The sequence below is a fragment of the Helianthus annuus genome, chromosome 10 (assembly GCF_002127325.2).
Source record: "Helianthus annuus cultivar XRQ/B chromosome 10, HanXRQr2.0-SUNRISE, whole genome shotgun sequence".
Lineage (NCBI taxonomy): Eukaryota > Viridiplantae > Streptophyta > Magnoliopsida > Asterales > Asteraceae > Helianthus > Helianthus annuus.
In genome coordinates, this window is record NC_035442.2 from 44,267,328 (window position 1) to 44,339,416 (window position 72,089).

Below are 72,089 nucleotides of genomic sequence, written 5' to 3' on the forward strand. Positions count from 1 at the left end.
CGAAGGTGCCTCTTCTCAGTCTGCCCTCTCAGGGTACTCTGCTGATACGGAAGAAGGAATATTCGTATTTAAGGCTCAATCTGAAGAGCCATTTCCTCAGAAAAAGAGGGGATGGTCCAGTAGGGGAGCACATGAGCGTAGGAAGCGTATGAAAAAGTTACAAGACCAGAGAGCACTAGCCACAGCTAAAAGAGAAACTGATGCTTATGCCCAGGATATGCTTAATAGGGGAATAGCCAATATCCATATCTTAGCAACCACTGCAGCTGACCCAAACCTGGAGCAAATGTTAGCACCCCAACCACAATCACAACCACCAATTCCTGACCAACCCATGGAGATATAAAACCCTGAAAACCAAGTAGAAATGCATGATTTCAATCCGGAGGAAATACCTAGGGTACCTGCACCAAATCCCCTAGGCCCAAATTACGACCCATGGTGGGACGATAACAGGGACTATGTGCAACGTTACCCCATCCATGAAGATTTGCCCATGCCCAATCTAGGAGCCTATCCAGGGTTAGATCCTTTAGATCCCTATTACGATAACGATGCATTCATTAGGGAGATTTTAGAGAATCCTTACCCATACCAGGCCCCATACCAGGAACCCGCACCCCAGATTCCAAACCCAGTCCTAGAACATGCACCCCCAATGAGTGCAGACAACGTACAAGAACTTAGGACTTTTGGTGAGGAAATTTTAGAGAGTAGTGAAAGACTGAGACAGGTGGGAGAGCGTCTCGTATGGAAATACGACGAGCGCAATATGGATTTTTGGATGAATCCATATCCTTGAAACAATGGTGGAGATGGTAGAAATTATAATAATATAATAATAAAATATGTGTGTATGTGGAAAAAAAAACTACGGATGCCTATTACTAGTAGTGTAGTTTTAAATTTCAGTCGGTATTGTAATTTAAATTCAGTACTAGTGTGTAATAGACGCATAGTATATGAATAGAGTAAAAGTCGCAATGCTCGACGCTTTTGACCAAAGTGCGTGTCATGTGATTTGCCATATTCAAATATTATTGGTGATATTAATATGTGGTAAATGTTTAAAAATTCAGATGGACAACGAAGTGAATCAGGAAAACCAGAATGACAATATCCAGAACGACCACAACTCGAATAACGATAATCTGAATAATGAGAATCCGAATAACAATGGAAACCATGTGGATAATAGTGCCATCCAACAAATAGTGGCACAAGGAATCATAGATGCAATGCCATTTATTATCCAAAATGTTAAGGAAGCCGAAAATAAAAGTAAGCATAGCAGTAAGCGACCAACTGAACCGGAACATAGTGTGAACAATGGACCCGTACTTCAAGTGCCCATTCCCAAAAGAAGAAGAACCATACCATATGGTTGTTCTTATAAAGAATTCTGGTCCTGCAAACCAATAGAATTCTCGGGCAAAAGGACCCATTGCAGCTCTACGCTGGATAGAAAAGACTGAGGTTGTTCTAAAAATAAGCAAGTGTGCTGAAGAAGATAAGATAATGTTTGCTTCTAATCTATTTAAGAACTCAGCCCTAGAATGGTGAACACTATCTTCCAGTCAAGGGGAAGTGATAGGGTATACAACATGGAATGGGAGGAGTTCAAAAATATGGTAGAAAGAAAATTCTGCCCTCCCAATGAAAAGGAACAAATAGCGAATAAATTTCTGAACCTTAGAATGACCGGGGTAGATAGTAAGGGGTACACTACTACATTCTTTGAATATGCTAGGATAGTGCCAACCCTTGCATCACCTGAACCGGTATTAATCTCCCATTAAATCTGGGGACTAATTGGAGAAATTATGTATGTAGTCAAGGCAGCTAGACCTCAAACCATAGAAGAAGCTGTAGAATTAGCTAATACCTTGACTGATGAACTAGTGCGTACTAGAGAAGAAGATCAGAGGAGAAACCTAACTCAAAGGCTTATTCAAGAATTCCGTTCTAGGACTTCCAACCGTAGGAATGTAGGTTCTACCTCTGCACCATACTGTAAAGCCTGCAGAAAGAAGCATTCAGGAAGATGCTCCACTCACTGCAATTTCTGCAAAGCACCAGGACACAAGGAAGAAGATTGCAAGAGGAAATCTAGTAATAGACCGTGCTTCAATTGTGGAGAAAAAGGTCACATCAAGCCAAATTGTCCGAAATTAGCTCCAGCTGCAAACAACAAGAACACTAAAAATGCTAGAGCATTTGTTCTAACTGCAGATGAAGCCAAGATAATTCCAGACGACATAGCTGGTACGTTTTTAGTTAATGATATTTTTGCTAAGGTGTTATTTGACTCTGGTGCAAACTAAAGTTTTATCAATACTTCATTTTGCAAACTTCTAAATCAATCATTAACTAAACTACCACAAGAATGTCTAGTAGAGACAGCAAATGGAGAAACCGTTAGGATTTCTGAAATCTTGCAGGGGGCAAGAATAGAAATTTCTAATCAAAAATTTATTGCAAACCTTTACCCAATGAATCTGACAGGATTTGATGTCGTGTTAGGAATGGATTGGTTAACAACCAATAAAGCCAATATTTTCTGCGATCAAAAGTCAATTCAAGTAAAATCACTAAGGGGTGAAAAGATCACAATTAAGGGAGATAAACCATCTAGATCCACTAAATTCATCTCTGTGAAGAAAACTGCAAGTTATATAAGAAAATGATCTATAGTGTATTTGATTTCTATAATCACTAACACTAAAGGAAAAGAACTAAAAGACATTCCAGTAGTTTCCCAGTTTTCAGATGTATTTCCAGAAGAATTGCCAGGACTACCGCCAGATAGGGAAGTTGAATTCAGAATCCACCTACTACCAGGAACGGCACCAATTGCCAAAGCACCTTACCGTTTGGCACCCGCCAAAATGCAGGAACTGAAGAAACAGTTAGACGAATTGTTGGAAAAAGGATTCATACAGCCAAGCTCATCGCCATGGGGAGCACCAATCTTGTTTGTCAAAAAGAAAGACGGATCAATGCGTATGTGTATTGACTACCATGAATTAAACAAGGTCACGATTAAGAATCGGTACCCATTACCAAGGATCGATGATCTGTTCGATCAACTGCAAGGAGCTCGATTTTTCTCTAAAATCGATTTAAGATCGGGATATCATCAATTAAAGGTACAGGAAGAGGACATTCCTAAGACTGCATTTAGAACAAGGTATGGCCATTATGAATTTACTGTCATGCCATTTGGTTTAACCAATGCCCAGCTGCATTTATGGACATGATGAACCGAATATGCAAGCCATATTTGGATAAATTCATAATTGTTTTTATTGATGATATTCTCATTTACTCTAAGAGTAAAGAGGATCATGCAAAGCATTTGCATGCACTTTTAAGTTTACTAAGAAAGGAAAAGTTTTACGCTAAATTTTCAAAGTGCGAGTTTTGGTTAGAACAGGTACAGTTCTTGGACACTTAGTTAATCATGAAGAAATTCATGTGGATCCAACAAAGATCGAGGCAATTATCAAATGGAAAACCCCTGAGTCGCCAACCAAGGTTAGAAGTTTCTTAGGATTGGCTGGTTATTATAGACGATTTATTAGAGATTTTTCTAGAATAGCCATTCCTTTAACCAAGTTAACCTATAAATCTGTTAAGTTTGAATGGGGACCAAAACAAGAAGAAGCCTTTAGAATCCTTAAGCAAAGATTAACCCATGCACCCATACTAGCGTTACCAGAAGGAACTGAAGACTTTGTAGTCTATTGTGACGCTTCTAAGTTAGGTTATGGATGTGTATTAATGCAACGTCAAAAGGTTATAGCCTACGCCTCTAGACAACTGAAGAATCATGAAGAGAATTATTCAACCCATGATCTAGAACTAGGAGCCATAATTTTTGTCCTTAAGATTTGGAGACATTACCTTTATGGTAGTAAGTTTACCATATTCACAGATCATAAAAGTTTAAGGTATGTTTTCGGGCAAAAGGAGCTGAATATGAGACAAAGACGTTGGATGGAGATTCTTAGTGATTATGATTGTGATATCCAGTACGATGTAGGAAAAGCCAATGTAGTGGCTAATGCTTGAAGCCGAAAATATCATGAAAAGCCAAAAAGGGTGCGTTCTCTTAAATTAAATCTATAAGTAGATTTAAATGATCAGATTAGAAAAGCACAAGTAATTAAGGATGATACTAAAAAATTAAAGGGAATGATTAAGGAATTAGAACAAGGAACAGATGGAATTTGGAGATTCCATAAGAAGAGAATATGGATACCTAAATTAGGAAAGCTACGTCATCGTATATTAGAAGAAGCTCATAAGTCTAAATATACGATGCATCCAGGAAGTGATAAGATGTATCAGGATTTAAGGAAAAATTTCTGGTGGATAGGAATGAAAAAGAATATAGCAGCTTACGTTTCTAAATGTTTGACCTGTTTACAAGTCAAAGCTGAACACCAGAGACCCTCAGGATTGCTGCAACAGCTAGAAATGCCAGTTTGGAAATGGGAATTGATAACAATGGATTTTGTTACCAAATTATCCAAAACAAGAAAAGGTAATGATACAATCTGGGTGATTGTAGATAGGCTAACCAAGTCAGCTCATTTCCTACCAATGAAGGAAACTTTTAGTATGGAACAATTAGCCAAATTGTATGTAAATGAAATAGTTTCATTACATGGAATTCCTTTATCAATTATTTCTGATATGGATAGCCGTTTTACCTCTCATTTTTGGGAAAGTTTCCAAAAAGCAGTGGGAACCAAGCTGAATCTAAGCACAGCTTATCATCCTTAAACGGACGGACAAAGCGAAAGGACAATTCAGACCATGGAAGACATGCTTAGAGCTTGTGTAATTGATTTCGGAGATAATTGGGACGATCACCTACCTTTAATAGAATTCTCTTATGATAACAGTTATCACACAAGTATCCATGCTGCACCATTCGAAGCACTTTATGGACGAAAGTGCAGAACCCCAGTCTGTTGGGCAGAAATTGGGGAAAAGCAACTATCTGGACCTGAGATAGTGCAGGAAACAACCGACAAGATTATTCAAGTCAAGGAACGACTGCAAGTAGCACGTGATCGACAAAAGAGCTACGATGATAACAGACGTAAGTCATTAGAATTTCAGGTAGGTGACAAAGTATTGTTAAAAGTCTCTCCTTGGAAAGGGGTGGTAAGATTCATCAAAAGAGGGAAGCTAAGTGCCAGGTATGTTGGACCTTTTAAGATCATTAGAAAAATAGGACCTGTAGCTTATCAGCTACAACTGCAAGAGGAAATGGCAGGAATACATGATGTATTTCATGTATCAAATCTCAAGAAATGCTTAGCTGATGAATCACTCGTAGTGCCTCTTAAGGACATAGAGGTAAATGAACAACTCAAATTTGTAGAAAGGCCTCTACAGATTGAAGATAGGAAAGTCAAGAATCTTAAGCATAAAAGATTAGTTCTGGTCAAAGTGAAGTGGGACTCCAAAAGAGGACCTGAGTACACATGGGAGCTTGAATCGGAAATACAAAAGAAATATCCACACTTGTTCCAGTAGATCTCGAGGACGAGCTCTAAAACAAGGTGGGGAGGATATAACAACCCTGACGTAAATCGACATTCTCATAATTAATTCTGACACCCTAATATATTTTAAAATATCTCAATACATCCCTAAAAACACCCCATGCGTGAAAACGGGCCCCGAATACCTTAAATATTAATAAAAATAAATAAAAATCAATTTTTTTAAGTTTAGGCGGGCCGCGTAAGCCACCCCTTAAGCTTACGCGGGCCGCGAGAGATCAAGAACGCGGCAACACCCCAGGCCGACACGTGTCATCATCGTGGCATGTCTAGTTGATGATCCGGACGAGCTAGGGCGTTGACCAGATTTTACGCGGGCCGCGTAGACCCTTGTTTTCTCTAACGCGGGCCGCGTAGAACCCGAATTCAGCCCCTATATAATGGGAGCTCGGGTCTTCAGTCTGTTTCGTCCAAATCTTTCTTTCTTTCTCTCAATTTTACATGGTGGGCATTATACACGGGTCTAATACCCCCTAAATAGCGAGGTTCTGCTCCGATGTAAGTATCATAACCCCTGGAGACGTATTAGATACTCTGCCCGATTGATCTAGGGTTCCGTAACGGCTGTCGTGGTTCTGTCCGACGTAGTCATTGGAATGCCGTCTCGGGGAGGGTATTACTAATGTTAAAATGGGTTATTCTACTAACACGCATGCATTTATGTAATTTATAGATTGTCATCAGGAAACCCTTACGGATAATCTAAGACAGCAATGTGAGTAATCCTCTTTTTGTTAAATGTTTTTACAAAACCTCAATTAATTAATTATATATTAAACAGTTATTGAGTATTTGTAAGAATACAATTATCGTGGGTATGTTGGGGTTTTGTATACAAAATTTGTTACTGGAGGGGTAACATTTCCACAAGTTGAGTATGACAGTACCACGGATGTTAATTGTTATATCTTGGAAACAAATGTAATTGCGAGATCGTCCTCAATAATGTATAATGGTTTTTATTAAAACTTGATTGAACTGGGATTCACTCACCAGTATTTCCCACCGACAAAATGTTTTTAAAACGCGTTTCAGGTAACAAAATGTGAAAGCCAAATAGAAGCCAGCTGGACAGCACTGAAGGCTTGGAAAAGTGGCAATAAAGTTACCTAAAAGAAACAAATGTTTTTCTTAAATAAAAATAGGGTGTATTCCTATGAAAATGTGTGTACTGAAAACTTGGGTTTTACCCATGTGTTTAATATGGTGAAAGTGTGGTATTTTACTCTGATTAAATATTTCCTAACTACGGTCCTGATGAAAAATTTCGCTGCCAAATTAGACAATAACAGGATACCACCGAAACTGGCTCGCGGCCGCCCGTTCCCAGGTATTTGGGATCGGGGGTTGTGACAACTAGCGACGCTAACTAGACTCTGACTCAACTAATACTTAATTGGTTTTATATTGTGTTGAGGGTTTAACTAATTAAACTAATATCCTAAATTAACTAAGAGAACTAAACTATCAAGATGCAACTAGGATACGTAGGGTGAAATCAAGGATGAGGAAGAACTACCCAGGTTTGGAATCCTATTCATGACTCTTGGTTTTCTCTCAGCAGTGGTAACTATTATGGAACCAGGCTCTAATGATAATACACTATAAGACTAAAGATAAGCCGAATCTCCTCCCGGTCTCATCAACTTTTCCTAAAACCCCTATAGGTCAAATTAAGCTCACTGGTATGGGTTGGATCACATCCTGGTCTCTCCAACAATACCAAAGTACGTAGACTAGATCTTCTCCCAGTCTCACTAATCACAATACACTAGAGCATACGGGGTAACCTAAAAACACTTCACTAGACTCAGGAAAACAAATAATACTAGGGAACTTAGACAGATCTCCTCTCAGTCTCACTGCACCTAAATACCTAGCACCAAAGATAATCCCAACTATCTATCTCCTTCTGGTCTCAAGAATAGGTAGAACACAAAACTCCTCTAAATTACCAAACAAAGTTCCTATGGGATACGTGCACCATTGTCACACCCCAACCGATGGCGGAAACATCAGAGTGAGACCCTTTTTACTTTTCGACACTTTTTGGGTGAAATACTTATTCCTTATTAAAAACGCACACATACACTTACAATATTCTTACGAACAAACAATCCAATATACATACTTGATACGTGATACTAGAACTCATACATGCTAGAGTACTTATTTGCTTTATACTTGTCATTTACTTCATACGAGCATCCCTTAACATGTATATCACTATAGGATTAACGCACCGCCCGTATTCTTGAGGCATGTTAAGTTAAACAAAACGGTCTTATTGTTGCTACGATAAGATTACGTTAGCGGGAATATTTGGGTTGAAAAATATAAGTTGCATGCTAGTATTGTTATGTTAGTCTTAGTTTACGATTATGCCATGTGGATTTGTTTAAAACATTTATACTTATGCTAGTACTCATAACTTGTATGCTCGCCAATGTTTTATGTGTTGACATGTACTTTAATACGCATTGTAGGAAATTGATAATGATGAACGGAATCTAGTAGGACGACTAGAAACCCACTTTAGTTTAGTACTTTTGTTGTATTTTGTTTCTTGATCAAGTTGTTGTATTTGTTTCCAAACAATTGTATTTTGCCTTAGTAATGAATTGAAGAAAAATCGTTTATTAAATACTTGTCGCAAATAGCGTTATGAAGTCTCTTGCAATCTCATTTTCGTCTCGCTCCGATGTTTCCGCTATCAGTTGGGGTGTGACACAAACACTCTTACGTTAACAAACCTCATTTCAACACAAGAAGTCCCAAGTTGGGCCAAAGGGTGGGAAACTGGTGACATGTCGGAATACATAGCAAGGTCGGATGAAGAAATGGTTTATTTATCATTACCAAAGCTCCGATTATCGATACGAGAGCTTGAACGGGCATAATAGTGATTGTAACAGCTCATCGTCTGATTCCCTATTTGGTTATCAGTTTATATAATTACCGTTTAAATGTTTAATTTAGTATTTATGTAATTGTGTGCTTAAAATTTTTATTTTATGTAATTGTATGTTTATTATTTATGTAATATTTTTACTTTTAGTAATGTATTAATTAAATTATGTATTTAAATGTTTAGTTTATTACTTATGTATTATATTTATTCCTAGTCATGTATTGATTTAGTTTTAGTTGTGTGTTTAAGTTGGTATTATATAATCACTAGATTACAACTCCGTGTATTATACGGGTTGAAAAAAATAAATACAGTTAACATATGATGCAAATTATAACATATGATGCAAAATGATAATAATACTAACAACAACAATAATAAAAGTACTTTATGCAGTTTGGTAGATAATTTCTAAGAATATATTTATCACACTTTATGATAGTGTTAGGTTATAAGCCGATTATCTTTTATGTAGTTTCATTTGTGTAATATCCTGATTTTAGAACTATATATTACTAATAATACATTTACCACGGAGGTAATAATAATAATAATAATAATAATAATAATAATAAAATCATCAATGAATTGAATTTTCTTTAGTACGAATATAAAAGAACAACATAACTTTAAGAATTTTAATAACATTATAAAATTTGTAAACTAATAAAATGAATTTAGTTAGAAAATATATAAACAAGATCTATAACTATAGCTTATCACTTATCAGTTAGAAAATATATAAATAATAATTAGACCTAAAGAATAGGTAAAAAAAATAAAACTTATCTATAATTATTTTTTATCACTTATCAGTTAGGAAATATATAAATTATATTTAAACCTAAAGGATATCAACTAAATTAGAGAAAAAAAGGGGGAATTCTACACGTGTCCTCTCACAGGTTTATTTTATTATATAGTATAGATATAGATTTTACTATTTTTAATAATAGTAGAAAAACATATAAGCCCTAACCACCTTCGCTCTTAATTGCCAGACGTAACAGCTGACACAACCCAACTCAATTCTTGGTAATGGGGGTATTTACGAAGTGTTGAAACCGACCACCCCAACCAAAGAAAGTCGACCATCTTGAAATATGTATATGTTGGTTTAACGGCTTGATGGTTTATGGTTCGAAACAGGGAACCAACTGTGTAAATCAAAGGATCGTTTAACATTTATTTGGAAACTAGTCTAAGATCTCGCGAGTTTCACGGGTGGACTAACACACAAATATATAAGTTAGAATTGTTGAAATAATACTTTTAAAACAAACCATTATCATGTGATCATGAACCCATATTTGTTAAGATTTGTTTTGACACGGAACAGACTAATACATTTTTAAAAAATGGCCCATTTGAATGGTAACTATTTGATCACGAACCCATATTTCGTCGGATTTTGTTTTAACCCAAATCAAAATTAAAACTTCTTTAAAACGACCTATTTTGACCGGTTGCCATTTAATCATGAATCATTTTTGGTCAGATATTTTTTAATCTGAATCAAATCAATACTTTCTTAAAACGCCATGTTTGACCCAGTACCACCAGTACCACCATCCTTTGAAAGAAATAAACGTTCAAGTACTAATGAAATTAGTAAACTACAATGAACTTAAAAAAAGGAAGTAATCACAAGTCATTAAAGACTTCTTTATACACCACATTTGATGTTTTATTGTAGGCTTCCCATCTTTGTCTAATATTAGAATAGAGGCATAACCATTCAGTTCATCATTATGCTTCAAATCAGTTCATCATAGAGGCATAACCATTAATCAAGAATTTGGGTTGCCTTCAACATCTAATTTGAAGCTCTATGCTTCAATTCAGTTCATCATAGAGTCAACACGTCTTCAGGTCAAAATTATTACCGATATTATCTTAAAAGATTAATCTTTATAAATCCTTAGTCTCAAATATGGTTTTAAAAATAAAATATAATCCATTTTTCTAAACATGGATCTGTTGATGTAATATTCCACTACAAAGTCTAAATATATCCACCTAACAGTTAAGAGTAGGCAAATGAAAAAAAAAACTATAATATGATCTTTAAAATGAACGTAAAGATAGTATGGCTGTTATAAAAATGTGGAGTTCATTCAAGCGGCCCCTTATAAACATATTGAAATAATAGTTCAGTAAGTTTTAGTACATAAGTCATTAACTTTAAACCTAATCATCCTATTTATCACAAATCTAGAGTTCATTCAAGCAAAATATTGAAGTACACATGTCACATATATTATTGTAAAAACATGATTTACGGAATTTTATATATTAATTAGCTTATATGATTAGATAGGATATTTTGTTTAAATAATTAGAGGGGAGATGAATCGTAGGAGATAATGCATTCTTATTATTTTGTTTAGTTGTTAGTTATTTTATTTAAGTAATTAATAAACCTCAATATTATAGAAAATATTCCTTCAAAACTTTGGATTGTGAAGGGTGTCATGTGGCAACCCAAAATCTATATTTATTAGATAGGATTTTATGTCTATTTATTATATTCATGAACTAACGTTTATAAATATATTTAAAAAAAGTAATACTAGATAATGTGATTGCGTATTATTAGGTCACCCAACCAATCCAATCGACTTAGTATGTCTCGATTCAAAATCGTAATTAGTTGTTCGACCTAATTTTTTCTACTTGAATCGTCGATAAATTGATAAATTCCTTTACTATAAACGTAGTTTTGGATTTTGTGGCATCTTGATTAGTTGATCAAAGTTATCATTAGATCCGACTTATAGTAAGCTCCTTGTCAATTTGCATTATCTCTTGAATTGGTGATAGGAGTTGTCTTATTTGATTATTTGTGCTGTATCATTGAGAAAGAAGAAAGAGAGGGACACCTTTATTTAGTTTATCTTTTAATAATTATCATATCACATGAACATGATAACAGTTTAATAATGTATTATCACAAAAACATATGTTGTTGACAATTTTTATTTCAATACTGACATCCTTATTTAGCCTTCAGAAAAGTATTCAGTCTCATTTCTATCAATCAAAAATTGATACATCAGCTCTGCTGATTAAAACGACTAGAGTTTAGCCCACACTTTTAGCAGTATGACTGAGACGACTAAGCCTTCGCTTTTTGCGTGAAAACTAAGACCACTTTAGAAACAACTAAAAAGATGTCTAAATTGAAAATTTCTTTTGTCAGCATTTTTTATATTTTCGTAACTTCCTCTTTTAATAAACATAATATAATGTGTAAAAAAAGACTAAACATTTATATTTTCGTAATAAACATATTATAAAGTGTAAAAAATGACTAAACATTTATATTTTCGTAACTTTATCTTTTAATAAACATGTTATATTACGTAAAAAAAAAAAGACTAAATTCATAATTTCCTAAAAAATAAATGACTAAAACATGGACACCTTTAATGAAAATGACAAGAAAAGTTATAAAAAGGAAAATAATACCATTGTGGAAAAGGCACGTGGTAAATTATTAGAGAGAGGGCCACCACTCCACCATTCTATAAAGTTCAAAAAGGAGGGACCCATTTTATCAATATAAGCATAATCCATTAATCCTATTCCACTATAATAAACACTATAAGGTAATCCGTAGTCGTAAAGTCTCTTTGTCATGTTATGCGACACGTGCCATGCTACGTCATATAGGCTTTATAGGGTATTATGCCATTTGAGGCCGTGGTGATAAAGCCGTAGTATAAATACACACAACATATCATATCTAATCCTACAAGTAGGGTTTTAACTTTAAGTTTTCATTTCCCCCAAATCTATATCTATACACGTATATACATACATACATACTGACGCTTGTGAGTGAATAATGGACGCGTATGCGTTGCATCTAGCTATGGCGGCACTAGTCGGAGCCTCCTTTGTGGCAGTTTCGGCTTACTATATGCACCGGAAAACCCTAAATCAGCTGCTGGAGTTTGCAAAATCTGTTGAGAGAGACAGAGAAGATGTAGAGGATGAGCATTACAAGAAGCAGGAGAAGCCGTCGCAGCGGCGGATCCACGGTGGCCGGAGAAATGTTGTTTACCGCCGGGCGTCCGCTTCGTTGCCTGACGTCACCTCCATCTCTCGTGCTCATGATGATGATGATGCTATTATTCCTGCTGGGTTGCATAGACTCCATACGCTTCCTGAAGGTTACAGGATTTATGTTTCTTGTTGCAAGATTTTTAACTTTTTGTTTTAGTTAATTACCTGCTTTTTACATGATGGCTTTGTGTTGTTAAAGATTATATATGCTTTTTGTACTTTTAAGTTAAAGTTTAGGTCTTTATGTCTCTTTTAAGTCCTCCCCTGCTCTGCTCCTCTTGTCTTTACAGTTGTTTAATTAACTACCTTAAGTAGGGTTGCAAACGAACAAAACAAACAAGAACATGACCTTATTCATGTTCATTTGTTAAGAAATACATTTGTTCACGAACTGTTCATGAATACTTACCGAACGAGATTTTATGTTTGTGTTCATTTGGTAAGGAAATGAATGTGTTCATGTTTGTCAATTTAAAATAACGAACGTTGATGAACACAAACTAATGTTCATGAACACAAATGGAAACAAACAAACACAAACAAGCGATCATGACAGAATATATAATACACCGACACTTATTAAATATTTTATTTGTCGGAATTTTGAAGTATTTAAACAAAATATAACTAAAAACAGTAATGAACTATCGAACACGTACACGAACATAAATAAACGAATGTGGCCTTTGTTTATGTTCGTTCATTTAACTAAACGAATGAAATTTCTTGTTCATGTTTTGTTTGTTTAATAAATGAACAAACACAAACGAACTTCCCGCCGATCGGTTCACGAACTGTTCACTGAACGTTTGATTCGTTTGCAGCCCTAACCTTAAGTATGGTGTTTGTTATTTGTTTTCTTCTTTTTGTTGTAGAGTTGCATTTTATGATGCTTAATCGGTTGAATTATCATAGGTTATTTTATTGTAAGGTTAATATTTTTGATGCATGATTGCTCTAATTATGATAGGGAAATCTACTAGCCATACTGGTTTGGCAAAAAGAGCTTCACTCATACTAAGACCAACTTCTCCAAAATCTCCGGTTGCAAGTGCAAGTGCTTTCGAAAGTGTTGAAGGATCAGATGAAGACGTTGATGTTGATGTCAATGACAATGACAATGTTAATTTAGATGCCACATATCTTAACACAAACGGGAATGCGGTAAACTTTTATGCCACTATGAGACACATATCATATCCTGTTTGGCAAACTTACAACTAAATACATATATTTGGACATAACTGAGCAGGGCCCAGAGGGCGCAAGTGTTAATGCAAATGGCGAACAATTGCCCATAGCTGCAGCCGCTTTGATCCGGTCACATAGCGTATCTGGTGATCTACATGGTGTACAACCGTATCCTGTCGCTGCTGATATTCTTCGAAAGGAGCCAGAGCAGGAAACGTTTGTACGGCTTAGAATCTCTCCATATGGTACTCATATCTCTTTTCTAGCTCATCCGTGTGTAATAATAATTTCTTTTATAAACAACTTTACCTGAACATCGTACAATTTTGATTATTTGTAGACACACCGTCACCTGATGAAGCAGAGGTTTACAGGACTATACAAGATTGCCTTGAAATGAGGAACAGTTATGTGTTTAGAGAAAGCATTGCACCATGGGAAAAAGAAATCATATCGGACCCTAGTACCCCTAAACGCAATCCAAATCCTTTTTCTTATGTTCCCGAACCAAAATCTGATGTGAGTTTTCAACCACTTTTTTCTTTTCACTAAATCAATATAAGCTATGTTGACACAACATTTTAATCATGCTACAGCATTACTTTGAAATGGAAGATGGTGTCGTTCACGTTTACGCAAATAAAGATTGTAAGATCCCATAATTCAGTAATTCCTGATGGTATTGTTTTTGTTTATATATATTTTTTTATTTTTAACTTTTGCAGCAAAAGAGAAGCTTTTTCCCGTTGTGGACGCAACAACCTTTTTTACTGACCTACATCACCTCCTTAAAGTGATAGCTGCTGGGAATACACGAACAGTATGTCATCACCGGCTCGGTCTTCTAGAACAGGTTTGTTTACTTTTGACTTCTTTTTGTGTTTGTTATGTTTTGCAATTGTTTTGGGTTATGTATTTAACTATTTATCTGACTTTGACTTTTTTTATGTCAAGAAATTCAACCTTCATTTAATGCTAAACGCGGATAAAGAGTTTTTAGCTCAGAAAAGTGCACCACACCGCGACTTCTATAATGTTCGGAAAGTCGATACCCATGTTCATCATTCTGCATGCATGAATCAAAAGCATTTGTTACGGTTCATAAAGTCTAAGTTGAGGAAAGAACCTGATGAGGTTGTAATATTTAGGGATGGGACGTACCTGACTTTAAGAGAAGTTTTTGAGAGCTTGGATTTAACTAGGTAATAAAATAATCATTTGTTACATCACGCTGGATTAAAAATTGTTTTTTATATCATGATAACTTAGCCTAATGGTATTCACGTTTCTGGATGCAGTTATGACCTCAATGTTGATCTGTTAGATGTGCATGCAGACAAGAGCACCTTTCATCGTTTCGACAAATTTAATCTCAAGTATAATCCCTGTGGTCAGAGTAGGCTTCGGGAGATTTTCTTGAAGCAAGATAATTTAATCCAGGGTAAGAAAGTTATTACTGCAATCTCTGAAACGGAATTTTAGAAATCCTATATGAATAATATTGAATACCATTTTTGTCAGGTCGCTTCCTTGCTGAGTTGACCAAACAAGTATTCACGGATCTTGACGCAAGTAAATATCAAGTAAGTTTTGAATTTTGAACTTGTATCATACTATCATATTTATTATCATAATTATGTTTGATGGCAATTTTTTTCCGATTTAAAAAATGTTGTATTCTATAGATGGCTGAATACAGAATATCAATATACGGGAGAAAGCAAAGTGAATGGGACAATTTGGCAAGTTGGATTGTGAATAACGAACTCTACAGTGATAATGTTGTCTGGCTGATTCAGGTTAAATTTTTTTTCTTATCATAAGGCATAAAGGTTAAACATCACTATCCTCACTTCAGTTCCGAGTTCCGAATCTTGTTTTTTTTTTGTGCAGCTGCCTCGACTTTACAATATATACAAGGAAATGGGTATTGTGACATCATTTCAGACCATTCTCGACAATATATTCCTTCCTCTTTTCGAGGTTACAGTTGACCCAGGATCACATCCGCAGTTGCATGTTTTCTTGAAACAGGTTTGCCTGCTTGACTCATAATATTTATGTGCTGTATAATGTGTATATATATAGAGGCACTTTTTTCGTACAAACTTAGTTTTATTTGAAACTGCAGGTTGTGGGTTTGGATTTAGTAGATGATGAAAGCAAGCCTGAAAGACGCCCTACAAAGCACATGCCAACACCTGCACAATGGACCAATATATTCAACCCTGCGTTTTCATATTACGTTTACTATTGCTACGCTAACCTCTATACCCTAAACAAGGCAAGTATGCTTATGCAGTATCATAATAATTGTTAATAGCGCTCATAGCGAGCAATATAGCGAATAGCGTAGCGAAGCGCTCATTCATCGCTATCTGATTTTGGCGTCCCATAGCGAGTAAATAGCAGGATTTTAGGTTTTCTGTTTTTAATATTAATAGCGATAATACAATAGCGGGATTTTAGGTTTTTTTTTTTTTTTTTTTTTGGTTAAATAGAAACACCGTATTTGGATATAATTTACATATAAAATATTTTTAATTTTTTTTCCTAGTGTCTCGCTAGACATAAAATAGCGCCTGCTATTTCATCGCTATCGCTACGTAGTGTATAGGTTGTTTGTCGCTATCGTCCACTATATGCTATTAACAACTATGTGTAGCATGCACAATCTTGTAAAAATCCATTTTTTAATTCAAATACATTCCGACAAGAAAGATATATGAATCTTGAGTTTGTTGATGTTATAGCTTCGTGAATCAAAAGGCATGACTACAATCAGATTCCGCCCTCATTGTGGTGAGGTATGTATTGCCGTTCGCCGACCCTTCAGCTCTCTTTTATTTTTAACTTTTGGAATTATTGATTGTTGAGTTGAGTTGTTTTTTCTCAGGCTGGTGACATCGACCATCTTGCTGCTGCGTTTCTTACAACGCATAACATCGCACACGGGATTAATCTGAGAAAGTCTCCTGTACTTCAATACCTGTACTACCTTGCGCAGGTAATACAAACGAGACTTTGACCCGTTTTGGTATGTTGACTTGAAATTAGAAGTATATCTGATGACCTGTTACCTTTGTAATCAGATTGGTCTTGCAATGTCTCCTTTGAGCAACAACTCGTTATTTCTAGATTATCATCGGAACCCCTTTCCGATGTTTTTCCTCAGAGGCCTTAATGTTTCTTTATCTACTGATGACCCGTTACAAATCCACCTAACAAAGGAACCATTAGTGGAGGAGTACAGTATTGCTGCTTCTGTAAGCACCGGGCTTCGTATTTTTCCATTTTGAGTTTTAACGAGGTGCGGGTTTACTAACGTTTTACTTTCACAGGTGTGGAAGTTGAGTGCTTGTGATCTCTGTGAGATTGCGCGTAACTCAGTTTACCAATCAGGTTTCTCACATGTTTTGAAGGTAATAAAAGCTTCACTATAAATCTCATTTTTTATGGATTAGTTTCAAATATACCCTTAGGTAGCTTTGGTATGCAGGGATGAAAGGTGGAATAGAATGGACCCATTGTGAGAGAATGAAAAAAAGAGTGCTTGGTTACAAAAATAGTTAAAAAAATCAAATATACCCAATTTTTAAAAACAATCTAATACCCAATTTTCATATATGCTCCATCTTTTAAATCATATTCTTATATAACACATTTAAAGCTTAAATTTATTTCTACCCATTTTTCCCCCATAAACAATAGTAACCATATATAATATTTAAGCTGAATAAATTAAGCTAGAAATAAGTAAATATAATATTTGAAGTTAAAGGTCTTAAATGAGATTTCAAAGTTTGTAGGGGTATATATGAAATTGCCTCCTTTTTTTGTTGAAGATAGAAATCCGCTATTATTTTTTATGGTTATGTATGTTAGATATATTGTTGTAATTGGTAACTGAGTTTCTTCTTTTCAGTCGCATTGGATCGGTTCGGAGTACTATAAGAGAGGACCAGATGGAAATGATATTCACAGGACAAACGTGCCGCATATCCGGCTTGAATTCCGTGACATGGTATGTTTCGTAACGAAACATAGTATTTTCTGTTATTTTGTTATCTAATATTTAAAGATCATATATACAGATCTGGAGAGAGGAGATGCAACAGGTTTATCTAGGGAGAGCCGAATTGCCTGAATACATCGAGACTTAGCTTCTTTCATGTCATTCCACCATTTGTCGGTTTCCGGAGGTAACTAACTTTCGATTGTAACTTTTTTAGATTTGAATCACAATCAATCTTTTATTATTGATTGGAAGACTTTAACACATATTATATGTCTTTGCAGTTAGTTCCGTTGGCCAACTTTTGGTGAATTCCTGAAGCTCAAGAGCTAATGTGAGAGTTCAGTGAAAGCTTTAGGTCAATCCATCTAAGTGTATATAAGAGGACCTGAGATGTATTCTATATCACAAGATGATGATGATCTTTTTAAGGCTTTTGGACCTTTGGTGGTGTCTTAATGAATAACCAGAACAATTATTGTAAGATATGTTTAATAAGCATTTTTATCAGTCCATTTAAACATGAAGATGTTGAGATTCTCTTTACCATTCTCGACTTTCTTTACTACGGGTATGTTTGGCAAAAGTAGCTGGTGGCTGGTAACTGTAAGCTGGTGGCTGGAAGCTGTAGCTTTTTAGATATATTTAGTGTTTGGTAAAGTAGCTGGAGCTTTTAATAAAATGTATAAAATGACCAAAATGGACATAACTAAAAATTTAGAAAGTTGGTGCATTAAAAAGTTTCCTATTTTTAGAGGTTAAAATAGTCATTTTTCCCTAAAAGCTTGTAGCTCCTTCTAAACGCTACTGGTAGTAGCGTTCAACCAAAAGCTTCAAGCTCCTAACCTAAAAGCTTAAAGCTCCTTCAACCAAACAAGACTTTTTATTGAGTAGGAGCTTTTTCTTAAAAGCTTAAAGCTAGAAGCTCATAAAAGCTCCATGCCAAACATACCCTACATCATGTTTGTGATGATAAGTTTAATGGCACATATAGCATTATTACATGTGACAAGCAATTGCTTGAATGTATGACATCGCTAACAAAAAATACAAAATATGCTAAAAAAATCTCCATATAAAGTTTATTATATCATGCCATCAAACACATTGATGCATAAAATCTTAAACAAAAAAAGCATTCACAAAGTCGTATATCATTTGAACTTGCAAGCACTGATGATACAGCTGGCTGCAACAGTTTCACCTCACACTACAGTCTATAAACAAGAACAAAGTGACACATTTTGGTCTTGTAACCTGGATGCTGACATGTGTGGATTTGTTCATCAATGGTTCTTGGACTGCATTTAAAAAGATTTGAAAAGATTTCAATGCTTGTTAATCTATTCAAAAAAGAGAGCAAAAAAATGTACCTCAATGTTCCGAGACATTTCCTTCACCTGCTCAGCAATTTCTTGCCTCTTCTTTGCAGCTGCAGAACCCAAATCCGGAACAACATTAAGATCCATGGGTCAACTTAGTGGACAGAAGCGGGTTGAGGGGGTTAAACATATTCTGAATGAACTTATCACTTCTTATAGTGCATGTTGGGTTGACCCGCAAACATTATCACTCATCTAAAATAATTTAAATCTTTGGATAAAACACAGTTTAGACCCATCACCTTTTAGTTATTTTTCTTTGAACAAAACCCAAATCAACTTATTCATAAGTAAGGGGCTTAAAATTACAACCAGTAAATCTATTGTGCTTTTGTTTACCTAGGCTCGCCATTTCTTCCATTGACTTTGAAGTCCTCACAGCAAATCGTTGGAACGCCCGGCTAAAAAATTGGATTCCATGAAAAAAAAAAAAACATCAGCGTCACGTAAGAAGCAGCGTAAAGAAAGAAATAAGCGTAACAACAACATTGTGTTCTAGCACTATGAAGTAACAACTAACAACCAAATGTATACTATGATTGTTTAAAAGAACCTGCAAATGAAAACAGAGGTTTTGAAACATTCTGCACAATATTATGCAATTACTGGATAACACAAGCAACTAAGCAAGCCCCTCAAACATTCACCATAATATGTTCAAACTGATTTCCTGCTAGATTATTGTGCATTCCTAGACAGCAAGAGGAAGCAACCAAACATTCAAATTCATACACCAAAAGAAAAAAAAAATATAATAACATGATCAAAACCCATGCATCGCCCTGCTTGTGGTATGCGCACATAATGTATATATGTGTGGGCGCTCGGGGGGCAAAAGCGAAAGTGCACTAATTTTAACGTTATTTTACTAATTTCGTGAAAATAACATTAAAAGAGGGGGATGGTTAATCATGCAACATGTGGTGGCGTACTGGCGTTGATAGCCGAAAGACAAGGGAGTACATGCACTAATCGGCCTTTGTCTTAATTGCCGAGTGTTATGTGCCTTATGTCCAAGGCTTGATGCAAAACTACTACGGGGGTCTCACTGGAAGCAGCCTCTCTATTCCTACGGAGTAGAGGTAAGGCTGTCTATATCTTACCCTACTCAGACCCTACCTTAGCTTTGGTATTGGTGGGATTTACTGAGCATGATGATGATGATAATGATGATCAAAACCTTGCAGTTAATATCGGTGATATCAGTCCCCAAGTAAAATATCGGACAGAATATCGGTACGGATATTATCGGCGATATTGACCAATATAACTGATATATCACCGATATTTGACCGATATATCACCAATATATCACTGAATTATAAGTGTTAAATTGCTATATATGTATGTATATATATATATATATATATATATATATATATATATATATATATAGGGTAAGGTTCATGCGAGAACCACCTTTATTGCGAGAACCGCGAGAACCAATGTGAACACAAGCTAAAATAGCTAAAAAAACCCTAAAAAAAACCTAACCCCCACCCCCCCCACCCCCCAAAAACCTAAACCCCCCCACCCCCCCCCCCAAAAAAAAACCTAACCCCCCCCCCCCAAGCTAAATGCTAAAAACTAAAACCCTCAACCCCCCCCCCACCCCCCCCCCCCCAAAGCTAAAATGCTAAAAACTAAACCCCCCAAAAAACTTAAAAAATCTAAAAAAATCAAAAAAAATCTAAATTTTTTTTTTTATTTTTTTACTATTTTTTATGTTCAAATCGCTACTTTTAGTAGCCAAAAAAAAAAATTTTTTTTTTTTTAAATTTAAAAAAAAAAGAATTTTTTTTTTTTTGGATACTAAAAGTAGCGATTTTTATATAAAAAATAGTAAAAAAATAAAAAAAATAATTTTTGGGTGTTTTTTAGATTTTTTTAGGTATTACTGTTTGTGTTCACACTGGTTCTCGCGGTTCTCGCAATAAAGGGTGGTTCCTAACGGATCTTTGTCCTATATATATATATATATATATATATATATATATATATATATATATATATATATCAATTCTACATTGTATTATGATTACCAATATCTCACCGAGATAACCTATATCTCAAATACCGGTCCTTGACCTATATACGATATTTTACCGCATAGATCAAACCCCAATAACTCAGCTAAACAGTCAAAGCTTCTTTGTGACATAACCAAAAATACACTTGTTACATGAAATCTGTAGTATAATAAAGTTGTGGAAGGGGGCAAAGCATAGTGAAAAGTTTGGAAACGTTGAAGCTTCCAAATATATGATAAAGTATCTGAGTTATATAATAATAATAATAATGAACATAAATAAATAAATAGCATGTAAATCATAATTGAAGGAAGCAACCACCTGTTGGCGAGACTATCGACGAGGAGCTCATTAACAAGGTAAGACATAACACGTTGCACAAAATTTCCTCCCGCCATGAATGATCTTCTTCTTCTTCTTCTTCCTGTTCCTGTATAAACAAATCAAATGAAACCTAATTCTTTATTGATTGAGGTATAATAATAGAATTTGTGGTCGCAATCTTCGAATTAACGCAAAGATTAAGGTTGATTAGATGCACCTGATGGATTATTTGTGCCCTAGTTTCTCGAAACGTCGAGAGAGGGAACCAAAAGAGAAAGAAGACTTGTATTCCGCCTGCCTGGTTAGTTAGTTATTTTATCACTCGGTGCGGTTTGCTTGGGCCTCCTTTGGCCCATTATTAATCAAGTCATGGGTTGTTTGGTTAAGGGCTGAATCACTAAAAACTCTGAATCATTAAGGGGCTGTTTGGCAACATCTGAATAGTTAAGTGCTGAATCAGTAAGATGTCTGAACCATTAAGTGCTGAACCAGCAACAGGTCTGAACCATTAAGAGCATGTATAATGCTTAACCGTTCAGAGGTAAATGTCTGACCAATTCTGATTAGAGATCTTAACCATTTAGAATCAGTATAATGCTTAATCATTCAGAGGCAAATGTATGAACCATTCAAACATTTGCTCACGAAACAAACAGTCTAAACCATGGTTGCAAAAGTCGCTAGGCGCTCCCTAGTCGGTCGACCGGGGAGTTGAGAGTACTCGGCCTAGGCGGATAGTACACGGGGAGTACTCGGACATGCCAAATTATAAAGAAATTAGTTTTCGGAAATTAAATATGTTTTAAATAACATAAATTTACTAATACTACAACAAAATACATGAAATTGATATTCATTCTTTAATATGATAGGAATAGAAATTGTGTTTTATTTTATTTTAAGTCAAAATCGGCCCAAGTTGACCTATTAGATCCGATTTTCGCCGGTAATGCCTGCATTTGATCGATTCCGTGTAATTAGTCGGAGTTGAAGAAAGTCGTCTCGGCAGGCTACCTTGTAGCGACTACTCGGAGAGTATTCGGCCTTGGAGACCTTGTTTTACAACCATTCTGAACCATTAAGTGCTGAACCGGTAAGAGATCTAAACTATTAAGAGTCTCGTTAAGAGGTAAACAAACAGCCCCTTAATTTGATAAAAATACAAATTAAATAACCAATCATCTTTACGAATTTAAAACTAAACCAAATTACTTATATCCTTATTAGTAATTCAATCTTTTACTAATATTACCTTACGAGATAGAGTAAATTATAAAAATCTCGTCCTTTATTTTGACAATAGATTGCAAAGTATGTCATTTGTTTTTAAAAAGTACAAAAAAAGTGCTCGATGTTTGCAAACCACTACACGTTATGTCCTTTAACCCTAGCTCAATTAGTGGTTTGCAAACATCGAGTACGTTTTTTTGTACTTTTTAAAGACAAATGACACACTTTGCAATCTAGTGTCAAACTGTCAACATAAATGACGATTTTTGTAATTTACTCTTAGAGATATCCTTCAACCACCCCTTGAGAACAAACCGAATCACCCTTATACTTTCCACATTAACTATTCGTGTCTTTCATGTTAGTATTGCACCAAGTATTACACTTAAAAGACTTCACACACTCATGTATTAATTGACAACCAAGGACGTTATTGTGAGTGCTTATGCATGTTTATTGTCATTTGACAGTTAACAAATATTAATGAACTCATGAAAACTCAAAAGGGGTATCGTGATTGTTTATTTGTTGCTTTGACAGTTGGACTGGTGCTTAGGGATAAAGAAATTCAAGCAAACTCGGTGCTAGCCTTACTGGAATTCACAAATCACGAAGAAAGAAGAGAGATATATCTCACTTGGTGCACAATTCATGAAAAATGAAAATATTTGCTTGCTTGCATGTGTTGTTGTTTTGGTCTATTAGCCTCAAAATATCCTTAGGATCAATGTTAAAATCAACTCAAATACATTACGCTGCGCTTAATGTCAATCCGTTATACAAAGGTAATTCATATCCAAATGAACACTACCCTTAACAAACAAATCACAATGTTTGTTGGTTTACATGAAAAATGATTTATCATACAACGATATGGTAATTTCAGAAGAAGCTCAAGTTCATTCTTTAAATTGCCATTCCCTGCGACACAAGGGACAATGTGCCTGAGGAGTCTGTGAATGCACCCATTTCAGAATGCAGTGAAGATGGAAAGCGTGATTGCAAGCACCCCATACTGCATCAATCAAGTAAATCAAATTAGTTAAACCGTTAAATATAAATACTTGAACACAAAAGCTAACGACATACTTATGAATGGGTCGACTTGGGTTTTGTTTGATGTTTAAAACAAAATATAAAACGAAACAGGAAAATGAGTAAAAAAAACCTTCTATAAAAATGCCTTTATTCCCCATATATTTTTAGCTGCACTTAAATTACACATCACCGCCCGTTTTGCTACCTCATATTGGGTCAAAGGCTTCTTGGTAGCATGAAACCCACTTCTAAGTTCTACACTTCTACATCTCCACACATTGCTATAAACTTAATTATAACTACTTACTGCATAGCTATTTTGTTGTTCTAATCGAATGGTACATACCATATTTTAGCTAATAAATTCAGTGAATAATTGTATGTTTTTTTTTCTGATGTACAAAATATAGAAGCATAATAGATATTATATTATATAAGTTTGGTTACTTTATTTCAAGCGCTACTTGTTTAGGAAAATTCCAAAGATTTTGAGGAAAAACAAAAGTTTCAAGTCAACCAAAACCATCTTGACCTTTAGGTGACGTCCTCAAAGCTTGTTTTGGGTGACGTTTAGGTTTCGTAGCTCGGGGGCATGCCCCCTTCAAGTTTGTAACACCTTTTTCATTTATAAAATTTGCCGGGCGAAAGCTAATATACCAAAAAAAAACCCCCATCTTGACCTATACCAAAAATGACATGTTTTGGTAAGTTACCCAACCCGCTCATTACGACACCTTTCGGTTCTCATTAAGAAGCATGTGATTTATATATCAAACATTTTAAAAAGAAAAGTTAGAAAAATAAAAACATCGAATGGTGAAGTGAAAAGAGAGACTTACTTGGTGGGCAATCATCACCAGGGAGTTTACAAGCATCACAACAACCATCAAAAGCCCTCTTACATATCGCACATGTTTCATCATCGACACCCCATGTCCATGAAGCTACTGCATGCCATCTATACATAACAAACAACAATTTGAGTTCCTACCCATAACAACATATAATCTGGAATGAATGGCAAGAAACATACTCTATTTTGTAGGTCCACCCGAATTTCATAGGCAATTGGTTAAGAAAGAGCAGAAGCAACAGCAAGAAATAAATTTATCCATCATTTTTAGAAGGAAAAATTACAAGTTTTATCCTTTATCTTTATACCACTTTTCAGGCGGTGTCCTTTTTAACGAATGTTGACAGGCGGTGTCCTTTACTAGGTATTGTGTTGCAAGTTTAGTCCTTTACACCCAACCCAGTTAAAAAACCCTGTTAATTGTTGGGTGTAAAGGACTAAACTTGCAACAAAATACCTAGTAAAGGACACCGCTTGTCAACAATTAACAGGGTTTTTTAATTGGGTTGAGTGTAAAGGACTGAACTTGCAACAAAATACCTAGTAAAGGACACCGCCTATCAACATTCATTAAAAAGGACACCGCCTGAAAAGTGGTATAAAGATAAAGAACAAAACTTGTAATTTTTCCTTTTTAGAATTGTCCAAGCACCCCTACACTTGGTTTTAAAAAGCGCGAGCGCTCCGAGGCGTTTAGGTCACGTACGCCAAGTGTTTCTTTTATGTACAACTAGAAGCTGCATCTCTCTCGTCTCTTTAACATATTAGCCTGTTTATAAAGTAAAGCATTCATAATTTTGGTTGCTTTTACACATCAGCCTCCTAAGTCCTACACACCCTGAATTTGACCAAGGCCCTGAGGCGTTTCCTGATAGCTTTACATGCCTCGCGCCTTAAACCTGAGGCACGCTTTTTAAAACCAAGCTCCTACACAAACTGTTCTTTAAACAATATGCATTTATGTCAATTTATCGGAAGAAGTGATTAAATTTGGTGTGGAACCATGGTTCATCCGTAGGACAAGCCACCGCAACAAAACAAAAGATCCCCGAGAATAATTAATTAAATCTGGTGGAAAACATATAATCATGTCACATAACATACTTAACAATACAAAGGTAAGGATACGCAAAAGGTTAACCTTCATGTCTCCTCAACAACTGCCAAAAAAATACAAATTTCTTCTTACATCAGCCATTCATTTGTGGTTTAAAAGATTGATAATAATTTCAATTTCATGTTATGGATTGGGTCGTGTAGAGGAATTATCTAAATTTTGTGATTAATGTAGTAAGTTAAATTGTTATATAAACACATTGATTTTCTCTATTCTGTATGTATTGAAATGTGTTACAGCATCATCTGTCAACTGTTAATAACAATATCTCAAGTTAAATAACATTTGTTATGAGAAAGTGAATGGTAAAACAGCTGATAATTTGTGAAATGAAACAGAAACTAGACAAATCACAAGATAAAATTAGCGATAGATAACTTACAACAAGTAGCTACTGTGAAGAATCGAGCAAATCAGCACAACGCTATTAGGGTTTTACACTTGACTTCACCAAAGTCAAAATTAAATTTTGAATTTCAAATTTATACAAGGGTTGGGCCCAATTGGGCTAAACCATGTTGATGATTTCAACAGGACGACTTGCACTAGTGTTTCTGAATGAAACAGTTTAACAATTTCTGATTTTTTTTTATGATTTTGGTCATTTTGTTTTTCACTACATCAACACGTTATGACCTGATTTAACAATTTCTGATCATTTTAATGATTTTGGCCATTTGTTTTTCACTAAACCCACACGTTACGTTATGACCTCAACTTATTTTGATCTTGTTTTGACCTAGAACTATTTTTGATAAGAATCCAATTTAAGTCAAACTACATTTTGATTCGAACCTGTTTTAAGCTAAACCAAATTAGACATACTATAGTCAACTAAAACTAAATTTTGATTAGAACTTGTTTTGACCTAAACCAAATTAGACATATTAAAAATAAGCCTGAATGAAATTGTAATCAGACCCACCAGTTTTGCCATACCTAGCAAATTTAGGTTTCTGCTTTTTTTTTTTTTTTTGACAGGTGAACTTCACAACAAACAGTTAATTCACACCCACAAGACACAAGCCCGTCACCACTCATTACCAGGACTATGTTGTCTTAACCGAGCCCATGCCTGGTCGAGAGGGGCGTTACTCTGTCCTCGAGAAAATTTCCAGCCTCCTGCCACATGTCAGGAGTTGCACCCTCCACAAGAGCCGACCCTCAGGAGTAAATGCACTGTAGTAGAAAACTCGGGTGGGATCAAGAGTCGAACCTGAGTCCTTCCCCATCATTTCCAATGGATCAACCAGCTGGGCTGGAATCATTTGCTACGCGTGCGGGAGGCTCGGTTCATTACAGTATTGACGCTTGATAACTTTAGGGTTTGTTTGGTATGGGGTGTGGAATGGACGAGGGAATAGGATGAATGAGCTAATGGAATGGACGAGGGAATAGGATGAATGAGCTAATGGAATGGACGAGGGAATGCAATGGATCATTACCATTTGTTTCGTTACCATCGGGAATGGAATAAATTATTATTGTGTATTGTTTGGTAGGCAAAAAAAGACGAAGGAATAAACTCGATGATAAGTGGTGATGGTGGTGGTTGGTGGCGGTGGAGGCGATGGCGGGTGGCGGCAACTGGTGAGTGGTGACGACGGCGAGCATCGGTGGTGGTTGGTGGCTGCGGTGGGTGGTGGTAGTGGTGGGTGGTGGCGGCGACGACGAGTGGTGGTGGTGGTGACAGCGGCGGTAGTGGTTGGTCGTGACAGAGGCGGCGGGGCTGGGTGGGTGGCGATGGCGGTGCTGGCCTTCGGGGTGGGTGGCGACGGCGGTGCTGGCCTTCGGGGTGGTGACGGTCTATAACACCTCGAAAATATAAATTTTTATATTAAAAATTTTAAGTAGGAAATAAACGAAATAAACTAACTAGGAATAAATAACCTAGTTAGTTACAAGTCTAGTAGTAACAAAGAAATTTGGTTAAAACATCTAAAATAAAAACTTGAGAATAGTAGAGGGGCCAAAAGTGAAAAAATCGAAAATGGTTTTATTAAATAAAAATTAATAACCAAAAACACACACTTGGTGTGTGTCTAGTCGAAGAAAAACACAAGGGGGCGACCAAAGCTTCTTCATGAACCCTAACTCTCACAAATTCATCAAATTGATAAGGCAAATCAGTTCCAAATCGAAATCCAAACTCAGAATAGTAATCACCTTCGTTAAAGGATCATAAGGTATGCCTAATTTTGTTATTTAGTTTCATCTTGAGTTCTAGATGAACATGAGAAAACGAAAATTAAGCTTGCATGACCAATGTTTGAATGAAATTAGGAATGAATTTATGTCTAGAAGTAAACCCTAGTCATTAGCTTGTGGAATTGATCCTCATAATTATTGAATTCATGATCACCCATCTAAGTGTAAAATGGGTTTTGTGGAATGATAAGGAACACTAGGAATCTGATTGTAAAACGAGTGTGATTGAATTACTTGAAGTGAATCTAGATGTTATTAGGCATACTAGATATAATGAACTTGCAAAAATTGTTTGAATTTGGCTAATTAGTTAGTCATGAGCTTGATAATGAATTCTATAGAACAATTCCTACAAGGTGTTTGTTAAAACGCCTAAAAGAAAACTAAATGTTGAAAATCAGACCAAAAACGCATATTTGATTACTATGGCAAATTATGCGTTATGTATTATAAAAAGAGTTCTAAACGTTTGTGGTTGAACTCTACAGACAAGGAAACCAAGACGTCAAGTGGACAAGCTGGTACGCGTTTGAAAGGAAAACTTTGAAAATACGTAACCTTGATTTCGTTACGTTATGCTTGATTTTGAATGTAGTTACTTGAATTAGTGTTGTGAGAAAATGTAATATTTTGTAGAAGTGACGAAGTTCACTAAATAGTTAAAACGGGTCAAAAGATTGGTTAAGGCATGTTTGGTTGTCATTGAAATGGTGGATACCATTTGACAACCAAACGGGTCAAACAAAGGTTGATTTGGTAGTATAGAAGTGACTTGAACGTCACTCGATGATTGTGGATCATGAGAGCGTAAAACCATGGAATGGTAATGATACACCGAAGTTCACAAACCCGGGGAATGGGTAAGTATGTCTAGACAGGGGCGGAGCATAGTGGGTTCCCGGGGGTGCACTCGCCCACCCCAATGTTTCAGTTAGAAGTGTATAAGTTCCGATTTTTCATCTGAAATTTTTAAAATTATATAGGATCGCCCCCGATTATTTTTCCTAAATTGTATATCATAAATATTTATAAACTTTGTATATAAATGATTGGTAGTGTGGTAAATATACACTTTGTTTTATTTGGAACTATTATTATTTGACCCAACTTGAATCGAATAGCCAACTCGACCCGACCCGAAACACAACGATAGAAAAAACAATTTTTGGGTTCCATCATTTTACGCCCCCTCGAAACTTTTAGTCAAGCTCCGCCACGGTGTCTAGAATTCATAGATTATAAGTAGTGATAAGTATACTACAAAACTAAACGGGTCGAATAAATAAAAAGGGGACTATAGGCTTTCAGTCCATAAACCGAACTTTTAACAATATAAAAATGATAGACGTGTTTGTATTTAAATTACGGACGCGTAGGAAAAAGAATCACGTAAAACGGACTTGCGAAACAAAAGTTATGGCAATTTTAAGTTAGATTTTGATTAAAATTGGAGCTGGGCAACTGCAGCTCAAAAAGCTGGAAACCTTCTGTGAAAAAGAGGTCGTCGCGCCCCGGGAAGGAGATCCTTAGGTCTGTCGCGCCCCGCCACGGCTTGTGTGGCGGCCCGCGAAGGCTGAGACTAAATCTGTCGCGGGCCGCGACAGACTGCAGAGTTGGAATTTTGTTTAGGAAAAATTACAGGTTTTGTCCTTTATCTTTATACCACTTTTCAGGCGGTGTCCTTTTTAACGAATGTTGACAGGCGGTGTCCTTTACTAGGTATTTTGTTGCAAGTTTAGTCCTTTACACCCAACCCAGTTAAAAAACCCTGTTAATTGTTAGGTGTAAAGGACTAAACTTGCAACAGAATACCTAGGTAAATGACTAAACTTGCAACAAAATACCTAGTAAAGGACACCGCCTGTCAACAATTTACAGGGTTTTTTAACTGGGTTGGGTGTAAAGGACTAAACTTGCAACAAAATACCTAGTAAAGGACACCGCCTGTCAACATTCGTTAAAAAGGACACTGCCTGAAAAAGTGGTATGAAGATAAAGGACAAAACTTGTAATTTTTCCTTTTGTTTATTTTGTTCATTTTTGCAATTTGGACTTGTTTAAACTGATTATTTGTTCATCAAAACTAACTTTATTGTTGGTTTTGATATTAGGTGATGTAAGGGTATTCCGGATGGCGATCAAGCATATGTCAAGAACCGAACGCACAACTTTTGAAGCTTCCACGAATGATGTTGCTTTTGTTTAAGTCGTTTGTTTTTAAAAGCATGTAATCACTTAAATGTTTAAAACTAGTATGGTGATGTAACTTGAACAACTTAGTTATGTATGAACGATAACACTACAAAGTTTCGAATTGTCGTATTTTATATATAAAAATGCGTATTTTGTATAAAATTGTGATACATGAGACGGGTCTTACACGGTGGTGGGTGGTGGCGGTGGGCAATGGCGGAGCCACACTTTGAACATCAGTGTCGTCCGACACCATTGAATTTTGTGTAGCAAATACAACGTATAATAGGAAAAATTCGAGCGACGCCATTGTTTTTTTACGAGCGACAACATTGTCTTTTTACAAACGACACCATTGTTTTCTTTTCTTCTAAAAGAATTACATAATAAACAAATTTATATTTCAAAAATTAAGCTCAGTGACTTGAATTTAATTAGTATACTTTAAATTATTAAAGGTCAATGCTTAATTTTTATTTTTTCTAATCCAGTAAGCATTATAGCACGAAGTCTAATACCTAACACGGCGTTTGATGATAATTTGAATGATGCGTGCACTTGTTTGTTATATTGAAAAAGAGTTTTTTTTTCAAGTTGCCATTGAAAACATTATGAATCATTTTTAAAACATGAAAATGCGTACAAAGCAACTATTAAATGCATTTTTATATATTTCAAATGACTTTGTAATTTTATTATATGTTTTTATTCAATGACATTGTATTTTTACTGTGGTATTTGCTTTTATTATGTGATTTGACCCGACTAGATCCGAACCAATCCAAAAAATTTGACTCCGGGTTACTATAAACCGGGGTATCCATAAAAAAAGACACCATAAGAAAAAATTTCTGACTCCGCCACTGGCGGTGGGCATTGGTGGTGGTGGCGGGTGGTAGCGACGTGAGTTATGGTGTTGTTAATGAAGGGTGCAAGAAAGGATGGAATGAAAAAAAAAACATGGGGGGATGATGGAATGATTTTGAGGGAATGGAAAGCATTATGTAATGGGTTATTCCATTCCATTCCAATCAAACACTCTTTTCTTCATTCCATCGTAATAGTCCATTCCATTCTGCCTCTTATTTCTGCATACCAAACACTACCTTATAGACTGTGTAAAGTCCACGAGGTGTGAATGGAAATTCATTAAATGACAAAAGAGTAAAGAGCATATAGCGTAAATGAAAATTTGTTAAATGATAAATGAGTAAGTGTAGATGGTGCATATGTAAGAACCACAAACCGCACTAAAAAGACAAAAAAAAAAAAAAAACCACTATACATGAAGTTCATCTTCTTCTTTTTAGTATAACTAACAAAATGCCCGCGCAATGCGGCGAGAGCGAAACATCGCATTGGGATTCTTGTTTTTCTGTAGTTTTCTTATTCATATAATATTTATTGTAGTATCATTGTGATAGATATACATCAAAAGCGAACTAATCGGGTAATCCATTTCATTCTGTTGTGCATGGTTCGGCCACTTCGGTTATTATCCTCAACCGAAGCCGAAACCAAAGTCATCGGTTAGTTATTTTATTAACCGGTCGGTTTTCGGTTCATCACTTTGGCTTGTTCGGTTGGATTGACTTGTTTCGTTCAATTTCAGTTAATAGCAAAATCAAACTTTGGCTAAAACTTTTGCTTATAAATCTATGAAATTGAGGTATAAATACATGAAATGAAAGTATAAATATATGAAATGGAGATATAAAATTCAAAATATATGAAATGGAGGTATAAAAGCTAGAAATATATGAAAATATGAATGATTCGGTTCAGTTAAGCTAAGTGGATAAAGTGTAACTACTAACTAATTATCTATAATTTTGTTAAAGATTAAAGATTAAAGTGTAATTTACATGAGAGGACTAAATTGACAGCAGTATTTAATCACTTGACATTCTGTAGTTATTAAACATTATGGGATAATAATTAAGTACGTTGGGGTTTAATCACTTGTACACTAAGGCATTATCTACTTGTACCTTTTAATCCACACGTCAATATTGACCAAGAAACTATCGAAACGTCGACAAACATGAGTAGAACATCACGGTTCTTTTAGATTTTTTTTGTAAAACATTAGACTAAGATATGACAAGAATACGTAAAAAAATTATAAGTTTGTTGTGGAGGAGGAAAAACGTAACTAATTACCTATAATTATGTCAAAACCCAGAGATTTAAGTGTAATAAGATGGGGGACTAAAATCTAATTATTGTTCAAAAGACCAATTTACCGTTATTTTAAGGGTGTATTTATAAATTAAAAGATAAAAAATTATTATTTTTTGGGATATCTTAAAATGTCTCACCTTGGTGCATTATAATATCTTTCTATACTAATAAACAAAAATCCTTTTTGAACACATGTCATTCTCTGGTTATTTCTCATTCTTAGTTTTTTATTTATCTATTTTATTAAATAATAATAATATTAAAATCAATTTAACTAAATCTATTTATCTCTTTTGTTTAATTAATTTCTTTTTTAACTCTAAAGTTTCAATCTTTGGCAATTTAAGTCTAAAGTTTCGATCTTTGGTATTTTAACCCCTTTGATTAGTTTGATTTTTCACTTCTAATTCAAAAGTTTTAATCTTTTGCAATTTAACCCCTTTAATTTTTTTTTACTTTCAATTCAAAGCTTTTCATCTTTTGCAATTTAATCTCAATTTTTTTTTTTACTTTCAACTTTAGTCTCTTACATACTTTTCATCTTTCATAAGTTCTTCGTTTAACGTGTCGTTCTAAATTTCCGACTTAACACGCCGCAACGTGCGTGTGGGGTTCAACGTTTTTCATCTATTTTTTCCTGTTTGACATGTCCGTCGCATCGCGTCTATTTTTCCCCGTTTTATAGGTATGTCGCAACGTGCAAGTCAGAGATCGACTTAGTTATTTTTTTCTCGGTTTTACACACAGACTCGTGGTCCTGTGAGAAACATTTTCCTTTCATCTAACATGGTATATAACTATTAAATATATAATAAAATAAATAAATAAAATATATAATATATTTGCTTTTATTATTATTATTATTATTATTATTATTATTATTATTATTATTTTGTAAAAAAATGTTTTTTTTTTTATTAACATGAGAAACCAGATTATTCGAGGGGAAGTAGGGAATGATCCTATAAAGAAATTGGATAAGAACAAATGAGTTGTATTTATTTATTTTCGTAAGTGATTGGATCACCTAATCTCCCCAAATTAATTAGCCAGCCCTCCTTGTTCGTTTGATCATCAACTACCCATAGTTTTTCAATCATTCAATTTTTCTTTCATTTTTGCCAGCAGCATAATAATGGAAATCGAAACAGATTCTTCAACGGAAAAGAAGCATTTCAAAGTATTCAGCGAACTGGAGTTGCAAGAATTTCAAGACAAATTCGTCATCAGATCACTTCAATTCCCCGATCGAGCCTTTTCTATCGCTCGCTCCGATGGAACCTTTCACGGTTTGTTTGTTTCACTTTTCTCATTTCATTCCTTTTTATTTCTAGAATAATAACTTTATTATTATTATTACGTTAAAATAAAGAATTTTGAAATGCATATATAGTCAATGTAACAGGTGAAGTTGTTAATCTGGAAGGTGCTTCCAAGGTTTATACTGTTTTCGGAATTGCCGGATCAATTCGGTTGCTTGCAGGTCTGTTTCTTCATTACTGGACATAATAATATAGCCATTCAAAACTCTAGTTTGTGGAAAACAACCTTGTATACTATGATTTATGAAACATTCCATTCCAAATGAGTTGAAAGTATATTGAATAAGTCGAATCTGTTGGGACCCTTTTGCTTGCTTGTTTGTATTACTAAGGCCTAGGGGTATGTATGTCAAGATATTATGTTTACAAGTTACAAATCTTGTGTAAGAAAAAAAAAACGTTTGTGAACCGTTTGTTTGTACTATTCACATCCGAACACGAACACGAACACATTCCTTTTCTTAACAAACGAACACAAACAAGAAAAGTCTGTTCATTTAATTGTCCGTGTTTGATCATTCGTTCGGTTAAAGTTTAAAGAAAGAACACAAACAGGCTTCGTTTGTGTTTGTTCAGGTCGTTTACAAGCCTAGAAAAGCATGTCAAGATATTATGTTTAGAAGATACAAATCTTGTGTGAGAACAAAAAAATGTGCAATTACCTCGGTTTGCATATATAGAGTGCGATGATCTTATTATGTGTTCTCTTAACGGGTTCCATGCATCATAGTTGTTAATAGCGAGCATAGCGCCCGCTATAGCGGATAGCATAGCGTAGCGCTCATGTGTCGCTATTTAGCTGGTAGCGACAAATAGCGGTAAGAGATTTTTGTAAATTTTTTTATCTTTTTTATATTTTTTTGGTAAAATATACATACAAAATATTTTTAAAATTTTCTTCTAGTGTATCGCTAAACATGAAATAGCACCTGCTATTTGATTGCTATCGCTACGTAGCGTATAGGTAGCTTGTCGCTATCGTCCGCTATCAGTATTCGCTATTGACAACTATGCCATGCACACTTGAGTAATGAAGGGTTTGGGTTAACATATTTCCTTTTTCATTAACTAAAGTTCCTTATATATCAAAACGGAATTGAATATCAAAATGTTCAACTATGGCTAAAGAAGCAAGTTCTTCAAATTCGCAATATGATAAATGTAATGTACCTTTTGGATGAAAGACCATAAACCATCCATACGTTTAAAACTTACTACTGTAGTATTCGTTTATCTTCACGCATTTTGATTGTGTAACGTATTCCTTCTGCGGTCTTCACGTAGGAACATACGTATTGGTTATCACTTCTCGCAAAGAGGTTGGCGCTTACCTTGGTTACCCCGTCTTCCGAGTCATGTCTATGAAGTTTTTATCTTGTAATGAAGGTTTAAAAAATTTAACTAATCAGCAAGTAAGTTCTGTGTGTCAGTAGTATTTTCCGTTCAGCAGATATGAAGTCCCAAGCTTAATCGATTCATAAAACCATCGTTATACAGAAAAAAGACGAGGCATACTTCCAGACATTGTTGAGAACTGTGGAGGAGACACCTGGCTTGTATTATTCCTATGAAACTGATATTACACTAAAGTATGTTTTCTTAATGCATGATGGATTATTCCATAACAGAAAATATAGTTTCGAGTTTTAACCCGGAACTTGGTATCTTACAGCTTGCAGAGACGATACAAGATGGCTGATGGGTGGATGAGTAAACCGATTTGGAAGCAGGTATGTATGTACACATATGATTTCTGACCGACGTGTATTATCATCTAACAACTCTTATTGAGGATAATAACTTACATGCGTGTGTTTCAGGCTGACCCACGCTTTGTTTGGAACAGGAATATCTTAGAGGAGCTAATTGAGAATAAGGTTAGACATAGAATCTAGTTTACATTTTCTTCTTTCCACAACTGCTTATATTACATATAACTTTGATATTATGTGGTTGAAATATTATCTTCTCTGAGATATTCATATTTGTTATCACAGGTCGATGAGTTCATTGTGCCGCTATTACAAGGAAATATCCTTTTAATGTGTCTTGAGTGATACATGTACATATTTGTATACATATAGTTGTCGACCAATGAATTATAAAGAAAATGCTATTGGCAGTTTCTATACATTTTATGAGACTCTGCCTTAACTAAGAATTAAGCTTCCAGATGGGACAGCTGAAGCTAAATAATTTAACATCCACAATTACATTAATATCAAGGAGGTGCACAAGGCGTCTTGGTAGGTGAAGATGAATTTAAAAAAAATCTAAGACGATGCCGTTATATTTGCCAAAGTTTGAGTTTTATTGATACGAATCAGGTACTAGAATGTGGAGACGCGGAGCAAATCTAGAAGGGGATACTGCTAATTTTATTGAAACCGAACAACTGCTGGAGTATGACAAATTCAAGTCATCATTTTTGCAGGTAAATAATTATCTTGTGAAAGATATCGATTTACTATAGACCTAGAAGTTATATATTTTAGAAATATTGAGGATGTTATGTTGTCTAATTAATAAAGTTGCCTTCTGTTTTCAGGTTCGAGGTTCGATTCCGCTCTTGTGGGAGCAAATTGTTGATTTGAGTTATAAACCTCATCTTTCTGTCATCGAGCATGAAGATACGGTGTGGACTTTATTAGACCATATTACTATTATTTTATTAGGATTCTTTAGTAATCTTATTCATTAATAATCAATATACAAAAACCTTTATTATTATTATTATTATATGGTTCTATATAGTATATAGACTTCCATTATAAATAGACTAGTCTTCATTTTTTAGCTATATTTTACTGAGTACGGAATACAGGCAGCCACTGATAACATTGTTTGGTGAACTTATGGCAGCCCATGGTTGTTAAACGCCACTTTCATGATCTTATGCAAAGATATGGAAATACAATTGCTGTTGACTTAACTGATAAGGTAAGAGTTGACCTAAACATTATTACATTAACTTGATTGCCTTGTTATGTTATTACTATAACTTATACATATAAAAGAGCACTGGCTGTGCGCCAGTGCTCGTTTAGAATATTGACTTTGGCCACCAAACTATGTTTAGTGGTCAATTTGGTCCTTCTATTTTTTTTTTGTTTTTGTTTTTTAGCAAAATGTTTTTTGACCGGCGCAACTTTTTAATATGTAGTGAAATGTTTGGAAACGAGTCAGGTCAAATATAATACGTTTTTATAGAGTATAATTTCGAGTTGGTTTACGTTTCATGAGTCATATCAAATATAATATGTTTCCGTGCTTATTTTTATAGATGTTTTCAGTTAGTCTACGTTTTGACATTTATGTATTTGTTGGTATAAATTCAAGTTGGTTTACATTTCGACATACTTTTTTTCGAAGATGAGTCATATCAAATATAATACGCTTTCGTGCTTATTTTTATGGACGTTTTCAGTTGGTATACGTTTTGACGTAAATTTTGATCGGAAACGAATCGGATCAAATATAATATGTTTTCATTAGACTGTATAAATTCGAGTTACTTTACGTTTTCATGAGTCATGTCAAATATAACACATGTTCGTGCTTATTTTTATGGACGTTTTCAGTTGGTCTACGTTTTGATCGATGAACAATTACAAAAAGTTCATTACGTTCAAATCACATTAGAAAAAACCGACCCCTCAACGCGGGGAATCAATTCTAGTTTTTCATATAATGGCATGCTTTGTTACTCACAATTATAGTAATCTCATATGTTATCGGTTACATGCAGCACGGTAATGAGGGCCAACTAAGCCTTGCATTTGCCACCGAAATGGAAAAGCTGCCGGATGTTAGGTGATACTTTATTTATGTTTTGACTTATTGTTTACAATCTTGACCCCTTTTATTACATGTACACACTAAAGGAAACATTAATGTGAATTTATTATTGATTCAGATATGTGTCATTTGATTTCCATCAACGCTGTGGCGGATCAAATTTTGAAAGTTTGAAACTTCTCTACGATGAAATAGCCGATGACTTTGACAAACAAGGGTAATAGCAAAACCTGACTACAATCTTTACGAGTTAGTCTCCTGAAATAGTTTCCTTAAATGGAACTATGATGGTTTTTCATAATACAATTTATGATATTCACTGTTCCAGCTCAGCAGATACTTCCTCCAAACCAGTGACGGAGAGTTGGTAGAAGAGCAGAAAGGAGTAGTTCGATCCAACTGTATCGATTGCCTTGACCGAACAAATGTTACCCAGGTTCAAGAAAACGCACTTTCGCTTTACACGGTTACCTAGAGTCAAACATGTAAACTTTAAGCTTAAGAAAGAGTAAAATGTCATTTTCGTCTATGAGGTTTGGCTAGCTTTGCGACTTTCTTCCAAATGTTTGTTTTTCCGCATCTGGATCCAAAAGGTTTGAAATCTTGCCATTTTCATCCGGCTCGTTAACTCCATCCATTTTTCTCCGTAAGTCATGGGTATTTCCGTCTTTTTCACTATATGTAAAAATACCGAATACCGCTGAAAAAGACTGAATTGTCCTTTAAGTTAACAAAAAAGACGGAAATACCCCTGACATAATAGAGAAAAATAGATGGAATAAACGAGCTGGGTGAAAATGGCAAGATTTCAAACCTTTTGGATCCAGATGCAAAAAAAAAAAAACAAACCTTTGGACGAATGTTGCAAAATTGGCCAAACCTCAAGGACGAAAATGGCATTTTACTCAAAAAAAAAGGACACATGGGTCGAAGTGACTGAAGTTTATTCAAATGCCTAAAACAACAATATTGTCATGTTTTGTCATTGCAGAGCTATCTTGCACGAATATCGTTGAATCAACAGTTGCAACGGATGTGTGCGCTAACATCTTCAGAACACGTTTGTACTTTCACAGGGGATGAAGATCTCGAGATTTACAGAAACTGTGCGTACCGATAATATTATCATGCATGTTCTTTCCTAACATAGAACTTTATTCACTGTTAATATTTGCAACTCTTTTTTCAATAGTGTGGGTGAATCAAGGTGATGAGATCAGCCTCGAGTATTCCGGAACAAATGCTCTAAAAGGAGATATCGTCAGGTAATGATATAATATCCGAAGAACGATTGAGATACAGTAATCGTTCTGTTTTCTTTTTTTTGTGACTTTTTTCCATTTTTTTGCAGATATGGGAAACAAACTATATCTGGATTGATAAAAGATGGGATTAGTGCTCTTTCGAGATATTATTTAAATAATTTTCAAGATGGAATTCGACAGGCAGGCTTTTCTATACCGAAACTTTGCATTGCTATGTGTTAAATATTTTTCATGAGTATTAGTATTTTTTTACGTTTTTCAGGATGCAATCGACCTGATTTCCGGAAATTATACCGTCAGCGGAAACAGGCCTTCCCCGTTTCAGCTAAACAAGTTTGAGTCACGGACTGTAAGTAATCATATTTTTGTCCGGATTATACATGTATATATGTATTATAAGGTTAACGTACAATAGCTCCTTAACGTGCGACCAGTACGGGACTTAATTACGCATGTTCATTTGAAAATTTCGAACCCTAATTACACATGGTCAAACACAAAATCATGCATAGGTTAAAACACAAATAACACATGGACAAAAACACAAATCACACATGGTCAATTTTAAACCCTAATTACGCATGGTCAAACACAAAATCACGCATAGGTTAAACACAAATCACGCATGATCAAAACCCTAATTACGTATGTTGTACGTTAATTACACACTTTATTTTGTTGATCGCATACGCTCGCACGTTAACAACATTTTGTATTTTAAACTCTCTTATACTTTATACATAGTCTCTAAACAATTTGGGTTATCTGCAGTTATTTCCGGTGGCATCGGTTCTATTGATTGGAAGCTTGACAGTTACATCCATTACTCTTAACCGAGGTATTGCATGAACTCCATTTTAACAAAAGATCATCTATGCGTCTCACTTTTATAATTGTCGGATCTCATTTATTAGGCTTAGTTCACAATACAAATTATCAATCTTTAAAGCATTATTTGTAAAATAATCAGAATTTGAAAAGCACTTGAATGTATTATAAGTTTATAACCATGCATTTTGTTACAGCTGAAAATATATAGAGTGGGTTTGAGATTTGGAATTTCTTTGAGCTGAATTTGTTTTGGTTTTGAAACTGCAGCGAGTCAAAATGCGCAGACGGTAATATCTTCGGTTATATGTGCTGGTGCAACTGCAGGAATGATGGCTCTGGTAAAGGCAAATGGAAGGCAAATCTGTTCGAGGCCTCGTCTTTGCGGCCTTTTATAAATACATTTCATGTTAGTCGTAGTATTTCATGTCATGGGGTTGACACTTTGTATGTTTTAATAATGCTGAAATGAAATTTGAAAATGTATGGTTTTATTTGAAATTTCATATATGGAATGTAAATTTACATTTTTTTTTATCAATGGTAGTGCTGAAATCAGAAAAAAATACAAAAAAAGTATTGATGTCTATTTGTTAAAAAAAATGACAAATCAAATAAAAAAAACGTGTGGAGATGCGGGGTATCGATCCCCGTACCTCTCGCATGCTAAGCGAGCGCTCTACCATCTGAGCTACATCCCCATCTGTTAAAGACTTTAATAGTGATTTATAAATTTCCAATAATAGTTACTCAAATCACCTGAAACTTATCGTAATTTGCAAAATTTACCCTAGAACTGTGACGACAAAAAAAAACATCAATTCAGAATATTTGTAATGTACTAATGTTTACCTCCTATTAATCTATATCTATACTATATAATAAAAGAAACCTGTTTTGAGACACTTGTTATTCTCTCATTTAATTGATTAAAATTATTAATAATATACTAATTATAATAATATTTTATCTAATCTAATACAAATAATAATAATATTTAATCTAATCTAATACAAATTCTTATTATTAATTCAATAACCTATTGTTAAACTAAAACTTCAATAGAATCTTAAATCCTAGCTAAACAAGTTTCGAAATTCATAATAATATTAATATGTTAGACTAAATATATTATTGATATATATATATATAAAATATATTATTGATATATAACTAAAATTATTATCAATAACATTAATAATAGGTTTAGAATCAAATACAAAGATTCAAAAAAAAAAAAAAAAAATAAGAAGTCGTACAAAGGGTATCAAATAGACTCTAATTGACCTCATTCAACCGACATTAGAGCCGTCTTATCGAACTCTACGACATTAATTAATATGTACGAGTTGATGGGTTACATTTATATTAACTCATTTATGTCAATATAGTATGTAAATGTCTCTGTCTTTGTTTTGCATTTACAGGAAATATCTATACTATATAGTTTAAATTGTTCAACCCGTGTAACACACGGGGAACTAACCTAGTTATTCTAATAAAACAATGATGATAATAACTATTGTTATTAATAAATATGTTTATATTTACAGGATTACCTTTTTAAACTAATAAAAAAACTACGTTAACTGATAAGCTTCTAAACTTTGTAAAATAGAGCATTCATTAAGTTTTATGTTGTTTGTAATCCCAGCTCAGTTGGGTAATTGGCTGGTTGTTTCCTTGTGAGACGCCGGTTCGATTCCCGGCTATGGCAGGGTGGGACATTTGTGCGCTATGATGATGAAAAACCTACCGAGGTGGGTTTGATCCTGAGCGTGACCCCGGTTTTCATCCAACTGTTACTTCAGCGAGTTTCAAGTGAAAACATAATTCTCCTAAGTCCAAAAGTGAGCTTTCACCTCACTTTTCTTCAACTTTCTTCACTTCTTCTTCTTCTTGAAAGCTTGGAACACCTCTAGGAGTGTTTCACAAGTTTACCATGGTAAACTAAGGTAGAACATCACCATTTTGAGGTCCGAACTTTCTGTTTTGGAGAACTCTTACTTAAATCTTTATAAACTTGTTTAAACCTATATAATCTCACACCCATATTGCTTCTAGTCAAGACTATGACTAAGGAGCTTGTGTATGGTGGATTGTCATGAGTTTAGAGGTGCAAACACCCTTTAAACTTTATGTTTTGATAAGGTTCCAAGTAACCTTCAAGTGTCTGACCATCCGAGCTCACCATAATTCATATGGTGAGTCTTGTATTTGTCTAAATGTGTGAACCATGGAAGCTTGAGCTCTCCAAACTTGTTCTACTACCTCACTTGCTTATTTTGTTTATGTTCATCTAAGTAGCTTCCAAGACTCAAAGTAACATAACCCCGCCGCACCTCCAACATTTTCCATGATGGGTATGGAACACTCGGGTTAATCTTACTTGGCTACTTGATGAATTAATTAGTTTATATTCTTGTTATTCATGACCAACTGAGTTAAACTTGTGCTTTAGTGAATCCTACAAAGAGGTTTAACGGATGGAATCATCCCACCTCCATGCTTGACTTACATGACTTATATGATAATACATGATGGAAAATTATTGCTTATATTATATAATCTATTTTATATATATATATATATATATATATATATATATATATATATATATATGGTAATGCTAGACAAAAAACCCTAAAAATTTTAGGAAACTCTGGAAACTCAAAGCTCCAGACTTTTTTTTTTTTGAAAAAAATAACACATGTAATATACATGTTTTTAAGAGTTTTGGGCAAAAAAAAAAACAAAAAAGCGCCGAGTACTTTTTTTTAAAAAATAAACAAGTTCCAAAAACTTCGTTGACTAACATGTGTTAGACAAAAAATGCTGAAAGTTGCTGAATTTTTTTTTTTTAAAAAAAAAACCCTTCGGCGCTTTTTTGATTTTTTTGGCCCAAAACTCTTAAAACATGTATATTACATGTGTTAGTTTTTTCAAAAAAAAAAAAAAGTCGGGAGCTTTGAGTTTCATGGGTTTCTTAAATATTTAGGGTTTTCTATACAGCCCAACCCTATATATATATATATATATATATATATATATATATATATATATATATATATAACTGAATTATTGATACTAACCGGATTATAGTTAGATGTCAAGAAGTTAGGTTAGAATATCTTAGTTCTAGACTCCTCGTTTGTAATTCTAATGGGCAAATTGGTGCCCATGAAAACACATGAAACGTAGTGTCCAAACGAGTGTTTAGACAAGATATATATTTTCGCGTACATATACTTCTTATACTTAATTCCGAATCCGAACTCTCCACAAAATTCCGAATGCTCATGCACCTTCGTTTCCCCCAATGTAGGGTGACTTCGGTGCTCCACTCTCAACAACTCGTCAACTCGCGATTAATCAGAAAGCTTAGCAAACCGTGAGTGTACATGAACCTTTTTTTCACTTTTTGGGCGCAATACTTACTCCTTATTAAAAACGCACACATACACTTACAAACATACTTGACACAAACAAACAATCCGTTATACATGCTTGATACGTGATACTAGAGCTCATACATACTAGAATACTTATTTGCTTTATACTTGTCATTAACTTCGTACAAGCCTCCTTTAACATGTATAGCGCTATAGGATTATCACATCGCCCGTATTCTTGAGGTCATGTTAAGTTAAACAAAACAGTCTTGTCGTTGCTACGACAAGATTACGCTAGTGGGAAACTTTGGGTTGACAATTATAAGTTGCATGCTAGTATTGTTATATTAAGTCTTAGTTTACGATTATGCCATGTGGATTTGTTTAAAACATTCATACTTATGATAGTACTATAAACTTGTATGGTCACCAATACTTTATGTCTTGACATGTACTTTAATATGTATTGTAGGAACTTGATGATGTTACGATGAAAGAAATCTAGTAGGGAGACTAGAAAACACACTTTAATTTTGTATTGTATTGTACTTTGTTTCTTTGTTACATTATGTTGTAATTTGTTTCCAAACTATGTAATTCCATTCTAGAAATGAACTGAAATGAAATTTTGATTACTAAATACATGTCACACATAGTCGTTATGAAGTCTCTTGCAAATCTCGTTTTCGTCTCACTCCGATGTTTCCGCCATTGGTTGGGATATGACATAAAAGGTACAAATAGAGGATGCCTTAGTGTACAAGTGATTAAAGCCCAACGTACTTAGTCATTGTCCCAGAATGTTTAATAGCTATAGAATGTCAAGTGATTAAACCCTCATCTTTAACAAAATTATAGATAATTTGTTAGTAGTTACACTTTATCCCCTTATAAAAAATTAGCCCCCCCCCTGATTTTAAATTTGATTTTAGTATTGCTATAGTTTTCTAATTAAAAAATTGATATGTTACATGATTAACAATGTCTAAGGGCAAGTAGTAAATGAATCGTTAACCGAAACCAAACTGAACCAACCAAAAATTGAGTTAATTGAAAACTGATTAACCGAAACCCGAATTAACCAATAACGGTTATCAATTTTTGTACCCTCATTTAACCACAATTAAATGAAACAAACCATTCATATTTTCATATATTTCTAGCTTTTATACCTTCAGTTCATGTATTTCATATTTATACCCTTATTTTATGTATTTATACCTCCATTTCATGTACCTATACATCCATTTCATGTATTATAGCTAAATTTCATGTAATTCTAATCAAAAGTTTGTAATGCCCCAAAATCACGACTTTTGTTATTATGTTTATTTAATAATTTAGTATGGAGCATGATAACTAGAAAGCATCAACTTGGTTAAATATTCATGTCTTTGAGAAAGAAATAAATTAGTAAGGCCAAACAAACAACTAATAAGAACTTTAGGGGCTGAATATGTGCATTGTGGAAAGATGAGATGATAAAATGTAGAAATTAGAAATTGTGGACATGTATGTGTGGGTGTGTCGTGTTCAAGGAGAGAGAAAAAGAGAAAATTCTCTCTTGTTCACCAATTCACAAAATTCAGCAAATTGAGACTACATTGAGGATTAATCCTATGCATGAAGCTGATTTCTTAATCATCTAGGCGTGACAATCATAAGGTAAGTTGGCTAAACTTGAATGGATTTAGATGCTAAAATGAAAAATGACGTATAATTCTTGTTTGAAAGTATTTTGTGAACTAAATCATATGTGGAATTAGTGTATGAATAAGTTTTTAGGTAAAAACTCTAATGTTGTATAAAGTGGGTATAACAACCCTCCTAAAATTCTTAAAACACCCCTATATGTCCTAAAATATACCCCGTATACGAAAAATAGGCCCGAAATACCTTTAATTTAACAAAAATCAAATAAAACAAGATTTTAGGGCCGCTCGCGGGCCGCGACCCTGATGGGGGTGTGCTTCGCGGGGCGCGACATCTCAACGCTAGGCGAGCACCCGGTGCTGCCACGTGTCCCTGTCGTGGCCAACCTACACCGTTGATTCACCTTGCTTAGAGCCTACCCTATAGTCCTCGCGGGCCGCGAGAAAGACAGAAGCCGCCGTCGCGGGCCACGATCCGCTGCTCGACCAGACCTATAAATAGGGGATCTCGGTTTCAGTTTTAAATCGTTCACAATTCAATTTTCTCTCTCGAATCTCTAATAGCTAAAATAATTCCCGGGCATAATACCCAATAAAAAAGTGGAGCTCTGCCTCGTTGTAAGTATTATAACCCCCGGTTACGTATTAGTTACTCTGCCCGATTGATCTAGAGCTCCGTAACGCATGTCTAGGCTCTGCCCGACTCAGTCGTTGGAGTTCTGTCTTGGGGGGGGGGAGGGTATAGCTAATGTAAATTGGGTTATTATACTAACGCGTGTGCATTGTTTAAATTAATAGATTATAACCATGAAGTCACAAGGAAATACCTAAATTAGCAATGTGAGTAATTCCTCTTTTTGTAAATTGTTTTTACAAAACCTCAATTGTTTTAAATTATATTTAACAGTGATTCAGTATTTGTGATTCTACAATTACTGTCGGTATGTTGGGGTTTTGTATACATAACTTGTTACTACACTATGAGTAGTAACATTACCACAAGTCAGGATTGACAGTACCATGGGTGGTAATTCAAGTAGATGTAAACAAATGTACTTATGGGTTGCCCTAAATGCTGTAAAATGATAAAAATTTGTTTTGATTAAACTGGGATTCACTCGCCAGTATTTCTTGCTGATAAAACCTTTTAAACGCGTTTCAGGTAACGAAATGTGAAAGCCAAATAGAAGCCAGCTGGAGAGCACTGAAGGCTTGGAAAAGTGGCTACAAAAGTTACCTAAATAAAGAAGAAGTTTTATTTCAATAAATTAGGGTTTATCTCTAAAAACATGTTTGTAATAGAAACTTGGGTTTTTCCCATGTATTTATTAATTATAAAAATGTGGTGGTTTACTCTGATAAACTATTTCCTAACTATGGTCCTGATGAAAATTTCGCTGCCAAATTAATAAATACCGATACCACCAAATCTGCGTGTCGCGGCCGCCCGCCTCCCGGTGCAGGGGTCGGGGGTTGCGACAGTGGGTTTTGGACATAGTTATGAAATTGGAACTCTTAGGATAAATGGTTGATATTAGCTAAATAGCATGAAAGTATGGTGATTGATTATGTTGAAATGGTGTTATGAGGAGTATGAATAACTTGAAATTTAATGTTTTGAAGTGAAACCCATTTGTGATGGTGAAGGTGGTGACATAGGTGTATCACCCATGTCCAATTCTTATTCAATTTTGATGTGTTATGATATATGTGATTGATTCTAGTTAGTTAGATTGTGTATGGTATGAAAGTAATGTGATTTTAGTTGTGTTGATGAATGAAAGTGATAAGTAGGAAGAAAAGCATGAAATACTTGTACATTAAGCTTAGAAAGTAGTACGCACACCAAGTGTTTGATGAAATGCAATGACATTAAAATGTGAAATTGTATGCAAGTAATGGGTTAATATGGGTGTAGAGTGATAATGACGTATTTGATAGTAAACTAACATGAGAAGCATGTTTTAGATATAGTTCATGTAGAAGTTTTGATTTGTTAGTATAATGTGGTAGAAATATGCTTTAGGAGTGATACCTTATGCTTGAATGATGCAATGTACACTATGTGTTTGATTGATTCCTTTAAATGTGATTATGAAGTAATTGCAAAAAATGTGAATGTATTAAGAAGGAGCAATGTTAGAATGATGAGTTGGGTTAGCTAATCATGGGTTATAGTGCTACATGTAGGATTATGAAAATTACTAGTATGAATGGAAGTTGTTTATGTAAGTGCGTGTAATCTAGGTGATCATTTGGTAGTGTATGTCTTAAAACATGAGAATGAATTGTATATGATGCCATTAGTATGATTACCTAATCTCAATACGGATGTATGTTTCTAAGGGTGAAAGCTTGTATGTTTAATAGTTTGTGACAACCCGCACTTTCAGGTAAACACCATTTCCTTACTTTGTCTAATCCCAGCTAAACTCAAAACACCCGTCCACGTTATTTCCTTTCACGATTGGCGATCATGTTTGTTTTATATATATATATATATATATATATATATATATATATTAATAATAATAATAACAATTGTAAGGAAAATAACAACACTTGACATAATTTTAGAGCAATTTGAATATTCCTAATAGTTGAGGGGTGCTAATGAAAATTAGAAATTTAAACAATTATATTTAATGATTATAATTACCCAACATTTAATGATTATAATTACCCAACCCATCGTCCCCTCCCTCACAAAAACCCTAAAACACAAACGTAAACGGCCGGACGATCTTACACCGCCAAACGGCCGAACGATCTTACACCGCCATCTTCTCCGACGCCTGTCGACGACGGAACAATCACCCAAGGCCACCGCAAACGGTAAGCGTACTTCGTATCCTCTTATTAAAGTTCCGTTGTCTCGGTTTCGTTTCGGTTTCGTTTCCACTCCGACGTAATGTGTTGCAAGAGTTAGTTTTGTTACATGAAAGTGTTGTGAGTATACGTAGTTCGTGTAGTGTGTGTATGTACGAAACATGTTCATGACCGTGAGTTGGAACTAGGGATTGTAGGATGTGATATCTTGATTGTTCGTTTATATGGATGTGCGTGAATCTAATCGTATTTGCTATGTGATATGTTGTGACTATATGAAAGTTTCGGGATCCATAGATAAACTGATGTGCCTTGGATTTATAATGATAGAACGATTATCATACATAAGTTGGTAGGGTATGGGATTTGAATTATAATGAGCAAAGCTTGATACTGTGTATGAGGATTTAATACATGAAAACTGTGATAAGAATGATGATATACTTGATGATTAGTGTGCAAATTTGATGATTAAATGTCATGTAGAGAGGTGTAAATTGACAAAAAAAAAAACTACTAGTTCATAATGCTAGTGTCAATGATATGCATGGGATCGATTTGAACGTTTGTTATGTGCTACTCGTTGCTAATGATTGAATGATGAGTCATGAGAATTATGTAAAATGATTAAGATTCATAATCTTCGAAGTTATAACTGTTTTGATTGGAATTGTGTGGGTGGTTGTTAATTGGCGATTGCATGACAGAAGGTATTAGTGATTTGAATTTAATGATTTGAATTTAATCAATTAATGTGTACTAAATTGACAAACAAGGGTCTGATCATGTGACCTCTAAAATGGGCGGCGCACAGGTTTAGTTGAAGGGGACCTACATGCTTTCTTTTAGGTGACATGCATGTAAATTATATGCACAAATTAGTTGAAAATATAAAAATCACAACTCCATTTTAACATTGAAATATAACTTGGAGATGAATGTTATATATATATATATATATATATATATATATATATATATATATATATATATATATGAGTAGGAGTTGGGTGGAAAGTGTGTTTTTCCTAGAAAGTCTAGGAAGCAATAAGAACGCGACATGTGGCATTGAAGGATTTTATCTAAAAGGGCATTTATGTACTTTCACAATGTATTTTTATTTTAGGAAATTATCTTCAATAACTAACTATCCATAAATTTCGGAATTTTTTGTTTTCGATTTTTTATCTCACTTAACATAAATCTTTCCTTCGTTTTCTTGCTGGAATCTATCAGCATGTTCTTGGTACTGTGTTTTAACAATCAGATTCATACGGCTGTGTTTTAACTGCAAGCTGATTCATACAGTTGTGTTTTAGCATTCAGATTTAAAAACTTGTGTTTTAACAGCAAGCAGATGCATACAGTTGTGTTTTAGCATTCAGATTCACACAGTTGTGTTTTAACAGCAAGCAGATTCATACAGTTGTGTTTTAGCATTCAGATTCATACAAGTGTGTTTTAACAGCAAGCAGATTCATACAAATGTGTTTTATCATTCAGATTCATACAACTGTGTTTTAACAGCAATTCAGATTCATACAACTGTGTTTTAACAGCAAGCAGATTCATACAAATGTGTTTTATCATTCAGATTCATACAGCTGTGTTTTAACAGCAAGCAGATTCATACAAATGTGTTTTATCATTCAGATTCATACAACTGTGTTTTAACAGCAAGCAGATTCATACAAATGTGTTTTATTATTCAGATTCATACAACTGTGTTTTAACAGCAATTCAGATTCATATAGATGTGTTTTAACAGCAAGCAGATTCATACAAATGTGTTTTATCATTCAGATTCATACAGCTGTGTTTTAACAGCAATTCAGATTCATACAGTTGTGTTTTAACAGCAAGTAGATTCATACAAATGTGTTTTACATCAGTAGATTTCGCCCCAGCAAGCAGAGTCATCCACAACAAACGGAATACCTACAAACATTTGTTATTTTAAACACACACCTAGGGTTCTTGCGACTTAAACTGTGCTTCTAGCAACTTCAACTTTTCTTCTGGCGACTTCATCTCTGCTTCCATCCATCTTGTTCAAATCCCTCTGTTCTTTGAATCTCTTCCCTTCAAACATCAATTACTTCAATGTAGAACACGATTGAACCCTAATCGCCTACTAAAACACAGAACACAATGTTGGGAAGATCTTACGTATATAGAAGTTGGTAAATCTCTTATCTTGATCCATGATTTTAGGTATTTTTGGTATGATTTTAGAGGGTTTTCGTTGTATTTTTGGTATGATTTTAGAGAGAGAAAGAGAGAGAGGGAAAATGACGTGTATTAAGGAGATGTGATATCTCTGACGGTTTTTTTTGATTGATTTAAAACACACATAAGGACGAAATTGCCCCTCCTCATTTAAAACAATCTATTAAATATAGTAAATTATTACAAGATTGCCATTGATTTGATCTCAACCCTTAAACACACCAATCGGATGGACAAGATCGCTTCCTAGACTTTCTAGGTAAAACACACTTTCCGTAGGAACCCTACTCATATATATATATATATATATATATATATATATATATATATATATATATATATATATATATATATATATATATATATATATATATATATATATCAGTGCATACATGGTGAATGGGCCGCACATGTTAACTGCCATTTAACTATTTTTATATCCACAAATGAATGAGAATTTAGGTTTGTAGTTCCTATTTGTAACATGAACTGGTATTGGGCCGCACAAGTTTGAATTATCGGGGTGGGCTGATTGTGTTGTTGTTGGCCTGTATGCTAGTGGTACGAGACTGTAGTTAGACACATGAATATTGTGAATTAAGTGATGACTTTATGATTTACAATCGGCTGAGCAATAACCGTTAACGGTAGTGGACCCGGTTATAATCGGTTGGTTTGGGTATATTAAGGGAGAGGGCCATAAGCAAATCATGATGGGTATACTATTATCACATGAGACACCATGCCTAGGTGAAACATTAACTTGTGAATTATTAATCTGATTAGTTGACGTGTTCTTGTGTTGAAGAGTTAAGTGCTAAATGTCTTGTGTGAGACCATGAGATGATTTCTCTTATGAACCGAGTTCGTGCTAAGTGATTAATTGTCGACACTGGATTGATAGATTAACAATTATGACACGAATTACACGTGTGTGCTACATGCAACTTAAATGACGTGTTATGTGAATAGGGGATGCATGAACTATTTGCACGCGTTGGGTGTGGAATATGTACACCCGAAACTGATTGTGTCGGTAACTGTGCTAGGACGTGTTTGATCAACTGGTAAACAAGTAGTTAATCACACCAAGCAAACCAAGGTGAGTTCACACTTTCCACAAGGCATGGGATTCCCAGGGGTTGGGAATGGGTAAAGGATTTAAACTGAAACTGCGTGATCTCCTGGTTTGGAACACGTACACACCCTCTTAATTGAAGGGTGACAACACGTGATAAGGATATAATTGGAACCTGCATAATCTCCTGGTTTGGGGATTACGTACACACCCTCTTTATTGAAGGGTGACAACACGGATACTAGACCAAAATCTCTATCATGAAGTCCCTCATTTTTATATCGACTTAATCGCCGGGCCAATGGCGAGCGGGTCATTAGTTAGATAGCGCTATTTAGGTTTGATAAGCCGCACACCGTGCCGCAGAGGACGGGCGTGAACTAATGGATCTGGGCACGTCAATGATGATAGACATTGACATTAGGGCACCAACTTACTTCAGTCAGTGGTCGATATGGTAAATGGGTCTAGTGGTTCACATGGGGAAGCCCCCACTGATTATGGATATGGTTTGGGAAACAAAGATACTGTTAACTCGTGGTTTACGAAACAACTTATGGTTTTCAAAACAAACTTTTAAAACTAAACAACCAACTGTGAACTCGCTCAACATTGTTGTTGATTCGTTGTTACATGCCTTGCAGGCCTTTAGGTGCAAATTATTGGAACTTGCTGTCTGGGAAGCTGGAGTGGTCATGGGTCGAGATGCATGGAATCACAACGCAAGACTAATGGCTTTTACATTTGGTTTATAAACATTTAACTAATAAATTATGCTTCCGCTGTATACTGTGAATTATTTGTAATGGTCTAACATTTAATGTTAATAAATGAAAGCTTTATTTAAATATAACTATGAGTTCAATGTGATTGGTGGCTGGATCTTGGTCAGTCACGCCTCCTGCGGTGATACTCCGCTTGTGGATTTTGGGGGTGTGACAGATTGGTATTAGAGCCATTGGTTATAGTGAACTTGGTTTGAAAAAGGGAAAAACATTTTTATAAAACCAGACTATAACCGAACAGTTTTGACAACAAGAATACGACCATGACACTCAGCTCCAGATAGCAAGGTTCGTCTCTCGTTTACTCATCGAACACTTACATATGATATTGCATGTGATTGCACGTTTAGCACAACAGTATGAATTCATGTATTACTTGCATGTGTTATGTAACTGATAGGGTGGTATTTCCCTAAACATTCATGACTTACGCTTCGTGATGCTCTTTGGTTGCTACTCGAGTTTGAGGAACCATTTGACATGAGTTAAGAGGAGCTGAGATGAGCATGCAAATCACAATATTATTGTGGGTGCACACATAATAATAATGTGGGGTGCATGTGAGTCCCAGTGAGGCTTAACAAGTGGAAAAGGGGTTCCGTTCCGATATTTGATCGATGTGAAACATAACAAACCTATAGGGGTCATAGCAGTGATTGTCCCCTACTCGAACGTTAACTTTCCATTCCTCTCTGGCTCTTTTCGAATCTCAACGCTATCGAGTGTTACCTGAACACCCATCCGAACGCCTAGCGAACTGTGTAAAATATTAGGTGCTTGTACGAACATCCCCGAGTTGGATCTTGCAACGACAATGATTGGTCTGTATCTCTCTCACCTTTCTTCGTTTGCTGGAAACTTAACGTATTGACGCCTTAGATCCCGAAGTGCGATCACTTCTGCAACACCCTCGTAACATATTGTGTATTACTCAGTCAACTTGCAAGAACGATGGACTTTAGCATTTGAACGACCCTAGTTACCAACAATGAACATCAGCGATTTGACTCCTATCGGATCCTTAACCCCAGCCAGCGACTCATGGGAGTCAACTTTTACGAATTAATCAGGAGATAAGCAATGACAAATGACTGTAGAATGGAATGTGAAACTCCCCGCACAGTGAGTAGTGCCTTAGCACGTACCGTGGAATGTGAAGAGGTGGACTCTGTCGGTAAAAGGTCGTAGAGCTCCATTTCAAACAACAACATTATAGGCAACAGTCACGGAAACAACACGGTATTTGTAATGGTAACCAACAGTATGGAAAGTGAAGGTGCATACGACATGGAGTGGCCGATGTTAAATCCGACGACAACAACCAAGGGAACAACAGCCGTACTGGAAATCCTCACAACAAGTACAATAACACGGGAAATGATGCTCATGGAGGGACATTAGGGATTGGCGTGGGCGACGTCGGGATTATAACAACATGGTGGCCTACGTGTTCTTGGTGACTAATCACTTCGCCACTGTTCTGCTTAACCCTGATGCTTCTTGAAACCGAACCTGTTGTGGAATCGGCTGATGGCAAGACAATGGAAACCTCATATGATTGTTGGGATGCAAACTCGACCTTGTAGGACAAGTGTTCGACGTCGACCTTTCTTCTGTTGTTCTTAATAGAAGTACCCTATGAAGAGAAGATTCTACGTATCCCTCTCCTAGTGGAGGATTGTTATCTGTTCTAACACGTCAGAGTGGTGCAGAGGTTAGCATCAATTCAGCAGTGAAGGCCAGAAGTGTCCACGGAAGGATTATCCCGCTACGATGGCACTTGTTACTGATGTCAAGGCTAAGGAAAAGTGGATCGAGGATCCACCAATTGTTCATGATTCTACCCAGCATGCTACAGGAGGAACTATCAGGTTTACTTCCACAACCATTGGACAGACTCTCAGTTTGATCTCACGCAAGAGGCAGCCCTGATTCTTCGTATCTCTTACCGTCTTGCACCAGGAGGGTTGCGAGAGTTGTCAAATCAGCAAAAGGGACTGTGGGACAGGAGCTTTGTCGGACCTAGTTTTTGCTTTGGGAAGCCCCAGTTATATCCAGGAAGATAGGTTGTATCGTTGGATATGTGTACTGATTATCGAGAACTCAACAAGGTGGCAGTCAAGAACCGTTCGCTTCGACCATGTAGTAACACCCTGTTAACCAGTTGCGAGGAACAAGCTTCCATTCGAGGATTGGCTAGTAAATGAACTATCATTAGATGGAACTCCAAGAGGAGAATGCTCTTAGAACAACATGTCGAACGCAATGCAGCCATTTCAACTTTGTACATCATGATCATAGAGTTGATCAACGCACCAGCAGCTTCAGGGATCGCAAGAATCGACCGTGTTTGTTGACAAGGTTCTGAATCATGACCAGGAGAATGGAACGCCATGGGTGGCATTTGTATCTTATTTTAGAACTTCTGAGGGAGGGGCCACTCTGCAAAGTCTTGATAAATGTAATTTCTGGGTTCGAGAGGTACCGTTTGGGCATATAAGCAGCGAAGTGGGAATGTACGTGGATCTCGCTAAGATCCGTCTTGGTTGGAAACTAATCGACACCAAAGAGTCCTTCGAGGATACAACAATTTCTTGGTCTCGCTTGATACTATCATAGATAAATCGCAGGATTTTCGAAGGTCGCGCAGCTTAAATCTCTCTAGCACAGCAGGGTGCTGTGTTCGTGAAAGACAGAATAGGAGGACGCCTTTTCAGCTTTCGAATCCCAACCCTGCAATGCACTAAGCATCATCTTTACCAGAGGGTGTGGGTGATTCAGTGGTATATCCTTATGGTTTGAATCAGAGTCCCAGTTACACGTCGACGCAACACAAGAGAGTGATGACTTACGTAATAGAGTTACCAGAGGAACTGCACGACATAACCGACGGTAGAAACCGTGGTCTTTGGATTTACTTGGAGGCATTACTTGGACGGTACCGAATGCGTTACCTAGACCGATCACAAGGGCCTCCCGTGAATCGATGTTCGAAAGAGCTAAAGCATGCAATGACATCGCTAGATGGAACTACTGAATGAGTACGACTGTGAAACCTAAACATACACGAGATCTGCAGCTCGCTATCGACTCTAACATACCTGATCAGACTCACTCTGTTCAAACTGGAGAGCTAAAGGAAGAGGATTTTCAAGTTGAACTCATGCGGGGCATGGAGAAGCAACCTTTGATAGGTTGGACGATACTCGTTACCTCATTGAACGAGTGTGGATCTCATTATGCAGTGACTGTAGGAAATTTATGTTGAGTAAGCACCGGCCTCGATATTCTAATCGTCTGGGTTATGGTGAGAGACATTAGGATTTATAAACCTTGTACTGGTGATCGGGCATGAAGGCTCACCTAGTTAAGTATGTGAATGATGAATTGACTGGTGGGAAAGTCAAGGTGAAGGGTATGTTTGGCAAAAGTAGCTGGTGGCTGGTAGCTGGTGGCTGGAAGCTGGTAGCTGTAGCTGGTAGCTAGTAGCTGTAGCTTTTTAGATATATTTGGTGTTTGGTAGAGTAGCTGTAGCTTTTAATAAAATGCATATAATGACCAAAATGGACATAACTAAAAATTTAGAAAGTTAGTGCATTAAAAAGTTCCTTATTTTTAGTGGTTAAAATAGTCATTTTTTCCCTAAAAGCTTGTAGCTCCTTCTAAACGCTACTAGTAGTAGCGTTCAACCAAAAGCTTCAAGCTCCTAACCTAAAAGCTTAAACCTCCTTCAACCAAACAAGACTTTTTATTGAGTAGGAGCTTTTTCTTAAAAGCTTAAAGCTAGAAGCTTCTAAAAGCTCCTAAAAGCTCCATGCCAAACATACCCGAAGTGTTAACAACCAACAATACCCACATGGAAATGAGAACAGATTGCCATGGATTTGGTCGCCAGTCTACTTATAACTCGAAACGGAAACAATATCACCTGGATGATCATTGATTGTCTCACGTAACCAGCACATTTTTTTGAGCCATCAAGGAAACGGATAAGTTTTCTACACTTGTAGATATCTACCTGAAAGAAGTGGTTGCTAAGCATGGGGTGCCAACCTCCATGATCTCTAATCACGACCCACTATTTGCATCTAATTTGTGGCAAGCGATGCACAAATCCTTTGGCTCACGTCTAGATACGAGCACAGCATATCATCCACAGACAGATGGGCAGACTGAACGCACCATCCAAACTCTTGAAGACATGCTTCGAGCATGTGTAATCGACTTTGTTAACAACTGGGAGCGACACCTCCCTTTAGTGGAGTTTTCGTATAACAACAGTTACCACATCGGCATCCAGGCTGCTCCGTTCGAGGCATTATACGGACGGAAGTGCCGATCACTTCTTTGTTGAGCAGAGGTTGGTGACAGCCAAATCACTGGCCCAGAACTCGTCGTAGACACAATTGCTCAGATACGACAACGAATGGCGGTAGTTCGTGACCTCAGAAAAGCTACGTTGATAAGTGCAGGAAACCAATCGAATTCCAGGTTGGGGATCGAGTACTACTTAAAGTCTCACCTTGGAAAGGTGTAGTTCGTTTCGGTAATCGAGGCAAACTCAACCCGTGATATGTTGGACCTTTCGAAATCACGAAGAGAATTGGCAAGGTGGCTTACAGATTAAATCTACCCGAAGAACTCATTGGAGTTCACAATGTATTCCATGTGTCGAGTCTGAAGAAATGTCTGTCAGGTGAAACCCTCATAGTTCCTTTCAAGGAGCTCACCATTGACGATCAGTTGCGATTTGTCAAAGAACCAGTGGAAATCTTGGACCGGGAGGTCAAGATTCTCAAACGCACCAGGATACCTATTGTTCAAGTTCGTTGGAACTCCCGTCGTGGCCCAGAGTTTACATGGGAACGAGAAGACCAAATGAAACACCAGTATCCCCAATCATTCGTGAAAAGCGAAACCATTACTGAGGCTGAAGCTACTGCGGAATTTCGGGACGAAATTCCAAACCAACGGGGGGATGATGTGACACCCCAGGAAAAACCAGGAAACCATGCAACCTATCTAGCTTCCTCAGTAATCACGTGCTAAATTTCGGGACAAAATTTCTTTCAAGTTGGGGATGATGTGACAACCCGCACTTTCAGGTAAACACCATTTCCTTACTTTGTCTAATCCCAGCTAAACTCAAAACACCCGTCCGAGTTATTTCCTTTCACGATTGGCGATCATGTTTGTTATATATATATATATATATATATATATATATATATATATATATATATATATATATATATATATATATATATATATATATTAATAATAACAATTGTAAGGAAAGTAACAACACTTGACATAATTTTAGAGCAATTTGAATATTCCTAATAGTTGAGGGGTGCTAATGAAAATTAGAAATTTAAACAATTATATTTAATGATTATAATTACCCAACATTTAATGATTATAATTACCCAACCCATCATCCCCTCCCACACAAAAACCCTAAAACACAAACGTAAACGGCCGAACGATCTTACACCGCCAAACGGCCGAACGATCTTACACCACCATCTTCTCCGACGCCTGTCGACGACGGAACAATCACCCAAGGCCACCGCAACGGTAAGCGTACTTCGTATCCTCTTATTAAAGTTCCGTTGTCTCGGTTTCGTCTCGGTTTCGTTTCCACTCCGACGTAATGTGTTGCAAGAGTTAGTTTTGTTACATGAAAGTGTTGTGAGTATACATAGTTCGTGTAGTGTGTGTATGTATGAAACATGTTCATGACCGTGAGTTGGAACTATGGATTGTAGGATGTGATATCTTGATTGTTCGTTTATATGGATGTGCGTGAATCTAATCGTATTTGCTATGTGATATGTTGTGACTGTATGAAAGTTTCGGGATCCATAGATAAACTGATGTGCCTCGGATTTATGATGATAGAACGATTGTCATACATAAGTTGGTAGGGTATGGGATTTGAATTATAATGAGCAAAGCTTGATACTGTGTATGAGGATTTAATACATGAAAACTGTGATAAGAATGATGATATACTTGATGATTAGTGTGCAAATTTGATGATTAAATGTTATGTAGAGAGGAGTAAATTGACAAAAAAAAAAAAAAACTACCAGTTCATAATGCTAGTGTCACTGTCAATGATATGCATGGGATCGATTCGAACGTTTGTTATGTGCTACTCGCTGCTAATGATTGAATGATGAGTCATGAGAATTATGTTAAATGATTAAGATTCATAATCTTCGAAGTTATAACTGTTTTGATTGGAATTGTGTGGGTGGTTGTTAATTGGCGATTGCATGACAGAAGGTATTAGTGATTTGAATTTAATGATTTGAATTTAATCAATTAATGTGTACTAAATTGACAAACAAGGGTCTGATCATGTGACCTCTAAAATGGGCGGCGCACAGGTTTAGTTGAAGGGGACCTACATGCTTTCTTTTAGGTGACATGCATGTAAATTATATGCACAAATTAGTTAAAAATATAAAAATCACAACTCCATTTTAACATTGAAATATAACTTGGAGATGAGTGTTATATATATATCAGTGCATACATGGTGAATGGGCCGCACATGTTAACTGCCATTTAATTATTTTTATATCCACAAATGAATGAGAATTTAGGTTTGTAGTTCCTATTTGTAACATGAACTGGTATTGGGCCGCACAGGTTTGAATTATCGGGGTGGGCTGATTTAGTTGTTGGCCCTGTATGCTAGTGGTACGAGACTGTAGTTAGCCACATGAATATTGTGAATTAAGTGATGACTTTATGATTTACAATCGGCTGAGCAATAACTGTTAACAGTGGTGGACCCGGTTATAATCGGTTGGTTTGGGTATATTAAGGGAGAGGGCCATAAGCAAATCATGATGGATATAATATTATCACAGGAGACACCATGCCTAGGTGAAACATTAACTTGTGAATTATTAATCTGATTAGTTGACGTGTTCTTGTGTTGAAGAGTTAAGTGCTAAATGTCTTGTGTGAGACCATGAGCTGATTTCTCTTATGAACCGAGTTTGTGCTAAGTGATTAATTGTCGACACTGGATTGATAGATTAACAATTATGACACGAATTACACGTGTGTGCTACATGCAACTTAAATGACGTGTTATGTGAATAGGGGATGCATGAACTATTTGTACGCGTTGGGTGTGGAATATGTACACCCGAAACTGATTGTGTCGGTAACTGTGCTAGGACGTGTTTGATCAACTAGTAAACAAGTAGTTAATCACACCGAGCAAACCAAGGTGAGTTCACACTTTGCACAAGGCATGGGATTCCCAGGGGTTGGGAATGGGTAAAGGATTTAAACTGAAACTGTGTGATCTCCTGGTTTGGAACACGTACACACCCTCTTAATTGAAGGGTGACAACACGTGATAAGGATATAATTGGAACTTGCGTAATCTCCTGGTTTGGGGATTACGTACACACCCTCTTTATTGAAGGGTGACAACACGGATACTAGACCAAAATCTCTATCATGAAGTCAATCATTTTTATATCGACTTAATCACCGAGCCAATGGCGAGCGGGTCATTAGTTAGATAGCGCTATTTAGGTTTGAGAAGCCTCACACCGTGCCGCAGAGGACGGGCGTGAACTAATGGATCTGGGCACGTCAATGATGATAGACATTAACAGTAGGGCACCAACTTACTTCAGTCAGTGGTCGATATGGTAAACGGGTCTAGTGGTTCACATGGGGAAGCCCCCACTGATTATGGATATGGTTTGGGAAACAAAGATACTGGTTAACTCGTGGTTTATGAAACAACTTATGGTTTTCAAAACAAACTTTTAAAACTAAACAACCAATTGTGAACTCGCTCAACATTGTTGTTGATTCGTTGTTACATGCCTTGCAGGCCTTTAGGTGCATATTATTGGAACTTGCTGTCTGGGAAGCTGGAGTGGTCATGGGTCGAGATGCATGGAATCACAACGCAAGACTAATGGCTTTTACATTTGGTTTATAAACATTTAACGAATAAATTATGCTTCCGCTGTATACTGTGAATTATTTGTAATGGTCTAACATTTAATGTTAATAAATGAAAGCTTTATTTAAATATAACTATGAGTTCAATGTGATTGGTGGCTGGATCCTGGTGAGTCACGCCTCCTGCGGTGATACTCCGCTTGTGGATTTTGGGGGTGTGACATAGTTGACTTCTGATAAGTCAACGAATGTGAGAATGATATGGCAGGCTTTATAACATGAATGTAAGATTTGGGAAATCATGTGGTACATGTTATATCAACGTGTGTTTTTATGTGTTGACATGTTGAATTATGTGTGTTCGGAATGATATGATTGTTAGTCTATGCCTTGTGTCGTTAGATCTTGACTAATGGAAGTCAAGTGTAAGATATGAGTTAAATTTGATTGATAATATGTATGACCACATATGCTAACAAGGATTTGAATGTGATGACATGTAAGGATATGAATCGTGTCAACATAGATTCAAGTGTGGAAGGCTAACGAGTCAAAACGATGCAAGGAAGCAAGCACGAACAAGGACGCTTAACGTAAGTGATTCCCGAACTTAATTCTTATTATCTAATGTGTTTTAATTATGAGGAGGTTGGGAATAATGAAAGGAAGGCAAGTTATGGTAGGTATAAGGTGAGCTAGGTCACTTTGGACTATAGGTAGCTTAGCCATAGTTGAAAGTGTTTGGTAAAAACCAAAAGGGGCGAAAGTTAGAAAGTAATGTGTCGAGGCGTGGAAATTGCATGCCGGGGCATGAGTTTTAGTATTAGAATGATTTGGGGGCTTGGACAAATGATATTTTACGTTTTGGGACATTCGGGGTGCACGAACGGGGGTCGAAACAGTGAAAATAAGCAAAAACAGACAGCAGACCTGTAGAGGGGCGTCTCCGACGCTGCTACCAGCATCGCCGACGCTGGTGGGTTTTGGCCGATGTCCTATGTTGCTGTCTACGCCCCCGTTGACACAGTTATGTCTATTTCTTCGATTCCCGGGCTCCATAAATCCATTCCTAAGCCTCATTAGACCCCCGACATGCACTCTAACCTTACCAAATAGTTGTGTGAGGTATGGGTGAGTTTGGAACCCGTTTTTAAGCTTTCGAAATACAACCCAAACTTAAGAAAGAGTTTCTATCAAGTATGGGTAAGAAGGGAACTTGATTGTGGGTATGCATAAGGATGAAATAAGTAGTTATACATGTGGGTATGGGTTTCATTGAATGTAAGTAATTGGAACTCGTAGCTGAGTATGACTATGAACACGTAAGTATGGAGATTTATGTGTATGTGATTTACATGTATAGACGTGTGTGTTTAGGACTTGCATGTAATATTGTGTAAGATGTAAATTGTAAGTATGTATACGAATAGAAAGGTATGTATACATGAATTGGAATTTAATTATATGCACGAATGAATGAGACTTGTTTATGCGTATACGTGGACTTATTCATATGAATGAATTCTAATGATGCTAACCGTTTTTCTATTGAGAATGAAATGGAAGTGTAGGTATACTAATAATGGAAGTTGAAGGTTTGACACTGAAATCCAATGATGGTGTTCGAATGGATTGACGAATGGATTAACATAAGCGAAAGCATTAGATGTTGACGCCTAATTATGCATGTTTAAAACTTATGTATGATATCATCGGTTGCTAACGATGTGATTGTACGTGGTGTCTGCAGGTTGTACAGACTGCCATGGATTCTGTCACTAGCCTACTTACAACTCGAAACGGAAACAATATCACCTGGGTGATCGTTGATCATCTCACGCAACCATCACACTCTCTTGCAATCAAGGAAACTGTCGAGCCTTCACAAGTTGTGAATATTCCTCTGAGAGAGGCGGCCTTTTAGGCACGAGGTGCCAACTCCTGTTATCTCTTATTTTGATCTATACATGATTTATGACAGGCATTACACAACCCTCTTGGCTCACGTATAGACAGGAGCATTACTCATCATCATAGGACAAACGGTTAGAGTAAACGAACCATCCTGGCACTTGATTGACTTAGTAACATTGGAAGGACACCTACCTCTGGTTGAATTTACTGCAACAACTACCATTCTAGTATTCAGACAGCTCTGTTTGGGGGCATTGCATGGACGATAATACCAATCTTCTTGTTGGACTAAGGTGGGTGACAATCTAATCACAGATCCAGGACTTGTACTCGAAACTCTTGAAGATTGCTTAGATCAAGAATTGTTTGACGGCAACGCGTGACTGTCAGGAAACATTGGGAGTTCGCTGTAGGCAAATGTGTCATAACCGAAAGTTTCACCCTGGGAGGGTGCGGTACGCTATTGAAAACGGAGCAAGTTTAGTTTACGATATGTTGGGACATTCGGATTTCTGGAATGAATCAGTGATATGGCTCACAAACTCGAGTTACATGACAAATAGGGTAACGTTCATGATGTCATTATGTCTCAAATCTATAAAACACTTGTGATACCTTACTAGAGTCTAAGGTTAACGACAAGTTGCAGTTGTCGAGGAATTTATCAAAAACATGGACCAGGAAGTCAAAGTTCGTTAACTTAGTCAAATTCCAATTGTGAGAGTTCCGCGTGGGAACACAAGGATCAGAGGAAGCTTTGGTATCCTTAGTTATTCAATCGGTTGAATCAATTTCTGATATCGTTGGCGAATTTCGGAACGAAATTCCCTTTCAAGTTGGGGATGATGTGGTACCCGGGGAAAAACCCACAGTCATCCTGATATACTCATTGCTCCTTTTTCCCCTTCGACTGCTTATCAAATTTCGGGACGAAATTTCTTTCAAGTTGGGGATGATGTGACAACTCGTATTTCCAGTTGGGGCATGAGTTTTAGTATTAGAATGATTTGGGGGCTTGGACAATTGTTATTTTACGTTTTGGGACATTCGGGGTGCACGAACGGGGGTTGAAACAGTGAAAATAAGCAAAAACAGACAGCGGACCTGCAGAGGGGCGTCTCCGACGCCGCTACCAGCGTCGCCGACGCTGGTGGGTTTTGGCCGACGTCCTATGTTGCTGTCTACGCCCCCGTTGACACAGTTATGTATGTTTCTTCGATTCCTGGGCCCCATAAATCCATTCCTAAGCCCCATTAGTCCCCCGACATGCACTCTAACCTTACCAAATAGTTGTGTGAGGTATGGGTGAGTTTGGAACCCGTTTTTAAGCTTTCGAAATACAACCCAAACTTAAGAAAGAGTTTCTATCAAGTATGGGTAAGAAGGGAACTTGCTTGTGGGTATGCATAAGGATGAAATAAGTAGTTATACATGTGGGTATGGGTTTCATTGTATGTAAGTAATTGGAACTCGTAGCTAAGTATGACTATGAACACGTAAGTATGGAGATTTATGTGTATGTGATTTACATGTATAGACGTGTGTGTTTAGGACTTGCATGTAATATTGTGTAAGATGTAAATTGTAAGTATGTATACGAATAGAAAGGTATGTATGCATGAATTGGAATTTAATTATATGCACGAACGAATGAGACTTGTTTATGCGTATACGTGGACTTATTCATATGAATGAAATCTAATGATGCTAACTGTTTTTCTATTGAGAATGAAATGGAAGTGCAGGTATACTAATAATGGAAGTTGAATGTTTGTCATTGAAATCCAACGATGGTGTTCGAATGGATTGACGAATGGATTAACATAAGCAAAAGCATGAGATGTTGACGCCTAATTATGCATGTTTAAAACTTATGTATGATGTCACCGGTTGCTAACAATGTGATTGTACGTGGTGTCTGCAGGTTGTACAGAATCATGGATTTTCATCATGGAGTGTAAGCGGTTGAAGATCGAGTCAAGACATGAATTGTACGAGTGTGTGTGGTCACGTAATTTAATATAAGTATGTCAGGTTTTATTTAACTTATAGAAAGGATTGATGTATTTAATGTAAAAGAGTGATTTGACGTATTTCCAAGTATGTTAGAATGAATATAATGAAAGAAATTTTAACGTTCGTATTTCTGCTACGTCATTTGGTTAAAACGTGTTAGGGCCTTACAAAGTTTTAGCCCAAGTTTGGTTTTAGCTATTAACCGAAATTAAATGAATCAAACAAAATATCGTCAATCTAACTAAATAAACCAAACCGATTATGTGACAACTCATATTTCTAAACCTTTCCTTTACTGATCTTTTCATGTTTCGCTGTACATTGTGTTTCGTTGTACGTTGTGATTTGATGGCTGTTATGTAAACTAAATTGCATGTACTAGATATATGTTCGAATTGCTCAAATGACATAAGTGAATTAGTGTCACATGTCCAATCGCACAAGATCTTCGGGTCGCACACCCCTCCTCGACCACCCTCTCTCTTTGACGTAATCTATGTGAGCCCAAAGAAGGAAGGCTGGCCCATTGGTGGCGAGTCCAACTGCCTTCCTTTCTCGAGTCCAAGTGGACTCGACCCACTTCATTCTTTTGAACGTATATATGCATATTTGGGTGTGGATTTTGTTGGTTCTTTACCCAATAGAGGCACAAACAAAACAAAAAGAAAACAATTCTTCCCTTTTCAATATTGACGACAGTGGTGGCCTTGGGAGTCGCATTCCTTTTCAATCCAGTGTGCATGGATACTCATGTGGTATGATTTATATCTAAATTGTTCATGCTTTTATTAATATCGATTATTAAATTGTATGTTGTGAGTATGTCCATGATGTGGAATTTAAATATTCATTGTTCATGTTGTGAGTGTATTGATAACCTGTTTGAATAATTGTTTTGGATAACGATAGTATATTGAAAACGATGAACTTATTATTGAATTTTGGGGTATCGTTTGGCTGTTGATCTACTGGAATGTTGTGTGATAATATGGATTGTATCGCAATAAATCTAGAAGGTTATGTATGATGAGTAGTGATCGATGAATTAGGGTCATGCATTATCAGATGTTGATGAGTTTACCTTGATGGTAAGGAACTTGTCTATTAAATATGAATTGTAAATGATTGAAGCTTGAATATGAATCATGAGCAAAGGTTAGTTTCTGTAAGTGTGGTTGAAGTGTGTGTATGTTGATGATGTGTGATGATGTATTCTGAAAACCCTTGTGTATCGGCTGCCCTCCAAAAGTCAAGTCCTAAACCAAGCCCACATGTCCACCACTTGTATTGGCGGCCCAATCAAAAGTCCAACATGTATGCGTGTATTTGCTGATGTTATCGGCCCACTTTTGGGTTTTAAGGCGGTAGCTGGTCTGTGTTGCACTCCGACGAAACATGCACGTCGGCGAAACATATGAGTTTCGTCATAACCTGGCCCCAACGAAACATATGTATTTCGTCACCACTTGGCCTCGACGAAATAGTGGTGTTTCGTCACCTGTGAAAGTCCGTCGAGATGACACATGGTTAGAACAGTGGATTGTGGTGATGTGTATGTTAATAAGTATTGGTAATGTACTGTTATTGCATGTGAAGGTAATGATCAGCCCATGTGACAACGTAATGAGCGGCCCAATCATATATCTTTAGAGTTTATCAAGGTTGCATGTAAGGATCTACTACACACATTAACCCTGTCGGCCATTGCTTACATATTTCTTGTGCATTTAGTTATGAAGTTAATTTTGTTGTTGAATGATTATGGCCTGCCTGTTAATGATGTTAATTATAATCGAGGAAACATGACTTGCTTGTGATGAATACCTCACCTAACTATTAAGCACTGTCATGAAACATGTATGTGACTAGTGAACCTATCTGTTATGTGTGTTATGAATGATTGTTATCTATTGTGCGATAATCCTTGCTACGATTACACATTATGAACATGCGTGAACAACGTGAACGTAAACTGATTCCGTGTACATGAACATCATAGGCATTGACTGATTATGTGTGAACAAGTAAATAATCCTACCGAGTAAACCAAGGTGAGTTCACTGCTCTTTTTCCAAGCATGCGTCCCGGGTTGGGACATCTGGTAAACGTTCCGGGGAGGAATGTCGGGTAATGGGTTTGACTGGAATGTTAAACCTGGGTTGTTGGTTAATACACGTCTATATCTATCACTTAAGTCCCTCCTACCGATTGTTGCTTGTAGGGCAACGTGGTATTAGTTAGTAGCGCTACTTAGGTTTGGCACCCTCACACCGCACCGGGGAGGTCGGTGATGAACTAATGACCACCATCTTGACTATTGCTTTGATAGAGGCAATCAGGTTTAGGGCAAATAATCTGGAGCCATCTGTGGTAAGCGTGTGATTAACAACAATGCATCTATGAAACGTTTTAATCTGGTAACTGTTATCTAAACACGTTAACAAAACTTTGAACTCACCAGCGTCGTCTGACACACTTGTCTGCATGCTTGCAGGTCTATAGGTTGATATCATTTGGAACTTGCTGTCTGGGATGCTAGAGTGGTCTTGGGTCGAGATACATGGAATCGCAAGTCAAGTCTAATGGTTTTTTTTGTACATGTAGTTTATGAAACGCTAAACAAATGATTTATGCTTCCGCTGTATATGTTGAAATACATTTAACGTTTTGTAATGCCTTATGTTAATTAATGAAAGTTTTTATTAAAAATCTTGTTATAGGTTCAATGTGATTGGTGGCTAGATCCTGGTACGTCACACGTCCCGCGGGGTTTCTGCATGTGGTATTTTGGGGGTGTGACAGATTAACTGAAAATGGATTGTTTAATAAAATAGACTAATAGATGAACTCGATTTCAGTTGAGGATAATAATCTAACCAACCGGACAATGTACACCGTGGCAATGTCTGTTTTTCCCGCCGCATCGCACACACACCTATCGGTTATTAAGCCAAACCGGTTATCGGTGAGCAATAACTAAATCGTGAACCTAAACCAAACTAAAAACAGATGAAATCGAACCGAAATCAACCAAAAACTGAATTAACTGAAAACTGAAAACCAAATTAACCAAAAACTTGGTTATTGTTATGAATATATTTATTATTAATGTGGTTATCAACACCTAAAATAGATTAGGCTTGTTTCACAAGTTTTCCTCTATTATATATAGCCTTTTGTACCTCTTGTAATATACATCCCAATCAATGAAATATTAAATAATTTCCCCCTCTATTATTCTTTTCTTTCTAGTTTCTCCTTCTATTGGTTACTATTATGCTAGTTTCACAACCTGTTATCAGCACGAGAGTGCTCACTCTGAAAACCTTAGTTTGTCGGTTGTGCTCATGTTTTGTGAACCAACGATTTCTTTTTCTTTTCCGTTATAATTCCTTTCGCAAAACCGAGAACTACCAACACTCATTGAGCAGTTATACACCTAGATGTACCAACAAGATGATTCAAATTGATGTAAGTTGAAATAAGATTCAATATCCATCAGTCAGGTAAGAACATAATCTTGATGGTTAGCAATTCTTCTCAACCCCGACCATCTTGACTTAATACCGAGAATTCCGGGTAACCACATTAATTTAGACCTGTAGGTGCGGATTTTACTCTAATACCAAGTCGTGAAAAGATGAATACAAATATGGAATACCTGGAAACGTAAAGAGAGAAACCAACTGATTTTGTAATTTGTTTTCCTTTGAAATCGAATCGAAAATTATGAACATTTAGTTTAGGAGTTGCTGAGACAAAGGTTTTGCAACTGGGAAGATGACAAACGACTAAAGATGAAATTTTTTTATTGTTAGCCTCGGTGGGAATTAGGGAAATTAGGATGGTAACTTTTCTGTCACAAAGATATAATGTCACTTTTACCATTAAGTGATTTTAAAAGTGATGTTGTCGAACATGAACATGAAAATAGGAAATCAAATGACCATGGGTGTTTCTGTATAATTATATATGTTGGTATTAGTTAGTCTACTTCACATAGAGATAATATATCTTAGGATTTAAAATATTCCCATTTTATTTCTAATTTATAGATATTGGTGATGTGCGTAAGTGTGTATATATTTTAGGTATATATTTTAAGCCCTTTTTACACTTTTTAGCCAAGTTTTAAATTTATAAACACGATATTCACTAACACTAAACACACATATGGGCAAGTGCACCCGTCGTGGACGTAGTATAGTGTTGGTAAGATACCGAGGTCGTCCAAGGACACAAGTGCTTTTAGTACCGGTTTATCCTCAACGTCTAATCAAATCAAAATGTTAGAAAACGGTTTTTAAACTAGAAAAATAAAACTAACTAAAATGCTGAAAAAAGAAAATAAAAATAAAAATAGATAGACAAGATGAATCACTTGGATCCGACTCGTGTGTAGTGTAACCTTTGATTATTTTCGCACTTTTGCACTTGTTTAAGAGATTATCTTAGTTATTGTAGTAGGCCCCTCTTTTGAAGGTAACGTTACCCTCAACCCAGTAGTTTGAGTCAGCAAGGATACAATCCAAAAGGGTCGGATTATTGAAAGATAATTAATTAAGTTATTAATGCATAATGTGGTAGGCCCCTCTTTTGAAGGTGACGTTACCCTCGGCTAAGTAGCCTGAGTCAGCAGGGATACAGTCCTAAGTAGCCGGGTTAAAATTTTAATAGTAGTTTAACTTATGAGGGGATCAAAGAGTTTGGACCCCCGCCATCCAGTACCGTTGGGTATTGAAGGAGGTCCTACTAAATTTGACCCAGTTCCTTTGCAGGATCTATACACTGAACAATGGCAAGACTCTTACCAAACCGTTCCCTTAACCCCCGACCAGGTAGCCAACATACCTCCATATAGACCGTGGAGATATGAATGGTGAAAATCTTTTATTTTATATAGACAGTAAAATAATGCCAAGACACCATGGACAAACGATAAGGAAGAATCACCTTCAACATAAGAAACTAGTAATTAAAGTCATTAATACAAAACCAATTAAAAAGTGCAAAAGATTAAAAATAAAACGTATTACACTAAACACTTGTCTTCACCAAGTGATGTAAGAGACTTATGAAAACATGGCCTTTGATTATCAAGAACTCTTACGATCAATCTTGGATCCCAAGACGAATCACACACTCTATGATGGACAATGGATGATGGTGGTGGATGATGGTGTTGTGATGGTGGTGGGTGGTGGGTGAAGTGTGAGAGAGGTGGTGTGCCAAGGGATGAGTTGCAAGAGCTCCAAACACTTCTATTTATAGGCTGAATAGGAGCCTGGGCACGGCCCCGTGTCCACTGGGCACGACCCCGTGTCCATCCGAGTCTCCCTCTTCATTAATTGCAATTCGCAATTTCATTAAATGCGTCTGCAACAGTTGACCACGCCCCCGTGTCCACTGAGCACGGCCCCGTGGTGGGCAGTAGAAGCTTCTATCATTTTGTCTTTTCTGCTGCTCATTGAGCACGGGGCGTGTTCAGTCTTCTGTCTTCTTGTTTTGCTTTGCTTTGCTTTGTGAAGATGCTGTCGCGAGGTCGGACATGCCATGTTTGTTCCTTTTCTTGTATTTATGTTAGATTTAGCTGTATTTTTGCTTCTTTTGTTCATTTGAGCTCATTTAATCCTGAAAATACAAAAGGAAGACAAAAGCACACTTTTTCCAACATTAGTACTAAAAGGGGTTAGTTTTATGCCACATTTGATGTAATTTATATGTTGCATTTTGTGCACATCAATTGGTATTTGTTTTCTTGATATCTTCGTATTAATTGGGCCAATTATTTTATGATAATTACCTTTTATATACATGAATAAATTTATTGTATGAAATATCTTTTTGGCAAAAGATATATTCGTAAGTTATTTGAGATCCTTAGAATGAAATAACAAAATTGATTATCATAGAAAAATAACGTTATTTACAAGTAATAAAGGAGGACATGTAAACTTTTAAAATATCATGGAAATTTGATGGAGATATCCGTTTATATTAACTTAAGTGATAAATATTTGTTGTATTACATCTATATTATGATATAGCATGATACGTTGATATATGAATTACATATTTATTAGCTCCTAGCGATGTTGAGTTCCTATTCCATAAAACGTTATTACTAACTTGTATAATATGATGACATGTATAACATCATATATTGTATTATTTGACTTTATGTGTATCTTATATTCTATGTATTACTATTTGATATATATATAATATTGAATAGAATAATTAAACCAAAGTTGTGGTTTATTATCATTCCCATGAGAGAGTATATATATGCTTGAATATGACGCATGAACTGTCATACATATTCCCTGAATCTCTTTATTACGTTATGAAAGGTTGTTGGATGTTAGACCATTAAATCTTGTCTGACTCGAACATGTAATTATTTCTCAGTTTATGTGACAAGAAAAATGTTTATAAAGAAAAACTAGATGATTTTTTTATCCATCTATCACACCTATGATATGCTCCTAAAATAGCAATATCATTAAAGTATATAAAAGATTTGAAGTGACTTTATGTCTGTATATCCAAGTAAATAATGAAAAACCATGAAACTTGTTTGGTTTTACTCTGATCCATGAAGTGAATCCATATTGATCATTGTGATCATGGGCATCATTGAGAAAGCTATAATGATGAGATCGACCGTATATAATTGTAATGATGGTCATGTTAATAATGAGATGGATCGCCAAAAATGGTAAACTAAGAAGTGATTATATGAGAACAATATGATCATTTATACATATTCGAATTTGAATACGTTATGATTATTTAACATGTTGGATATAACTGGAACTCCTCATGAGTTTATAAAGCAATTGAGTACTTGAAAGGTTAATTGAAACATCTTAACGATATAATATTTGTGCACCAACAAACACACATAGAAAACTTGTACCCAGGGATTGTGATATCTCAATAAATAGTGTACACGCATGGTACAATATGGATTTTGGAGATAAAAGCAAGTGTTCATGACATTTTTGCATGTGATATAGATATTGATGTGTGTAAAATGCAACATATAAATTACATCAAATAAGGCATAAAACTAACCCTTTTTGAGTACTAATGTTGGAAAAAGAGTGTTTTTGTCTTCCTTTTGTATTTTCAGGATGAAATGAGCTCAAATTCACAAAAGAAGCAAAAAGACAGCTAATTCTAACATAAATACAAGAAAAGGAACAAAAGTGGATTGCCCGACCCCTCAACGGCATCCTCCCAAGCAAAGAAGAGAAGTCAGAAGACTGAACACGCCCCGTGCTCAGCCAGCACGGGGCCGTGCCCAAGAAGCAGCAGAAAAGACAAACCTATAGAAGCTTCCATTGCCCACCACGGGGCCGTGTCCAGTGAGCATGGGGGCGTGGTGAAAGTACAGCAGGCGCATTAATTGTAATTGCGAATTACAATTAATGAAGAGAGAGAGTGTCAGACGGGCACGGGGGCGTGTCCAGCGGACACGGGGCCGTGCCCAACCTTCTGTTCAGCCTATAAATAGGAGTGCTTGGTTTCATTTCAACTCATCCCTTGGCACACCACCTCTCTCACACTTCATCCACCACCCACCACCACTATAACACCATCATCCACCACCATCATCCATTGTCCATCGTAGAGTGTGTGAGTCGTCTCGGGATCCAAGATTGATCGTAAGAGTTCTTGACAATCAAGGCCATGTTTGCCTAAGTCTCTTACATCACTTTGTGAAGACAAGTGTTTAGTATAATACTTTTTATTTTTAATCTTTTGCACTTTTTATTTGGTTTTGTATTAATGACTTTAATAACTAGTTCCTTATGTTGAAGGTGATCTTTCCTTATCGTTTGTCCGTGGTGTCTTGGCATTATTTTACTGTCTATATAAAATAAAAGATTTTCACCATTCATATCTCCACGCTCTATATGGAGGTATGTTGGCTACCTGGTCGGGGGTTAAGGGAACGGTTTGGTAAGGGTCTTGCCCTTGTTCAGCGTTTAGAGGTCCTGCAAGGGACCTGGGTCAAATTTAGTAGGATCCCCTTCAATACCCATAGGTATTGGATGGCGGGGATCCAAACTCTTTGACCCCCTCATAAGTTAACTACTATTAATATTATAACCCGGCTATTTAGGACTGTATCCCTGCTGACTCAGACTACCTAGCCGAGGGTAGCATCACCGCCAAAAGCGGGGCCTACCACAATTTGCATTAATAACTTAATTCATTATCTTCCAATAATCCAACCCTTTAGGATTGTATCCTTGCTGACTCAAACTACTGGGTTGAGGGTAACGTCGCCTTCAAAAGAGGGGCCTACTACAACAACTAAGATAATCTCTTAAACAAGTGCAAAAGTGCAAAAATAATCAAAGGTTATACTAATACACGAGTCGGATCCAAGTGATTCATCTTGTCTATCTGTTTTTTTTATTTTATTTTTATTTTTCAGCATTTAGTTAGTTTTTATTTTCTTAGTTTAAAAACCTTTTCTAACAATTTGATTTGATTAGACTTGAGGATAAACCGGTACTAAAAGCTCTTGTGTCCTTGGACGACCTCGGTATCTTACCAACACTATACTACGTCCACGATGGGTGCACTTGCCCATATGTGTGTTTAGTGTTAGTAAATATCGTGTTTTATAAATTTAAAACTTGGCTAAAAGTGTAAAAAGGGCTTCAAATATACATCTAAATTAT

At 36.1% G+C, this 72,089-nt stretch overlaps 4 protein-coding genes, 1 long non-coding RNA gene and 1 other non-coding gene across 14 annotated transcripts; 3 read left to right on the top strand and 3 right to left on the bottom strand.

Annotated features, from left to right (window-relative positions):
- Positions 1–12,207: 12,207 nt before the first annotated feature.
- Positions 12,208–18,310, top strand: LOC110885038 (AMP deaminase). 2 transcript variants are annotated; one of them, XR_004870337.1, is made up of 19 exons: positions 12,208–12,671; positions 13,535–13,728; positions 13,817–14,000; positions 14,096–14,274; positions 14,352–14,403; positions 14,481–14,608; positions 14,710–14,957; positions 15,054–15,196; positions 15,277–15,338; positions 15,441–15,554; positions 15,649–15,789; positions 15,887–16,039; positions 16,509–16,562; positions 16,652–16,762; positions 16,848–17,021; positions 17,097–17,177; positions 17,681–17,779; positions 17,850–17,974; positions 18,055–18,310. XR_004870337.1 is itself a non-coding variant. In XM_022132736.2 (19 exons), exons 1-18 carry the CDS (start codon positions 12,344–12,346, stop codon positions 17,916–17,918), a joined length of 2,514 nt encoding a protein of 837 aa, XP_021988428.1. In that variant the 5' UTR covers positions 12,208–12,343; the 3' UTR covers positions 17,919–17,957; positions 18,055–18,310. The 2 variants fall into 2 exon arrangements, 1 of the variants encoding a protein (XP_021988428.1); XM_022132736.2 differs by having other exon boundaries at positions 17,850–17,957.
- A 508-nt stretch (positions 18,311–18,818) lies between these two features.
- Positions 18,819–21,853, bottom strand: LOC110885037. 3 transcript variants are annotated; one of them, XM_022132734.2, is made up of 5 exons: positions 21,724–21,853; positions 21,504–21,612; positions 19,492–19,553; positions 19,144–19,202; positions 18,819–19,071 (listed from the first exon to the last, which is right to left on the bottom strand). In XM_022132734.2, the coding sequence occupies exons 2-5, from the start codon at positions 21,578–21,580 to the stop codon at positions 19,057–19,059; spliced, it is 213 nt and encodes a 70-aa protein (XP_021988426.1). In that variant the 5' UTR covers positions 21,581–21,612; positions 21,724–21,853; the 3' UTR covers positions 18,819–19,056. The 3 variants fall into 3 exon arrangements, with proteins under 3 accessions (XP_021988426.1, XP_021988427.1, XP_035834885.1); XM_022132735.2 differs by having other exon boundaries at positions 21,504–21,606; positions 21,724–21,838; XM_035978992.1 differs by having other exon boundaries at positions 21,504–21,636; positions 21,724–21,833.
- Positions 21,854–23,460: 1,607 nt separating this feature from the next.
- LOC110885036 (anaphase-promoting complex subunit 11-like) lies at positions 23,461–26,372 on the bottom strand. Of its 3 annotated transcripts, XR_004870338.1 has the most exons (4): positions 26,127–26,372; positions 25,756–25,787; positions 24,614–24,732; positions 23,461–23,751 (listed from the first exon to the last, which is right to left on the bottom strand). XR_004870338.1 is itself a non-coding variant. In XM_022132733.2 (3 exons), the coding sequence occupies exons 1-3, from the start codon at positions 24,834–24,836 to the stop codon at positions 23,636–23,638; spliced, it is 264 nt and encodes an 87-aa protein (XP_021988425.1). In that variant the 5' UTR covers positions 24,837–24,954; the 3' UTR covers positions 23,461–23,635. The 3 variants fall into 3 exon arrangements, 1 of the variants encoding a protein (XP_021988425.1); XR_004870339.1 differs by lacking the exon at positions 25,756–25,787 and having other exon boundaries at positions 26,127–26,361; XM_022132733.2 differs by lacking the exons at positions 25,756–25,787; positions 26,127–26,372 and adding an exon at positions 24,808–24,954.
- A 1,425-nt stretch (positions 26,373–27,797) lies between these two features.
- LOC110881754 lies at positions 27,798–28,752 on the top strand. The gene is made up of 2 exons (XR_002559882.2): positions 27,798–27,930; positions 28,441–28,752. It is a non-coding gene; the product is annotated as an uncharacterized LOC110881754 (long non-coding RNA).
- Positions 28,753–33,282: 4,530 nt separating this feature from the next.
- Positions 33,283–40,083, top strand: LOC110885033 (phosphoinositide phosphatase SAC8). 4 transcript variants are annotated; one of them, XR_002561845.2, is made up of 20 exons: positions 33,283–33,618; positions 33,723–33,812; positions 34,936–35,063; positions 35,149–35,240; positions 35,324–35,381; positions 35,472–35,528; positions 35,649–35,682; positions 35,817–35,897; positions 35,979–36,085; positions 36,200–36,286; positions 36,514–36,591; positions 37,400–37,464; positions 37,568–37,666; positions 37,778–37,885; positions 38,441–38,555; positions 38,642–38,714; positions 38,801–38,894; positions 38,977–39,063; positions 39,486–39,552; positions 39,813–40,079. XR_002561845.2 is itself a non-coding variant. In XM_022132730.2 (20 exons), the coding sequence occupies exons 1-20, from the start codon at positions 33,465–33,467 to the stop codon at positions 39,938–39,940; spliced, it is 1,797 nt and encodes a 598-aa protein (XP_021988422.1). In that variant the 5' UTR covers positions 33,283–33,464; the 3' UTR covers positions 39,941–40,083. The 4 variants fall into 4 exon arrangements, 3 of the variants coding, with proteins under 3 accessions (XP_021988422.1, XP_021988423.1, XP_021988424.1); XM_022132730.2 differs by having other exon boundaries at positions 37,783–37,885; positions 39,813–40,083; XM_022132731.2 differs by having other exon boundaries at positions 37,786–37,885; positions 39,813–40,083.
- An 87-nt stretch (positions 40,084–40,170) lies between these two features.
- Positions 40,171–40,243, bottom strand: TRNAA-AGC. Its single transcript has one exon. It is a non-coding gene; the product is annotated as a tRNA-Ala (tRNA).
- Between the last annotated feature and the right edge of the window lie 31,846 nt (positions 40,244–72,089).

Coding starts and splice junctions, on each gene's coding strand:
- LOC110885038 (XM_022132736.2), top strand. CDS start 12,344: ATGGACGCGTATGCGTTGCATCTAGCTATGGCGGCACTAGTCGGAGCC. Junction 14,958..15,053: donor GAGAGCTTGGATTTAACTAG/GTAATAAAATAA, acceptor TTCTGGATGCAG/TTATGACCTCAATGTTGATC. Junction 15,555..15,648: donor ATGTTGTCTGGCTGATTCAG/GTTAAATTTTTT, acceptor TTTTTTGTGCAG/CTGCCTCGACTTTACAATAT.
- LOC110885037 (XM_022132734.2), bottom strand. CDS start 21,580: ATGGCGGGAGGAAATTTTGTGCAACGTGTTATGTCTTACCTTGTTAAT. Junction 19,554..21,503: donor GTCGATAGTCTCGCCAACAG/GTGGTTGCTTCC, acceptor CCAATTTTTTAG/CCGGGCGTTCCAACGATTTG. Junction 19,203..19,491: donor GGAAGAAATGGCGAGCCTAG/GTAAACAAAAGC, acceptor TGGGTTCTGCAG/CTGCAAAGAAGAGGCAAGAA.
- LOC110885036 (XM_022132733.2), bottom strand. CDS start 24,836: ATGAAATTCGGGTGGACCTACAAAATAGA. Junction 24,733..24,807: donor GGGTGGACCTACAAAATAGA/GTATGTTTCTTG, acceptor TGTTATGTATAG/ATGGCATGCAGTAGCTTCAT. Junction 23,752..24,613: donor TGGTGATGATTGCCCACCAA/GTAAGTCTCTCT, acceptor TGATTGATGCAG/TATGGGGTGCTTGCAATCAC.
- LOC110885033 (XM_022132730.2), top strand. CDS start 33,465: ATGGAAATCGAAACAGATTCTTCAACGGAAAAGAAGCATTTCAAAGTA. Junction 33,813..34,935: donor ATCAATTCGGTTGCTTGCAG/GTCTGTTTCTTC, acceptor GTCTTCACGTAG/GAACATACGTATTGGTTATC. Junction 38,895..38,976: donor TTCAAGATGGAATTCGACAG/GCAGGCTTTTCT, acceptor TACGTTTTTCAG/GATGCAATCGACCTGATTTC.